Source organism: Magnolia sinica, chromosome 14 (genome assembly GCF_029962835.1).
Source record: "Magnolia sinica isolate HGM2019 chromosome 14, MsV1, whole genome shotgun sequence".
Taxonomy (NCBI): domain Eukaryota; kingdom Viridiplantae; phylum Streptophyta; class Magnoliopsida; order Magnoliales; family Magnoliaceae; genus Magnolia; species Magnolia sinica.
This window is the reverse complement of record NC_080586.1, coordinates 17,341,245-17,402,192: the sequence shown is the minus strand read 5'-3', so window position 1 is coordinate 17,402,192 and position 60,948 is coordinate 17,341,245. Positions and strand designations below refer to the sequence as shown.

At 40.1% G+C, this 60,948-nt stretch overlaps 1 protein-coding gene across 3 annotated transcripts; it reads left to right on the top strand.

Moving 5' to 3' along the window:
- Positions 1-1,180: 1,180 nt before the first annotated feature.
- LOC131225595 (mechanosensitive ion channel protein 1, mitochondrial-like) lies at positions 1,181-45,948 on the top strand. Of its 3 annotated transcripts, XR_009161406.1 has the most exons (8): positions 1,216-2,279; positions 4,581-4,858; positions 22,966-23,066; positions 26,404-26,511; positions 32,094-32,315; positions 33,384-33,493; positions 42,205-42,247; positions 45,414-45,948. XR_009161406.1 is itself a non-coding variant. In XM_058221146.1 (7 exons), the coding sequence occupies exons 1-6, from the start codon at positions 1,480-1,482 to the stop codon at positions 33,480-33,482; spliced, it is 1,608 nt and encodes a 535-aa protein (XP_058077129.1). In that variant the 5' UTR covers positions 1,216-1,479; the 3' UTR covers positions 33,483-33,493; positions 45,414-45,948. The 3 variants fall into 3 exon arrangements, 2 of the variants coding, with proteins under 2 accessions (XP_058077130.1, XP_058077129.1); XM_058221146.1 differs by lacking the exon at positions 42,205-42,247; XM_058221147.1 differs by lacking the exons at positions 33,384-33,493; positions 42,205-42,247 and having other exon boundaries at positions 1,181-2,279.
- Positions 45,949-60,948: the final 15,000 nt, after the last annotated feature.

The following is a 60,948-nucleotide window of genomic DNA, read 5'->3' as shown; positions in this document are numbered from 1 at the left end:
TCACAATGTTCTCTAGGTCGTGGCTGACCTAAACTTTTTTGGTCAACCTGATTTGTCAAGGAAATGGCTGTTGGTCGGTGCTCTATGAGCCCCACCATGATGTATGTGTTTCATCTACATCATTTATTTATTTTTTCAAATCATTTTATGCCATGATAAAAATAAAATAAAAAATGAAGCAGAACCAAATCTCAGGTGGACCACATCACAGGTCCATCTTAGGAACAATGTTGATTGAATGCCCACCATTAAAAACTTCTTAGAACCACCAAAGTTTTGGATCAAATTGATATTTGTTTTCTCCCTTCATCCAAGTCTTCATGACCTAATCGATAGGTTGGATGTCAAATAAACATTATGTGGGCCCTAAGAGGTTTTTTATGGTGTGCATTCCATCACTACTATTTTCCTTTAGTGTGGTCCACCTGGGATTTATATCTGCCTAATATTTGGGATCAAGCCCTAAAATGATATGGGAAAATAGATGGATGATGTGGATAGAACACATAGTCATAGTGGGCCCACAGGGGCACCGACCAATGGCTAGAGGTGTAAACGAGTTGAACTAAGTCGAGTTTGGCACAACTCGACTCGGTTTGGCCACTAGCTGACCCCAGCTTGAACTCGGGTCAATTTGGTTAGCAACTCGAGCCAGTTCGAGCCAAGTTCGAGTTGAGATCAAGCCAAGTTTGTCTGTGTGACATTTTCACAAACACATGAAGTGCACTTTCAATTTCTCACTATATGTAAAGCAACAACAACGATTTTACAAGTATTTCATCAAATAGTGAGTAGGCAACTTCAAAATAAAGACACAAAGGTATTTGTTTCATATATATACCTTCCTCGCCACCTAAGTCATTTCATCAAACACTTGGTGAGCAACATCAATATCAAAATAATCGTGTCACCGAACTAGTTCAATCCAAGTTTGATTTGAGTTGGGGTTCAATCCGAGTCGGCTCGAACTTGGTTCAAAATTTTTTTTACAGCTCGAACTCAGTTTCGAACCGAGTCGAATTGACCCTTTTCGAGTCGAGTCGAGCTAACCGTGCTAACTCGGTTCGTGTACAGCCCTGAGTGACCAGCGTCACAAGCCAAACCGCGTCTGTGCTGTTTCGACACGAGTGAGAGAGAGAGAGAGAGAAGGAAAAAAAAATGAGGAAGAGGGGAAAAAGAAAGAAATGAGAGAAGGGGCTTAGGGCTCGTTACCTCTGGCCGAGGTGGAAGAGAGAGAGAGAGGGGGGGAAGGAGACTCCATATTCAAACCAGGTAGCCGTTACCTGCAAGAAAGTAATCTGTGAGTGGAAAAACACCATATTCCCCTGTAACATTTCTTGCTTCATTACCTGATACCAAGTTACAGGTTGAAACCTTGTCACCTGTAAGGTTTCTCTCACAAATACCAACTGTAGGAAAGTTACAGGCATCCAAACGGCCCCTAAATAGTAAATTCTTGTGGGTGTGGTAAGAGCGGTAATGGCTGGAGTTAGAACTTACATTCTCAAGTCATTCTTCTCTGGCCCTAGTCTTTCTTCGAAGATACGATCCATTCATCCATACAGTTCTTCTATGGACTTTCCAAAACGTCCTTTCCAGAATGTTCCGATATCATCGGGTTTAAATATGTCCGATACATACCACACAAAAGGGTATATAGGCCAAACCCATATTAGAACGTTGTCTCTTTCATCTCTCGTAGATATTCAGCATTTCAAGATTGATTCTGTTGTACCTTCATCCAGACATTTACATAGCAGCAGGCTGGTAAAAAATACATCACACCATCGAATTGCTTTATTCCCTCTGTGCATAAATGGCATGTCATTTCATCGAACATATTCATCAGATAAAGCGGAAGTTTCAACCACAGCCATTGCAGGCGAATCAACTGTTGATAACACCAATGTAGTCGGAAGTGATTGGGTTGATAGTTTTAAGATTGCTTGGCATTCTGCTGTAGATGCTGCAGCTTATACAGCAAATAAGGCTAAAGAGGCATCCGACGAACTCATTCCTTATGTTAAACAGTTGGTTGACTCTCATCCATATCTGGAAGATGTTATCATCCCAGTTGGTGGGACTGTGTCTGCTACACTGTTAGCTTGGCTGGTCATGCCCAAGATTCTAAGGAGATTACACAAGTACTCAATGCAAGGATCTGCTGCATTACTATCTAGCAATCTGCCTCTTGAACAAGTTCCATATGAAAAAAGCTTTTGGGGTGCCTTGGAAGACCCTGTGAGATATCTAATCACCTTCATGGCATTCTCACAGTTGTAAGTTGTTTCTCTCAATTTTAAATATTTAGCATTCTTAGTTTCAGAACATTTCCTCTCCATGCATTGACTGATAGAACTAACATAGTGGTTCAGAACATTGATTTTCTTGGAACAGCTCTTAGGACATGGTTAGTTTGTGCGTGCTTCCATTAAGAATCACATGTAAAATGAATATCTTGTTAACCTAAATTTATTTTGTGAGAGTGTGCAACAAAAATGGAAAGGCAGGATACATGAACAAATTACATGTGATTGGGTTTTAGGCACAATTTGGGCAAAACAGTATCTGGGACAAGTTTATGATGACAATGAATCAGACTCGTTTGGGCCCTGCTTGGGATCACGGAAATGAGAATGTGAATTTTGTAAATCCATGAACTTGTGAAATTGATGGATTTGCATTTGACAAATTCCAAAATCCATTGTTTGGGAATCAAACTACAAATTCATGGATTTGGGGAGCATTTATTGCAGAGGATTTCTTCTTGTTCTTCTTCTTCTCTTATAAGTCTCGCATTTTGAGGATTTGCCCATTCTTTAGTTTCTGGGTATTTGGATTTGCTCCAAATCTGTGGATTTATGGAGGCGTGGATTTGGGTAATCCATGGTTTTGGAAAATCCTTAACAAAAAACAAAAAAAAATGAGATTTGAAATCCATGGATTTCACAAATCCCTCACCCCCAAACAGCCCCTTGGGAACCTTTACATTTTTTGCAATGCATTTTGACTCTGTTTGACTATGTTGTGGAAAAATAATTTTGGTTGTTCTGACAACAGTTGTTCCATTCTGGTTTTATCCTTTTGACAATATAAATACCCAATAGCACAAGAGAACAGGGTGTCTAAAGTATCACCACTTACCAATAGGATCAAAAGACCAATAGCCCTTTGTAATCCGGTTAATACAACAAAAATTACATGCTAGCTATTGTTGGACTCTGTGCCCATCACCCTCACCCTAAAGCTGGAATGCCAATCAATTTCAGCTTGCTTATTTATGTACAACATATGCTTCTCTGAATTATTAAGATAGATTTAAAGGGCCGGAGAGGGATCGTAGAAAGGTCTGAAACACTACCTCAAGTAATGCACCTCAGCTTCATTCAAGTCTTCAACTTGTTTGATTGTTAGTCATTGATCACAACTTTCAACCATTGCTTTGACGAAGGCTTGATTGCAAAGTTTAAAAGCTTGAAACTCAACTCTGATAGGATGAGTACCTGACTCATAGTAAACTCAGGTCCTACTTTTAGATACCTAATTGATTCAACTGAGTTTTGTGTGTGTTTTCTCCAACTGAGTGAAAAAATTGTCAAAAGATCAATAAAATGCTAAAAAAATCCTGAGAAAGTCAACCACTAGTCCACCCATCAAAGCTTCACATTAAGTGATTATTTGATCAACTAAAAACTTTGAAATCTTTGATCGCCTTGTAAACATGGCCAATAAGCTATTGGTTGTGATCCTGCAGATTGGGGAAACAGAAATTCAAAGTATGGAAACTGATTTCTTAAGCTAGTCCCAATGCATGCCTTGCGGCATTCTCAAGCCTTCTTGGGTTGCACTGCTTCTAATATCTAACTTGTTGTCAAGTTGAGTTTGAATTTGTAAACTTTGACAGAGAGCATTCAAATTATTATATATAAATAAATATAAATATAAATGTAAATGTATATAGGAAACAAAAATTCAAAGTATGGAAACTGATTTCACAAACTAGTCCCAATGCATGCCTTGCGGCATTCTCAAGCCTTCTAGGGTTGCACTGCTTCTAATCTTTAACTTGTTGTTAAGTTGAGTTTGAATTTGTAAACTTTGACAGAGAACATTCAAATGATTATATATAAATAAATAAATATAAACATACATACATACATATATATCTGTGTGTGTGTGTCCGCGCATGCGTGGACATCAAAAAAGGCACCAGCCCCCACTCAGAACAAGAACCCAAGCCTACAGAACCATCAATGCATATATATGATATGTACATCAGAGCATACAATGCCTTGTTTGGCTAGAGAGTCCACTTCAGAGTTTGCCTCTCCAGGGATGACCTTTAAACTGATTGGATGCACTCTGCACAGGTCCTGGGCTTCCTCAAATGCTCGTTATATTGAGATTATGAATGTTCTATCACAATTGCAAAGAATTGCTTGGATTGAGAATTTGTATTCCAGATTTGCTGCATTGAGTGCTATAAACATAAACCAGACCATCTCTTTCTTATGTTTGCATTTCTTTTTAGTGGCTTATAACTTATCGGTAGAGTTTTTGTTGTTCATTTTCTTCTACAGAGGTGTGATGATTGCGCCCACCACAATTGCGTCACAATACATTCCACAAGCTTGCAGAGGAGCAGTTATTCTTGCATTTGTATGGTTTCTGCATAGGTGGAAGACAAATGTATTTACCCGTGCTCTAGCCACCCAAAACATAACTGGGTCTGATCGAGAAAGGTTGCTAGCCTTAGACAAACTCTCATCTGTGGGTCTCCTTGCACTAGGATTGATGGCTTCAGCTGAGGCTAGTGGTGTGGCTGTGCAATCCATTTTGACCGTTGGAGGCATAGGAGGTAAACTTCAAATGTCTGCTGCTAATACTGGTGGAAATTTTCTGTATGATCCATGTGAAAGATTCTTGAGTAAAATCAACGATTATAAAAAAAAAAAAAAGGATTCTCAAGTTAAATACTTGTGAGAGAATTTATCACATTAGTAGGTTTCATCTTTAATTTCCTGAATCAAATGCTTGCTGTTTTACGTGAATTCTCTCCAGCCACTGGTCTTACATTGTGCCCTATCGCTTGTATATGGATTTGTTAAAACAATATAGATCCACCCCAAGATTCAGAAAATATGGATTTAAAAAAATAGAAATCACAGTTTTACTATTTAATTATTCAAATTAATTGATCAATCACTCTACTACGTAATGTTAAAACTAACATTATCCCCCTTTTTATTAACATAATTTATTATTATTATTATTATTTTTTGAAAGATGAGACTTTTATTGAAAGAAAGCAAGGGAGAACAAAGGCAAAAAGAAAACAAAAACAGAAAGGCTGCAGGGAAAAAAAGAAAAAAGTAAAAAAAACTAAGAAAAAGAACACTAGACTGCTCCATGGCAGCCAAATCCCACAACTAGAACAACAACTAAGGTGCCTAGTCTTTGAAGAAGACAAACTCTCGAGAAAACCCCCGCAACAGAAACCGATGTATTCCCGAAGCATCGATTGTTTCGTTATGCCCAAACCGCCCAAAGGACTGCCAAAAAGATAATCCTCCACTTCTTTTTACCCAAAGCTCCTCCTGAATCCACATGTCACCCGGAAAATAATTCTTCTATAGAGATCAGCATAACCCAGGAGATGCCCGTCAACCTAAGAACACTCCATCAGATATCAGAAGTGAATGGGCAGTGCATTAGGAGGTGATCCACAGCCTCTTCTGCTTGAAGACAAAGAAGACACATTCGGGATATGCATGCCTCTTTTCCTCAGATTATCAACTGTCAGAATTCTTTTTCTTCCCGCAAGCAAGCCGAACGCTGCTACCTTAGGAGGCACTCCATAGAACCAAACTGTATTGGTATGACAAGAAGAGGAGAAAGTTGAAGCTGACAGAGACTTGTAAAAAGATCGCACTGAAAACAACCTAGAACTTGTCAGCGACCAATGAATAGTCTTCTGAAGGCGAGGAAAGAGGCAAGGAAACCCCCTATAAATGGTAAAGAAGGCAAGTAAACTTCTCTAATTCAAAGCCTGAGAAGTTCCTACGAGAAGGAGGAATCCATATTACTTGGCCTCCATTATAGCAATAACAGTCCTTGACCAAAGAGTCCGGATCTAAAGAGACCGCAAACAATGCATGATAAGATTTAGCTAGAGTATGATTGCCATACCAAAGGTCCAGCTATAGCCTTTGCCCAAATTTAAAGATATTCTTTCAAACATAGTCGGGGCAGATCTGGCTATTCCTTTCCACAAGAGGCGTGGTAAAGGGAGGAATTCTTAGTCCACTACCCTAATCTAGCCTCACCATATTTTGCGATTATAATTTGACGCCATAAATAGTCTTCTTCATTCCCAAACCTCCAAACCCATTTGCCCAACAAAGCTTCATTGACCAGAAGGAGGTCCTTGATGTTAGCCCTCCCCCTTCCTTATGAGTATAAACCTCTTTCCAATTAAGGAGGGGGAATTTAACACCATTCGAGCCACCTTGCCAGAGGAAATTTCTTCTAAGTTTATCTATCTTCGCAATCACAGACTTGGGGCATCTAAAGAGCGATAGAAAATAGATTGGCAAATTGGATAAGGATGCCTTAATAAGCCAGCTTCCACATAGAAACCTTTAAATAAGCCAACCTCCTGTCCACGAGATAGCGTACCACTGAGAGCCTCCGTAACCAGTGTTTTAAGTATCGATACTATCGGCCGATATTATCGTTATCGGCCCCCAGCGAGACGAAACCCGTCCGATAACCCCCGGAAATACAAAAAAACCAAAAATCCAGATCTCGCACGATATATCGGCAATATCGCACGATGTATCGGCAATATCGCACGATATACACAAAATATCGTGATATATCATCGATATATTACACGATAATGCCTGATATGATAGACATGCGACATACCATGACATTTTATCCGCATCCCATCCAGAAATTCCAAAAATATATAGAAAAAAAATCTATTACCTGTTCAATATGCCTAAGAGCGGACTTTCTACTGAATTTGGTGGGCCGTGGTTGACATTTCCGGGTCACAGGAGAGAAATCTATCGACTTCTGAAGAAATCCAAGCGAAATCCTCTTTGAAATCTCGAGAAATCATCGTGAGATCTGAAATTTTCTGGATTTGGGCGAGATTTTAGGGTTCCGGAAGGCCGGAACCCTCTCTGTGTCGAAAAAAAGGGTGTCCGAGCCCTCTTTAAGTGATTTTGGGTTGAGTGGTGTACCACACACCACCGAACTTATGTGTTGACGTCATCAAGTTCTGTGGGTCCCATCATAAGGTATGCGTTATATCCAAACCGTTCATCCATTTGGCGAGCTCGTCATAAGGCTTGAGCCGAAAAATAAGACAAATCCAGAGATCAAGTGGACCACACTGCAAACAACAGGCAACAGTGGGAGATTGAACGTCTACCATTGAAACCCTTTTGAGGTCAGAAGTCTTGGATAAATATGATATTTATTTTTCCTCTTCATCCAGGTCTGTGTGACCTCATGAACAGATTGGTTGGAAAATAAAAGTTATGGTGGGCCCTACGAATGTTTTAACAATGAGAATCATTGTCCCACTGCTATTTGTGGTGTGGTCCACCTGAGCTTTGGATATTACTTATTTTTGGGCTCATGATTTAAAATGATCTCTCCAAATGGTTGAACGGTGTGGATATAATCATATAATAAATATATTATTGTGGGCCCATATAACTTTGAATCTTGTCCAAGAGGAAGTGGATTGGCTGGTGTACCACACATCAACTATGCAGCTGGCGGACGCAGATTGCGTACTACCCCCGCACGCCCCTAGCTCCGAACGGGCAGGTCTATGGGCGGGCCCACCGTGATGTATCTTTACATCCAAACCGCCAATCCCTTTTCTCATATTATTTTAAGGCATGAACACGAAAATGAGGCATATCCAACGCTCAAGTGGACCACACCAAATAATAAGCTTGGTTGCATTAAAATGCACTAAGCATTAAATGTTAGTTGGATTAAATGCAAGAGTCATCTGTGGTGTGGTCCATTTGATCGTTGGATCTGCCTCATTTTTGTTTTGATGCCTTAAAATAATCTGAGAAAAGGAATAGACGGTTTGGATGTAGAGATACATCACGGTGGGCCCGCCCACAGACCTGCCCATTCGGAGCTAGGGATGGGCAAGGGTAGTACGCAATCCGCGTCCGTAGCTGGAGTAGGTACGTTTCGTGTGAAGACAAGCGCTGACGCTCCTCTAGCTCCAAGTTGTACGAACCGTTCAAGGGAGATCAAAGGTACATGGCCCCACAATTATGTATTTATTATATCCACACTGTTTATCCATTTTTAGAGATCATTTTAGAGTACTAACCAAAAAATGAATCATATCCAAAGATCAACTGGACCACACCACTAATAGTAGTGGAGATAATGATTTTCACCTTTAAAAATTTTGTAGGGCCCACCATATCGTTTATTTTACATCCAATCTGTTCATAAGGTCACAAAGACCTGGATGAAGAGGAAAAACAAATTTTATATTGATCCAAAACTTCCGTGAACCCCTAAAGGGTTTCAATGGCAGATGTTCAATCCCCCCACTACTTTTTTTAGTGTGGTCCACTTGATCGTTAGATCTATCTTATTTTTTGTCTCAAGTGGACTATACTCAAGGAAACAATGGTGGTTAAACACGGTACCATTAAAAACTTTTTAGGGTGCACCTTGATTTTCGCTATATTTTATTAGGCACTTAATTTATTGATAACTTCACATAAGTTTGAATGAAGAGAAAAAACAATTATCAGCTTGATCTAAACTTTTGTGGCCCACTAATGGTCAATCATCAATGTTTCCTATGGTATGGTCCACCTGATTATTGGATTTGCTTCATTTTTTTTGGATAATGTCTTAAAATGATATGAAAAAACGGATGGATGGGGTGGATACTGAATATAGTTGTCTTAGTTCAATTGCACAACGCATATCTTAGTACAATATACAAAGGAAACCTATTATGCCCATTTCTTTTTTGAGATTTTATGATTTAAAAGTGTGTATTAGGGTCTTTTTAAATTATCCCTGAAGTTTCATTAAAAAATTCAACAAATTTCCCAATGTTTCCCCATGTTTCCCAAAAGTGCGATAAATTATACGATACAAACGATATATCCCGTGCGATAACCGATACGTATCTGTATCCCAAGGGTGCGATACATTGCGCGATACCGATATTTCGAACACTGTCCATAACCAAAACGAAGAGAAAAGGGGACAAATGGTCTCCTTAGCGAAGACCTCTTGAAGCCCTAAAGTACCGAAAGGGGAATTGTTGATGAGAATAGAGAATTGATGAGACATCAAACACGATCTCATCCAAGCTCTCCATTTGAAACCAAAGCCCATTCTTTCAAGCATATAATCTAGGAAAGCCCAATCGACGTGGTCATATGCCTTTTCTAGCTCCAATTTACACATGATTCCTGATTTTTTGGACTTAGCTTGAGAATCCAGGCATTTATTAGCCATAATAAGAGAATCAAGTATGTCTCCCTTTCATAGAAGCATATTGGAAGGGGGAAATAATCTTAGTAACAACCATCCTGAGCCTCCGACTCAAATTTTTTGCTAGGATTTTATAATGGCTACCTATAAGGCTTATAGGATAAAAATCCTTGATGTTTTGAGCACCTTCTAATTTATGGATAAGCGCAATGAAAGTGCTTCCCAGCTCTGTGGCTAGCCTGTTGTGGTAAAAAAAAATCATAAATGAAATCCATCAAGTCTGATTTAATCAATTCCCAAAAAGATTGGAAAAACGCAATCAAAAAACCATCAGGACCCGGGGCTTTGTCCCTACCCAATCCCCACATTGCTTCTTTCACCTCCACGATTAGGATCAAGCGTTCCAAGAATACGACATCTCAGAGATAAACCTGAAAGGGCGATTATCTAAACGAGGTCTGACCACATTATCAACATAAAGCAACTTAAAATAAAATTCAACAATTGAGGATGTAATATAATTCATATTCGATAGAACCACATCATTAATGCAAAGAAAGGATATGAAATTGGATTGCATCCTTGCATTGGCCATGGAGTTCTTGCCACTGAGGGAACCATTGAGTTCTTGCCATGATTGTTTTAAGGTTGTAGTGTTATCGGAGAAGAATTAAATAACAAAAATAATATTTTGTAATCCCTATGCGGCCTCGTTCTCTGAGTTTCATATGGTGGAGCCTATTTGTGAGTCTTGCTATTCTGATTGATTAAGGACCTTATATCAAATAGTTGACGCTTAAATCTTATTTTCCTTATAAGAAAAGGATTTCCATAAAAGTCAATTCACAGAAGAACTTACCATCTTAGTTAAAGGCTAACTGTAAGCTATGAATGTTACTTGGTTATGGTGCAAATAGTTCTGGGAAGAAACAATTATGCTTGCCATCAACAACTGAATGGTTGTCATAAGTGTATGGTTGATAATATGCACTTTTGGCCATCTACATGCATATAAATCAATTGAAATGAATCAAAGTGGCTTCTTAGGCGACACTGTGTCCAACAAAAATGTTACTCAACTCATTTCAATAGTAGATAATTTGCCCCATTAAGTTTGGTAGCCATGATTTTTCTGTTGTTGGGCAAGCACTTATGGATTGGATTGACGAACATATTGTTGACCCATCATTTCCTCTTTTTAATCGACAACATTTAAGGAGCTCATTGTCTTGGTTTGATGAATTTCAAAGAACCCACTAAAGGAGGGAATTGGTTTTCTTTCACTCGATACTAATAGTTCTAGCTTATAAAAGGAAAAAATGAGCAATGAACATTATTGGTGATCACAGAAAAAGAAAACAAGAGAGTAATGTTCATAAAAGAGAATAGGATTAAGAAGATAAGAGGAAATTTCATCTCATTGAATGGGAGGATGTGTGTAAGCTTTGGGATCAAGGGAGGGGCAGGATTACGAAACCTAGAGCTATTGAATTTAGCATTGCTTGGTAAATGGGTTTCAAGGTTTGGAGTGGAGGAGGCTTCCATATGGAGAGAGATAATAGCTAGGAAATATGGGTTGGGTGAGAGGGGTATATGGATAAGGTCATCATCTCTATACAGGGCATCATATTTATGGAAAGCGGTGGCTTTGATAAAAAGCAAGGTGTGGGCAGGAGTAGGCTTATATTTGGTGGATGGGAAGATCATTAGGTTTTGGAAGGATATTTAGGTGGGGGAGCAAAAATTGAGCGAACTGTTTCCCTATTTAGCGGGGGTTGTTATAGAGTCAAACTTGAGGGCTGATAGATGCTATTCAATTCATGGAGAGGCTATCACTTGGGCACCACCATGTCACAAGAATCTGGTTGATTCAGAGATAGAAGAATTTATTTAGTTGATAGATCTACTCTCCAAAGTATCCCCGGTGCCTATGGAAGCAGACCAAATGATATGGCTTAAGGGCAAGTTAGGTAAATTCTCAGTTAAATCTTTTTACAAGCATGTAAGTGAGGTTGGCATCAATGAAGTCATTTGCCCAACACCTTTTGTTTGGTGGTATGGGGCTCCTCCAAATATAGTTGTACATGCTTGGTTAGTGGGAAGAAAGAAGGTGCTAATAGCAGACAATCTTCCTAAAAGAAGGATGATCATCCCTAATTTTTATTTAATGTGTTATCAAGATGAAGAATTGGTGGATCGCCTCTTCATACATTGTTCGTTCCCACAAAGGTTTTGGGATTGCTTCTTCGATATGTTTAAGGTTGCATGCGTGTGACCAAGCTCTATTGACCAATTCATGTTGGTGTGGCATGGTGGAGGCGATGGGAACATAGGGAAAAAAGTGTGGCATTTATGTTTAGCTGTGGGCTTCTAGTTCATATGGCTAGAAAGGAATGATCGTTGTTTCAGTAATAGACGAGGGAAGGTGTTGGAGGTTTTCAGAAGGGCTAAATCTCATGTAATGGATTGAGTGATTATATCCAAAGTTATTTCCCAATTCTCGATCAATTGGATTGAGTTGTAATTTTATTATTCTTGTTTCTTAGTTTTTTGTATATTTGGCGCTGACCTTCAATGAATAAATTTATCATCTTTCGAAAAAAAAAAAAGGTGAAAAATGAGAGATAAATAAAGGAGAAGACAAAAGGGGAAAAATGATATGGAGAAAAAGAAAAGGTCAAGAGAATGAAGTAGAAAATAAAATGAAAAGTTGACGATTTTGATTTATGGGCTCCTCATAGCTTTAGTATTCATGGGAAGGAATGTTGAAGATTCAGGTCTTCCACTTGGGATTTGAAGAGGGTTGGGGCTCTCTGGTCCTTAACGATGAACGACGAGCGATTGACGATGAACGGCGAGCGAATGGATGAGCGGATGGAGGACAAATCTAGATCAGTTGACGGATTCAGATATACCAAAGGAACCAGAGCTACTAAGGAACACAGAACAGGCGATTTCGAAGAAATATCTAGGGACGAACAAGCGTTGAGTGACTGGAAACAAGTTTCAAAGAGAAAGGGGAAAGAGCAAAAAATCAACAAACTGGTGAGGAAGACCGTGTCCTACCCCACTCTCTTCCTTAGAGAGTACCCAGACAGATGGCTCCCTATCAACATCTCGAGGATTTTTGGGCGAGCAAGAGCAGTAATGGACGTTATCATGCCAAGGGACCGGCAAAATGGGCTATACAGAGGATTTGCATTGGTGAGAATGAGTTCGAAATAAGAATTGGCCAGGGGAGTCCAGATGTTACACGGTGAGAGATTTGGTGGAGTTCCCATGCTGGTTCAGAGGGCGAGGTTCGGTGCGGAACGACATTCCTCTAAAGGTAAACCCCTTAACGTAGAGAATAAGAAAGTTTTCAAGACCGCTCACTCCCAGAGTCTCCAATCTAATGGATACTCTTTCAAAGACGCACTCTTAAATTCAAAAGAGCATCAAAAGATTAATCAGAAAAATAATCCCTCAATCTCCCACAACACTGACAAAGAGAAGAAGAAAGAGACTCCCAAGGAAGAATCGAATGAAAAAGGAGTAGACTCTGTTATATGCATTAATCAAGAAACTTTCAACCGCACTAGAATCGAGCTCCTGGAATCGGTGGTGGCGATTACTAAAGATGGAGTTTCTATTCCTCAAGTCAAAAAATGGATCGAGGAATGTTGTGGCTTTCAACCTGCAAACTATAACATTAAACCCATTGGTTACAATGAACTATGGATAAAGGTATGCCCTGGTCTTAATCCAGACATGCTAATCATGGTGGGAGTTTTACACAGTGACGGTCCGATCGCTAAAGTTCTGAGATGGGACAAGTTTTCCATCTTCGGGATGGAAGATGTTTGGTTCCTCATTTGGGGAATTCCAATGGAATTCTGGTTCGATGAATTCTTCATCAAGACGGCAGCCATTCTCGGATCCTTCATAGATCTGGATCTTAAAACCAAGCTGGAAGAAGAATTATCAGTTATCAGAGTTTGGGTCAGAAGGAAAAAGGGAACCCCATTGCCGTCGCATATCCAAGTCCATGCAGATAACAGAGAAATTCATCTCTCGATGTGAAGAGAGGACATGAATGGGAAAACCCCCAGGTGGGGTGACTTCTGGCGCACCAGGGAAGCTTCTTCGTCCTTGTCGTTTTCAAATGCAGAGAAAAGGGTACATGAAGGAGCACAAAATCCATGCTCTCAGGGACCACGGTTCCCCTCTCCCTGCATGCCAGCTACCTCCCTAGGCGAGCGTGCCTCGCTTCAATCTAATCAGAGGACACCATCCTTCTTGCAGAAGCCCCGATTTCTCGTCCCAAGATTGCCGCTCCTCGAGACGTGCACTCACAATCGTGTAGGGCGGAGATAGATCCACGTCAGCTTCCTTCGCAAATCTCCAGTGAGTCAGATCCAGATCACATAACCCTTCTGTCACGCAATTGTAATCGTGCCGATCTTCGACACGTAAGTCAGACCACTTTCCTGAAATCCAGCTTCGGGTCGAGATCTGAACATGTCCCGGGTTCGAAGTCGGGTCCAATGAATACCCGTGACCTTATTTCCGAAACCCCTCTCGATCATAGATTAGTCCTGATTGAAAAGGTTTTCAACAAGCCTCCTGCTCTCTCATCCTCAGCTTGCGAACTCCATATCTCTGACCCTCTTAAGATTCTATGGCAACCTCCCTCTCCGATGCATCCCAGACATCAAGATATTCCGATTGCTCTCCAGCTCAAAGATTCTCCCATCAGATTTCAACTAGAGACAAATTCAACAGAGATTCCGGCGGAGAAGATCTAGATAATCTTTCCCTCTCCTTTGACTCGCAATCCTCACCCGCCTCTCCCCCACCCTCTCCCCTCCGAGATTGGTTTGATCTCGGTCCAATCACCCTCTTTCAAGAAGGAACCGAGGTCAACATCATTAAAGCAGAACCTTTACAGATGCACATTGATTTCTCCTCTTCCCAGGAGGAAGCCCTCGTAACAAAGGTTGCTGAAGATAATATCAGATCTAACCTGATTCACACTATCCAGCAAAAGAAATGGATTAGAGACGCCATTGGGCATGTCGGTAGATCCTTGGGTTTGTCATTCGGGGACCATCCGAAAGACTACATAGCGCTATTCCAATGTATAGAGAACAGAGGACGACCTCTGCTAGCATCCAAAACTCGGACGAAATCTCTTCCCAGATCAGTCAGTAACAGAGAACTTTAACGTCTAGCATCCAGCTCTGGTCATTTATCAATCTCCAAAGTAACCTCTGGAAGGCAGGGAACCCGAGGAAGTTCGGTTCCCCAATGAGAATCATCTTGTGGAACGTGAGAGGGGTGGGCTCAAAGAAGAAAAGAAGAATTATCAAAGAAACCATGGGGAGGAGAAATCCTGACGTCCTCTGTTTTCAGGAAACAAAGGTTCCTCTCTTCAAAGACGATTTGATGGCCTCCCTGTGGAAGGCTAAAGATGTTAAATGGGTATCTCTCAATGCTATGGGATTTGCGGGAGGTATTCTGATAGCGTGGAAATCATCCGTGTGGGATCTTCAGAATTCTTGGGTTGGACTTTATTCGGTTTATGTGATTCTCCAAGACAAATCTGGAAATTTTCAATGCCTCATATCCGCTATGTACGGTCTCAATGCCAAAAGACCAGAATTTTGGAACGAGCTGTCGGCTTCAAGGCAATCCTTCTCTGGCCCTTGTTGTATTGTTGGGGATTTCAATATCGTCAGATTCCCGGAAGAACATTCTCGGAGCAGAAAGCCCTCCTCAGTTATGACAATTTTTTTTGATTGGATTGAAAAGCCGGAGTTAGTTGATCTTCCATTACTTGGAACTAAATTCACATGGACTAATGGGAAACTGAATTCCATCCTCTCCAGACTAGATAGATTCCTAATCTCCCCTGAATGGTTGGAAGCATTCCCTTCTGCTTCTCAGTTAGCTCTCCCGAGAACAACCTCTGATCACTGTCCAGTTTTGTTATCGGATGATGACAACGACTGGGGCCCTAAACCTTTCAGATTTGACTCCTAGGTTTTGATTGAAGGTTTCAACAATCTAATTTCCGATTGGTGGTTGTCTTTTCAGGTGGAACGATTCGTTGGTCACAGGCTCCTGGCCAAACTCAGACTTCTCAAAAACAAGCTCAAACATTGGAAGAAGTCAGTTCTCCGCAAAAGAGAAGCTGAAATGGACTCCATATTATTAGAGCTTCAAAAGATTGATGCAGATGTTGAATCTTCGCCTATGTCCACAGATGTGTTGGGTCGAAGAATTCAACTCATCCAATCCATTTCTGCTAGAGCTCTGGAAAATGAAATCTCTTCGAAGCAAAAATCTAGAGCCAAGTGGATCAGGGAGGGAGACAAAAACACTAGATACTTTCATAGCATTGCTAGCAGGCACGCCAGATCCAATAAAATCAGCAGTATCACAGTTAATGGGGAGTGCATTGAAGATAAAGATCAGATAGCAGCCCGGGCGATTCAACACTTCAGTTCTCCTCTCGTCTGAAGAATGGAAAAGGCCGCGTTTAGATTTCCTCCAAGTGGACAGAATCGACGAAACAGATGCCTCTTCTCTCGAATCCCTCTTCTCAGAGGAGGAAGTGAAGATGGCCATTGATTCACTCGGAGGAGATAAATCCCTTGGTCCTGACGGTTTTCCTATCTCATTCTTCCAAACTTTTTGGGATGTTATCAAACCTAACGTCATGGCTTTCGTTTAAGAATTTCATAAAAGAGGAAGACTCTCCTGGTCTCAGTGCAACCTTCATCGCCCTCTTCCCAAAAGTGGCGGGTGTAGGTTCCTTCAGAGACTTCAGACCAATCAGCCTAATAAGGGGCCCATATAAGATCCTAGCCAAAGTCCTTACCTCTCGATTGAAGAAAGTCATCGGTAAGATAATCTCAGCAAACCAAAGTGCGTTTATCTCGCGGAGACATATCGTGGATTGTGCACTCATTGCTAATGAATGTCTCCACTCCAGCCACAGATCGGGCCTAAAAAGCATATTCTGCAATCTTGACATCGAAAAGGCTTACAACCATGTTGATTGGAACTTTCTTCAATATATGTTAGATCGGATGGGTTTTGGCCCAACGTGGAGAGGATGGATGGGGGAATGCATTGGCTTTGCCCACTTCTCCATTCTTCTCAATGGAACTCCAAAAGGCTTCTTCAAAAATTCCAGAGGCTTGCATCAGGGTGACCCCTTATCCCCTTTCCTTTTTCTCATCGTGGGGGAAGCCTTATCTAGAATGTTACATAAAGGTCAACAAGACGGTATTCTTCACGGTATTTCTATCCCAGGTATGCCCAATCTAATTTCTCATATTCAGTTTGCTGACAACAATCTAATTTTTTCGGAAGGGTCCCCAGACAAGATTGAAAACCTTCACAGAACTATTCGGTGTTTTGAAGCCGTATCAGGGCCGAGAGTCAATTTGGCCAAATCGAAGATTTATGGGGTTAATCTGGAAGAAGAAGAACTTTCCAGCTACGCATCGTCGTTTCATTGCTCCTCGGCTTCCTTCCCGACCACTTTTGTGGGCCTCCCTTTATACCTTGGTCCGCCTCCGAAGGCTCTTTAGAACAAGATCTCTATCAGGTTCGAGAAACTTCTCGCCAGGTGGAAGTGTCGGTATCTTTCTTTGGGAGGCCGCCTCATGCTTATCAAGGCAGCGAGGCGGCGCTCTCCAACTTACCTGTATATATTATGTCTTTATTTAGATGTCCAATCTCTGTTTTGGCATCTATCGACAAGTTGAGACGCAATTTCCTATAGTATGGCAAGGAAGACAAGAAGAAATTTCACCTCCTCAATTGGAACGAGGCTTGTACTCAATTCCAAGAAGGTGGTGCAGGGGTCAAGAACCTTAGGATTATGAATCAGGCCCTGCTCGGCAAGTGGATATGGAGGTTAGGGTCTGAAAAAAGTTTCCTTTGGAACGTCCTCATCAAAAGTAAATATGGTTCTTCTATAGGTGGGTGGTGGACTAGAGACTCCGCCTATTATAGAGCTTCTTATGTTTGGAAAGGCATCCTTCGCATGAAAAAGAAAGTGCTTACAGGTATTGGCTACGAGTTAGGCAAGGGTAACAATATCCAATTTTGGGAAGATCTTTGGATGGGCGATGTTCCTCTAAAAAATCGCTTCCCAAATATCTTCGTTCTTGCTCCTATCAAGGCTGCTTCAATCGCTGATTGCTACTCTGTCCGGCAAGGTGGAATGGTCTGTTAATTGCAGAAGGAACCTCCATGATTGGGAAATCGATGAGTACATAGACCTTATTCTCTGCATCTGTAAGGCTATGCCTAATCAGCAAACCGAAGACAGTCTTATCTGGAGATTGGATAAGTCCAGCAGATTTTCAGTTAGATCGTTCTACTCTCATCTTCACAGCAATTCTGTAGCTTCAAACAGCATCTCGACCCCATACATTTGGAAGTATTTGGCCCCTCCAAAGATTGTGTGCTTTGACTGGTTGGTAGGAAAGAAAAAGATTCTTACAGTGGACAATCTGGATAAAGAGAGGAATGCAGATAGTCAATATCTGCTTATGCTGCATGAAGAACGAAGAATCGGTGGATCATTTACTCATCCACTGCCCTTTCATCGTTAAAATCTGGTCAGATTTCTGCTTTCGTTTCAACATCAGTTGGTGCTTTCCTGGCTCTGTAGATTCTCTCCTCCCCGCTTGGCATAGGGTCAGTGTAGAAAAGAAAAGAAAGCGGTTATGGAGAATGGCTATTCTCGCTATCTGGTGGTCTGTTTGGGAAGAAAGAAACAGTAGATGCTTTAGGAACATCTCAAGCTCAGCGGAGTCAGTTGCTTCCAAGGCGAAGGGCCTGATTTTTGAATGGGCTGTTAATGTATCTTTTTTGAAGGATTTTGAGCTTCGCTTTTTAGGAGTTTAGCTGAGTGTGCTCTCTCAGTAGACTCTCTCCTCTTTTGTTCTTGTTTTTCCTCTTATATATCAATCGTCATCTTTCAAAAAAAAAAAAAAATTTATGATATCATGAAAAATATTTAGAAGTGCAAAACTGAATAAAAAAATATCTCACCTTCCCATTTCTTCGTAAGATGTATGCTTATGATTTTAAATAATATTAAGCAGTATTGGCACATATGGAGACTATCTATTTGATAATGGGCAAGATTTATATAAGATAAAAGAAATAGTGTAGAACTGTTTTATTAAGATATATATGAAGCCAGAGGAATAAATGAGAGCCTTCCACTAGTGCCTTCAAAGCAACAAATGATAACATACCATTGTCTATGTTAATATTTAAGATATGGAATTCAACTTGGTAATAGTCTTCCAATTCGAAGTTCGATTTAGCCAAATGAAAAGCTCGTCAATCTTGTAAAAAAAGTAGGCCAATCTTGTTTTAAAATGCTATCAGAAATAAAATTTGATGGAGAAGAGTACATGAAGAGGTATACAATACTTGAGTTGCAAGATTGTGACTTCTTGGGTTTTCAATTGGTACAACGGGGGCTCGTGGTTTATTTATAGAAACCGTTGACATTGTGGGCTAACTTGAATCACCCCTGCACCATAAATCTCGTTGATAGAAAATTCCTATTCAAAGGTGGCCAACAATAGATGGTTAAGAAAGAAATTTTTGAGGTTTTTTTTTTTTTTTTTCCTAAAAGAAAGTGAAAATTTATTAGAAAAGGAAGCCCAAAGGTGAAGGGTAAAATGTACAACCAGCCACGAGAACAAGACCCAAAAACTCCAACAACAAGGCAAGAAAAAGGCCAAAATATAATAGCACCCCAACCATCAAGATGCCCACGCCAACATATCTGACTCGCTTAGGTTCCTAATGTAATGATTGTTTCTCTCCCCATAGAGCTCACAACCTAGCCAAGATAACCAGTCTCCACCTCCATCTTCCTTCCTTCCCACGTCCTCCCCCATGCCAGGTAAGAAAAAAGGCTCTATATTACCTAGGACCACCCAAGCAACATTAAAGAAACTTAAAAATCCTTTCCATACGATTTTGGTATAGGAGCAATGGATGAATAAAAGATCAACCGTTTCTGCATCTTGGAGACAGGTTGCAAATATTGGTGATGATCATTGACCTTTTTCAAAATTGTTGATCATAGGTTCCTTCTAACCAACCAGGTGAAGGCCACTACTTTGGGAGGAGCCTCGTAATAACACACAAGGTAATGTGGCACCCTCTTGTACTGGGCGAGCCAAGAGAGATTGGCCTATAAAAGGAATGAACCGAAAACTTTCTAGACTCTTCCATGCGCCACATCATTGCATCCTTCTCACTAGTCAAGGGCAGGATGTTGTGAAGCTGGGCCAAATGCTTGGTGAAATTATCCACCTCCACGTCCATCAAATTCCTTCTACAATGAGGGGACCACATGATTTCCGTCCCAGCAATCAAGAAGCATCGAGCTATAGGGATGTTCAAAATCGGTTTTAGTCATGCCAACCTCGAGCACTTGGCATGAAGCGAAATGTCTCTCAGCCACGCACATTGCAAAATCAGAACCTTTTCCCATCCCCAACAGAGAAGGTTACCTCCTCCATGAATTTGCTCACCAAGCTAGCAATCGCCCTCCAAAGACTAGATGCCCTATATATAGATGATTCCTTGATCCCCCCCAAAATATCGTATTTGCTTGTAATAATCTACCCCCACAAGCTCCTCTCGTTTGTTCCAAATCGCACAAGTATTTGTCGAGTAAAGCGAGGTTCACATCCTTCAACCTTCCTAGTACTCGTGCCTCCTTCATAGGGTTTACACACTTCTCCTTAGTCCAACAAATGAAATTTATGACCTTCCATGGCCCCTTGCCAAAGGAAGTCCAGTCCCTCAACTTTTCCAATTTGCCAAAACTGACTTTGGGCATCTAAATAAAAACGAAAAATAAATATGAATATTTGATAGACCAGCTTCAATGAGCATGATTCTACCTCCCAATGAAACATGTTTGCTCTTCAACCTTGACAACTTCTATTCCACTCTTTCAATGATCCTATTCCACAAGTGCTTTGTCAGTTTTCTTGTGCAAAATGGGAGACTTAAATCTAATTCCAGAAGGGATCTAGCCCGACAACTAAATATCACCAAGACTCTCCACCTCCTTGGACATCTGAATCCCCAACAATTCGCTTTTAAGAATGTTGACCTTCAGGCCCGAAACATCACACAATCTTCCACAAGTTATCCGCCAAGGATTCTTGCACCTCACAAAATATAATTTTATCATCCACGAATTGAAGATGGGAGATCTGACACTCAAAAATTTCCACCTCAACTCCACTAACAAGACCTGCTTCCTAATCCTTATTTAACATTTTGCTAAGGGCTTTCGAGATCAGCATGGACAAAAAAGGAGAGGATTTCCATGACAAAGACCTCAAGTCGCAATGAAAATAACCTTTCAAAGACCTGTTAACTAGCATTAAGAATTTAGCTGATCGAACACAAGCTTGAACCCACCCTTTTCGATTGTGGCTGCATCCCACTCAATCCAACATATAATCTAGAAAGTCCCAATACACATGGTCATATACTTTCTCCAAGTCCAGCTTACGTATGATGCCCTTCTTGCCACCCTTATGCCATTAGTGACGAGTTAACACATTCATGCACAATAAGCGTGCTATTCACAATTTGCCTGCCAATGAAGAAAGCACCTTGATTCTCAAAGATGACATTGGAAAGGACCGAATCTAGCACCAACACTTCTGAAAGGATCTTATATAGGTTCCTGATGAGACTGATGGATTTGAAATCCTTAAAGCAATCTGATGTACGACATGGCACAGATACATTCGTAGCATGGTTGGACCAAAAGAAGGTGAACCGTAAATTGGCCATAACTTTTGATCCGAGTATTGTTACGGGGTGCACAACCATTTCTATTTTCTATCTCTCCTTGTGGATTCGAGGAATCTCTGTGAGGAGTCTAGAGAAGCTCCGTGGATTCAAAGTAATTATCCCATGAGGAAGAAGGTGCTCGACCTCATCACGTCCATCCCTGCATCACAATTAGTGCCTTCTTTTTTCGGAATTAAAGCAATCAAAGAGTTACCTAATTCCTTTGATAACCTACTGCCCTAAATTGGTATTTATGACTATATTGGGTCCCTACTCATGGCTCAGTGGTAGACTCAACAAGAGTTTCAACATAGAGGTCATGGGTTCGAGTACCCACTGTGGTGTGTGTGGAAGTGAGTGTGTAAAAAAAAAAAAAAACCTACTGCCCTAAAAAAATTCCACAATAAATCTCATCACTTCCCCCTTAACCGTTTCCCAAAAAAACTTCAAAAAAAAGCCAAGGGATAGCCATTCGGCCTGAGAGCTTTGTCCTTGCTTGATGTGCCAACTATTGCCTTAAATTCTTCCTCTAAAATCAGTTTCTCGAGAGAGAGCAACCTCCTTAGAAATATTTTCAAACAGAAGGTTGTCTAGTTTCGACAACACCCACTCTTATTATGAAGGAAGATTTGAGTAGAACCAAACTATCGAATCGCAATGCGATTATTGTCGTTGATCTTTGTACCATCCACCATCATGCTTTGGATAAGGTTGGTTCTTGTTAAGGAGCTAGCTATTCTGTGGAAAACCTTTGTGTCCTTATCCCCCTCTTTAAGCCACGTGGCTTTAGATCTTTGCCTCCATTTGATCTCTTCCTCCTTTAGCCACTTATTGCACTCGGTCAAGAGATTAACCCTCACCACTTTCTTCTGATAACTCCCCACCCTCTTCCTTTCTATCCAACGCCTGAACATCACTGCAGATTTTATCCACATCTACCTCCTGTTTCTTGAACACCTGGCTTTTCCACCCATTAATCGTCTCTTTTGAGCTTCTGGAATAGAATAAACCCGGCAAAACCTTCCACCTCAACAAAGGACCACCAACCCTTCACCAAGTCAATGAACCCTTCCACCTCAAGCCACATAAGTTCAAATTTGAGCAGTCAAGGACCGCAACATTCTTCAGCGACCTCCAATAGGATCAGGCAAGGATCGGAAATGGAGATTGTTCACATAAAAAAAGTCCAAACTTCTATAGCTAGGATCTATCAATTGGCGAATTTTTGGTGCATGGCCATCCAAGATGAGGCCCATCTTATTTTGGGTTACTGAACCACAGGTGCTACTTGTACCAACAAATAACCCTAATGTACCATCTTAGCTCTCTGCCTGAACTTTATACAGTATCTCATACATGAAAGCATCTCATACTTTCAACTTTTACACTCCCCAAGTGTTCAACTACAGCATACATGCACTGAAAAATGTTTGTCCTAATATATCATTGACTGCAGACTGTCAAAATATTTCTTTTTCATTCATAATTTTTAAACTTTTGGTTCAGAGTTGCTTTAGAGAATATCTAGAATTGTACATTTTTTTTTTTGTTCATCTATCTTCCATTGGATCTGAGTTTTTCTTTTCTTCCTTATCTTTGATGCAGGAGTGGCAACTGCTTTTGCATCCAGAGACATCCTAGGGAATGTGCTCAGTGGGGTGTCTATGCAGTTCTCCAAGCCCTTTTCAATGGGTGATACTATAAAAGTAAATTGACTATGTTCCAGTGTTTGCTTTCAGCATATTCAATTCGATTTTGTTCTCAATGAGTCTTCTTTTATTTCGATATAGGTAGCAAAAAGTTGCATCAGTTATATATGCTTCATGCTATACTTTTTAAATTTCACTCAATTGAACATTGGGAGTAATGTTTTCAACCATGGTATATATAACCAATGAAGCAAGTGTTGGTCGCTTCATGAATTAACACCCTTTCAAATACCAAATTTTACACTTTGATGCAATCTGAACCCAAGATTTTGCTGAGAAATCAGAATGAGAAATCATTCTCAAGAGATGGGGCAATAATGTTGTTAAAGTTTTTCTATTCCTTCGATTGTTGGCTTTACTGTTTGGTTGGATTGTGTTCAATGAAGACATCAAAATCGTGTGTGGATTAGCTAACCTAGTAGCTTGCATATCTGATACCGAGACAATGGAGTTTCCTAATGACCTGATCAGGGCTGTCTCCATATTGTTTAAATTATTATTAATTACGTTTCTTCTTTATCAATGAAAAACTAAATATAAATTTTACAAATTAGCTTACATGATTCATTATATTTATTATAGATGGTTGTAATATTGCCAACCAAACATGTTCTGTAGCTTCTGGTTAGTTTTTGTAATTTTTACATAGCCAGATGCATGGTTCTGAAAATCGGAATCGTATCAGCCGATATAGGCGTATTGTATCCATATCGGCTTGATACGATACGTGATCTGGGGCCGTATCGGCTGATACAGGGCCGATTGATATAGCCGATATATTCGATATAGGCCGATATGCCCATAAAACTCCAAATTTGATTTTTTATTTTTTATTTTTTCAAAAATTCACTTGTCTCCTCTTCTTCTTTTCATTTAAACCATGGAAGAATATTAAAAACTCATTTTAGGCTAGATCTAGACCTATTTTGGGATCAAAACAAATGATTTGAATGGGTTTCAACAAATCAAAGCGAATTGGACCATTATGGGAAAAATCGGAAAAAGGGTAAACCTTCACTTTCTTTTTTATATTTTCATCTTCTGTTGTTGTATTTCCAATGTAATGGGCCATTGTTCACAAAATCATGTTTAATTTGTGTTCAAATAGGGCCCATTTAGTTGACCTTCAACGAGTTAAATCGATAGACAACATTCTCATCAAAGAATGGTCCGATACACCATTGAATACATGGTCAAAACACACAAAAAAGAAGAAGAAGATAGATTAGTGAATATCTCATTTTTTCCCCTATTTTTCTGATATTTTTTCATATTTTTTTGCTTCAAAAAAAAATAAAAATTCTGACCGATACGGCCCCAATTCCAATATGCAATGCCGTATCGTATCATTTTTCCGTGGGGCCGATACGCCGGCCGATACCGTCATTCAGAACCATGGGCAGATGATCATGTAAAATACATGTGTATCTGTATACAGTGAGTACGTCCACATAGGCAAATGTAGAGACACATGCCTAGACAGTTGAACACATGATATATGTACATGCTTCTGTTCACACACACGCACATGCATGCGCATATGCGTGCATACATGTATGTATGTACATAAGTATTTATGTATGTATTGTGTGCCTGAATGTACAAGTATACATGAGAAATGATTCAGTGCTCTTCGAGCACTATAGGTTGCATCAAGACATTCAGTATAATTGATCTGTCCAGACTTTATTCGTTCCAACACACATTTCATGGGCCTAATAAAACAATTCTAACCATCCAATCGATAGTGTATAAAATGGATGTTCAAGATTACTGACACAAAAATAGGGCCATTAAACACTTTGTGCCACTGACTTGTTGAGGCTCATCATGGATCGCTTATGGTTCCAAAAGATAACTTTTTTCAGGCAATCCTTAACCATCCCATCCATGATCCATAGCTTGGAAAACAATATCTATAAAAGAGAGTGAACTTATGGATGAATCAGATTGAATTTTGCATGGTGGTATATGACAGATATACTCGACTTAATGGAAAGTCCAGATTGATTGATTTGACTGCCCAACTGTCCCAATGCAACTAGGAGCACTATAGCATAGAGCATTGTGTGTGTGTGCGCGCGCGTGTATGTGTATGGTGTCTCCATCTTTATGGGGACATTAGCAACCTCCCCGAAGCTTTTAATTGAAATGTGGGACAGCCAGTTGTAAATCAGATTGTCCATTCATTCATACCACCAGGGGCAAGTCACGATGCAAAAATCACGCCAATCGGATGATCCTAACCATCAAAGCAATATCATGAATATGGACAATCAAAGTCGAGCAGATAAAGAAAAAGGTCCAATCATCATCATGAAACGTCTATTCAATAGGCCCCACCGCGGAACTCTTATTATTCTGAAGAAGCACTTTGGTCTAATGATACTATCCATCCAATATATGGCTTGTAAAAAGCAAATGGTTGTAAAAAAATGGCCGAGGTTCAAAGGTTCAGGATGATCTAATCAGTCTGTTTTTTTGCACTGTGGGCTGTCTCTAGTGGCATTCACACAATATGGATTGATGATTGGCCATCACACCTCGGCTGTCTTCATCATGTTATCTCAATCGGCAATCCCCCTGCATTTTCCCCCCCCGATCCCCCAATCCAGATTATGGGTTATGGTTCTTTACGGCTCACTTGTGAATTGTGATTTTGATCATTATTTTTATGATTCATAATTATGGTTCTTTACTCTAGGTTAGATTAATTTGTAATACAATCTATATTCAGAACATAGACATTGATTTATGAAACAACATGCACACAAACGTATAATAAGCACAAACTCACATAATTGTGCATGCAGAACCCATAATAATAATATTCATCATTTCTTCTATAAATTACAGTTATCAGTTTGTGTACTATACTGTATATACCTAGTGTACTTTCCAGAGTGACCACATGATCTTGCCCTTAGTGTAGCACACATTGGAGGAAGTAGCATACTGCATTCTTGTTCTCATACCACGTGCTGGAGCTACCCACAATCTAGGTAACTTTTTTCTTTTTTTTGAAAGATCGCAATCTAGGTAACCTTGGTTTTCATCATGTTCGATTGAGCTGATTTTGTTTCTTGGGTTGAATTATAACTTTTTTCATTGTCTTGATAGTCATTGCCATTTTTTTCCATGTGGTTTTTTTTTTTTTTTTGGTTATCATTTGAAGTTTTTGGCCGTGTGGTTTTACAGAGTACTAGCTAAATTAGTACAACTTACATGTTTTGTGTCTTGAACAGTTTGGAATTCCATCCTGTGTATTTATTTTGTGCTTCTGCTTTTAGGGTTTCTATTGATGAACAATAACTTATGACTATTTACTTTATAGGCTGGATCTATAGAAGGTCAAGTGGTGGACATGGGACTAACAACTACATCCTTACTGAATTCTGAGAAGTTTCCTGTCATAGTACCGAATTCATTATTTTCCAGTCAGGTATGTACTTTATTTCTTCCAAATTTGTATTCTTTGGCTCTTTCTGTAACCATTAGATAGATGATAATCTAACAAGAACAGTATGTCAGGCACTGGCACTCTTAACAATTACATACTGCTGCACTTAACACACTGCATGGAGAAAGATTGATGGCAAATACATCTGTTCAAAGATGGCACATGTGGGCATTCATGTCTTGTGGCTGCAAGTAGTATTCCTCTGTTCTGTAACTTCTGTATAACAGTGACATGTATTGGTAACTAACAACCAACTCCAACTAGCTAGTTGCTTTTCTAGTTGCCTACAAACAGGACTAGGCAGGAATACAACTCAACAATTCCATGTATTTCTGTAAATTGCAGGTTTCTTTCAGACAAAACTTAAACTCTTGTAAACTTCCACACTTCAGAACAGTGGTGTCATGACACCCCATCAACGCTTGCTGTGGCTGCACGGGACTTGCTGGTCTGCTTAGCCTCCCTATTCTTGGAAATGACACTTTACAGCCGAAAGAGATGAAGGGCCTTTGTGGGGTCAGGATTTTCACTGTTATCTTCTGTGACCTGATTAAATTGAGTACGCTAAAATGGAATGTAGCTAACCCAAATAGCAGGGACACAACTATATAACACCCAAATGGAAATCATAGGAAAATTGGCTTGCGAAGCCACAATAAATTCTAAATTGTCAAAAAACCATATGTTCATCAATGTCTTCTTCTTCCTTAGCTAGAGCAATAATCTCATTGACAGTGAAGCTTCTTTACGAAGATTTTTTTTTTGAAGGATCGCAAAATTTATATTAAAGAGAAAAAGGAAATACAGGAGCGGGGCCGCTGAGAAAGCGAAACCACCTATGCTCCTAACAAAAGGAGATTACAGCCCTTACGATGATTTACATTTGTGGCCCAATCTATGATAAACTGTTTTACTCTACGAACTAACTCCACCGATTTGGAGTCATATCTGAAGGATCTTCCATTTCTTTCTTCCCAAACTGACCACCAAACAGCCAGGAGGGCTATTCTCCAGATTGGAGTTTTTCACTTGCCTAGGCTAACACCATGCCACGCCTTTAACAAACGACCTGTTGAGTCAGGAAACGACCATTTGATACTGAAAAGACTCAAGATTAGAGGCCAGATTTGGTTTATATAGGAGCAATGAATAAACAAGTGATCGTCCGTCTCTTCATCCGCCATGCAACATGGACATACATTTGGGAGAATCATCCCCCTTTTCCTCAAATTGTCAATCGTGAGGACCTTTTTCTTTCCTACCAGCCACCCAAAAAATGCTCTCTTAGGAGGGACCGAGTAGCTCCAAATCTAGTTTGTTGTAATCTCTTCTTGGAGGGAGGAATTGCTGTCCAGACTTTTAAAAAATGATTTAACCGAGAACACCCCTGATTGATCAGCCCTTTGTACTAGCTTGCCTTCACCCAATTGATCCGCCTTGCTATTGGAGATTCGATCAAGGAGGGCCACATACTCTGCAATCTCCCAATCCTGTAAATTCCTTTTGCATTCCAGGTTCCAAACCAAATTCTCACCTATTAATGAAAGACACTTGGCTACAATTATGTCTTGGTTCGGAGCAATGCGGAAAATGTTCGGAAAGTCCTCTTTTAGAGGTGCTTCTCCCAACCAAGTATCTTCTCAGAATCGGACATTTTCTCCGTTACCAATTGCGAAACCGATACCTTTGAGAACCTCCTTTTTCATTGATAGAACACCCCTCCAAAGAGCCGAGGCCCTATAAAAAGAAGAATCTTTTGTCCTCCATCCTCCCTTAGAACGTCCATACTTGCTTTTGACTTGTTTGTTCCAGAGACTCCCACTTTCAGTCCCTAATCTCCACATCCACTTTCCTAAAAGGGCCCGGTTCATTGTCTTGAGAGCTTTTGTCCCAATACCTCTTTCTTGAATGTGCTTGCACACATCCTTCCATTCTACCAAGTGAAATTTCTTTTTCTCATCTTTCCCATGCCAAAGAAAATTCTTAGTTTCTCAAGGATTACCAGAACCGAAGGAGGGCATCTGAATAGGGACATGAAGTATAACGGAAGATTTGATAATGTCGACTTAATAAGGGTGATGTGCCCCCCAAACGATTAGTATCTGCATTTCCATCTAGCAAGGTATTTCTCGAATCTGTCAATGACCTTGTCCCAAAGTGATTTTGGAGGCTTACCAATGCACAATGGGAGACCAACGAAAGAGGTCGGGAAGCTGCCTATGGAACAGTTAAAAAAATTAGCGTGATACCTAATGTCTTCCTGTTCCATGTTCACCCCGTACATCTTAGCTTTAGCCATATTAACTCTCAGACCGGATATTGCCTCAAAACATTGGATCGTCGTGCGCAAATTGCTCACCTTCTCCTGGTTTGCTTCACTAAAAATCAGCGTATCATCCGCAAACTGAATATGTGATATCAGAGTGTCCATGCCCTTTACTCTGATACCGCGTAGAATGCCTTCTTCTTGGCCTTTTCTTAGCATTCTGGATAGGGCTTTCCCGACTATAAGGAAAAGGAAAGGCGACAGCAGGTCCCCTTGACGAAGTCCCCTTGAGCTTTTGAAAAGGCCTTTTGGGGATCCGTTTAAAAGCACGGAGAAGTGGGCGGACCCAATGCACTCCCCTATCCACCGTTTCTATTTCTTGCTGAAACCCATTCGAGATAACATATACTGAAGAAAGGCTCAATCCACGTGGTCGTATGCCTTCTTGAGATCGAGCTTGCATAAGATTCCCTTCGATTTGGATCTGTGGCTGGAATCTAGGCATTCAAACGCTATTAAGGCACTATCAATGATTTGTCTACCCGGAATGAATGCACTCTGATTACCAGATATAATGTTCCCTATCACCTTCTTCAACCGAGACGCCATAACTTTAGCCAGGATCTTATATGGCCCACCAATCAGACTTATCGGTCTAAAATCTTTAAAGGAAGATGCACCCGAAAATTTTAGGATTAATGCAATGAAAGATGCCCCAAGCCCTTTAGAAAGACGCCCTCTTTCATGTAACTCGCTGAAAAACTCCATAATATCACACTGTAAATCTTCCCAGAATATCTGGAAAAATAAGATTGGGAATCCGTCAGGCCTTGGCGCCTTATCTCCTCCCAAAGCGTCCACCGCTGCCTTGACTTCTTCCGAGGAGAAGGGGGACTCTAGATATTTAGCGTCGGCTTCCGGCAGCCTGTCTATCTGCAAGAGGTCTAGACCAGGTCTATTCCAGTCCTCTCCTTGGAGTAAGTTGCTGAAAAATCTGATTGCCTCCGCCTAGATTTGATCTTTATCTTCAATCTGAGTATCATTCACCTCTATACTGCTGATCCTGTTGTATCTGAGACGCGCGCTGGCAATGCTGTGAAAGAACTTTCTCTTCCAAGGGGCCCTGCACAATGAAGATGCACAGGAAATGGCACTTTCTCTTCCAAGGGGTCCTGCACAACAAAGCTGCACTGGAAATGGCACTTTCTCTTCCAGGGGGCCCTGCATGATGAAGATGCACAGGAAATGGTAGTTTTTGAGTCACCTTCAATTATAGGACATCTGTTAAAGAACCAAGAATTGCACTGCAGGCTCCTGCCTGCTTCCTATGTTTGTGCTTGCTAACATTTTGAAAGAGACTTATTTGCTTCCACACCCCTATTGTGGCTTTGCTTCATTCTCCATGCTTCTTCATGCCTGGAGCAGTTTACACCAACTGCCATCTTTGATGATAGTGCGGGTTGTGTCATATGGTAATCCAGTTGTGAGATCAAGTGATTGTGCAGCCTATAGTCATCTATATTTCACTCTTTTTGTGACCGTTAGTCATGCAACTACAAATGCATTATCTTCATAGAAATCTGTCTTTTTAATTGCATGTTCATCCATGTTGTCCTCCTCATCATTAGCTGGGAGCTATGTGACAAGATTTGGCCATTTTCTAATCAGGGTCCTGCAGCATCGCCGTTGCTGGATTTTCTTCTGACAGTTGCTCTTATATACATTTCACTTGTGTCTTGGCAAGGCTATCATATCCATTTCATTATTCAAATTTCTATAAACATGGACCTTTGCATTGCACCTATATGATCTTTGTTAATCCCACTTGTGCAAAGTTTTCCATAACAGTAATGGTGGCTGTAACGGCCACTGCTGTTACCCTTATGATACGGGCTGTAACAGCTGTTACGTATTTTTTTAATTTTTATTGAAAAACCTATTTCAGCCATGTAATGAACTGTTATGGGGCCATTACGGCCGTTACAGGACCGTTACAGAACCATTATATGTCAATTTTTCTGTAATGGCCATTATGACCCTGTAACATGTAACGGTTACCACTGTTACCATTTACGGCTGTTACGTAACTGTTTTAGAATACCTGGCACTTGTGATGATAGACACCCCCATTCAAATGCACCCACATGTTGGCATGTGGATAGATACCATGCAACAGGTGTGGCCCACCATGTAGGAGGTCATAAGGCAGGTCCACTCGTAAGATGGCCACAGCTGCATACATATTATGTACAGTTTGGACCACCTGATGATTGGACTTCAGGCAAGGTCATGCACACAGTAGGCCAATCCTTTTGCATGGATTGGATGATCCCCATGTGTTCTAGGTGGACACATGTGGGCGCATTTGTGGTTGAATGCATATATATGCATGTGGGATTGACAAAGCCATATAGGGAGACAAGATCCTAACACTAGACGTTCTAAAGAAGAGGAAAATGGCATCCCAAACATGTGTGAGTAATCCAGGGTTCAATTCCTGATATTGTTAAAAAGAGGAAAATGGGATCTCAAATATGTGTGTTATGTGTAGGAAGGATGAAGAGTGGGTCAATCATTTGTTTTTTCATTGTTCGACCATCAGGCAGGTCTGGGCTTTCTTTTTCTCCCTATTTGGGTGGATTGGACGTTTAACACCTCAATAGAATGCATGGTGGTAGAATGGCTTGGAGAGGAGATGCAAAGATTGGAAAGGAATCTTGTGGAAGATATGCCTATTTGGGATCCTGTGGGGCATGTGGAATGAAAGGAATTGCAGAATTTTTTTGCAACAAGAGCTCATCGGTGGAAGGACCCCAGAAGAGGATTCACAATATGACTATCAATTGGGCGCTTCGTAATAATAAATATAGGGGCTCCTCAAAGCAGGCTCTGTTAGATACTTGGGGAAGTCTATAGTTGTGCTCACCCTTGGGCTTTGATGTAAATATATTGGCTTTGGTGGTCCCTAATCGTATAGTGATGAGAGGGTCGCTGCTGTTTATCGGGCCCTTCTTGTATGTGGTGTTTTTTGTGCCTTTTTTTTTTTTTTTTTTTTTTTTTTAATGCATAAAACTTTCAATTCCTAAAAAAAAATAAAAAAATATATGTTTTTCTATTGAACATTCGATCACGCATGTTAATACTCTTATTTAAGGTCTTCCTTAGGACAACGTATCTCTATTACTTAGCTTGAGTTACTGAATGTAGACCTATTCTGAGTTTGTGCACTATCCCCATTTAGATAGTTAAAAAGGAGTAATAAATAATGAAACTCAGTTTTGGCCTTGAAATTTTGTAGGTGATTGTGAACAAATCCCGTGCTCAGTGGCGTGCTATGGTGACCAAAATTCCTGTTCGTATTGATGATCTGGAGAAGATTCCCCAGGTGTCAGAGGATATAAAGTACATGCTGAGATCTAATGCAAGAGTTTTCCTTGGACAGGAGGCCCCTTATTGTTTCCTTTCTCGAATAGAGAACTCATATGCAGAACTGACCATTGGATGCAATCTCAAGCATATGGTATATTTTCTTTCTTGAATATTCACAGTGAGCATGTAATAGAGCACTGTTTCTCTGGTTAATTTGTATTAGGCATGTTGATCCATCGAATTGAGTTTTCAAATTCTTTCATGGTTCGAGGGGCATTCCAAGGTTTTTTTAATTTTTTAATTTTTTATTTTAATGATCAATACATTAAATGTGATTACACTGGAAACTTAGCCCTACATCACTCTACACCAAGTACAACATCTCAAAAGTTTGCCAATGATCACATAAACCCGTTGGACATTGAGGTAACTCCCACCCCAGCACACCTACCAACTTGTCATGTGTGTAGGACATTTGATCCATGCTTAAGGTAGGCCCCATCTGATTCACAGCTTAGATGTCTCAAGCACAGCCATATTTAGACTGTAGTGGTGCATGTGAGCTTCAAAAAAAAAAAAAAAAAAAACCTACTTCATTTGCTAATTTGAACACTGTAGCATATTTGACATGATATTTATTTTCATGTTTTTTCTTTTGCATAAAGCTTTGTTGTTTGTTGCTTCCCACTACTAATATCATTACTATCATGGTCACTCACTTCTGAATACTTCCAGCCTGGCATTAATCTAGTGGAGTCCAAGGACTTCTCTTCTTTATTACGTTTCATCTATTGAGTGATATCCATCATCTATGAAGTCGCATAACATGTACAAAATAAATGGATTCCTAGTTTACCCTTGAAATGACTATCTACATGGTGGGTGCACAAGACATGATGAACAGCTCGGATTTTCCACATGCATTCCACGTTGGCTCATATTCAGGCATTTATGGGGCTGGAAATAGATACATCATACATGTAGGGTTAGTTATTCTATTATGGTTCATAAAGCTATTAGAAGCATGGTAAGTTGTGTGTTCACTATTATATCCCCTCCTGAAGTATGGAATGATGCTGCTTCTATGAGCCTTGTGTTTGAATTGATTGATACTACTGCAGAAGGATTGTCTGGATGCTATGCTTTCAATGCCAGATTTTTGACAAGTTCATTCCTTTTTCTATTATCTACATTAATCTTCTTTTGGCTTTAACTGTAGAGCAAAGATGAGTTATTCTCTACAGAACAAGATATTTTGCTGCAATCAGCCTGGATAATCAAGCAACATGGTGCTGAGCTTGGTAGCACCTACCGATAATTTACCAATCAGTGAGTATCCAAGTGGAAAATTCTTTCATATGGAAGTTCAGTCATTGTTTATCAGATCTTGTATTAAAATATATTTGATTAATTCAAGATACTTATACGTAGGCGATAAAATTTTATTGAAGCCGAAAAAAGAAAGAATTTAAGGGTATACGTCTTAGTAGTTTATTTTAACTTGATGACCTATGGCCTAACTAAAGTTATAGCCCTTGATAGAGTGGAATGGTGGAACAAGATTCATGCAGCCAACCCCAATTAGTTGGGATAAGGCTTAGATGATAATGATGGTGACAATGACATCCTAGTATTCTATTTTCTGGTGACACCACAAAGCATTTCGATATGAATGGTAACTCTAATGAAGTCCCGGTGCAGAACAAATGAAATGTTAACAACCACATACTGACCATGTAAGTCATCATGAGGAATGTTAATTACATTTTGGACGTTTCCTCCATCAGAACTTCATTTGCTTTCTTAACCATGTGGAGGATCCGTTGATAGATAGTTGTTTTTCGGAATACATTTCCAAATCCAATCCCATGTAAACTATTTTATTAAGACTGCTCATTTTATATATATCAACTTTCATCTCCTAGTTGATGCAGACACTGAAGGACTCCTTAAAATAATGGGGTGAGCTCCGGTGGTACCGGTACCACAGTAGAGAAGGATTTGATGAGGATAATGTGAAGAAGAGATGAGAATATTGAGAGAGAAGGAGGAGGAGAGTTTGGGAGAGATGATGTGTTAGGCTTGCTTGCCCTAACACATAATATTTTATTATGATAAAGCATATAGTACACTGCAGGAGAATAGGGAAGTGTGCACATGCATTAACATTAAAAAAAAAAAACCATAATACACTAGCATTCTCTATACTCCCCCTCAAGTTGGAGCATAGATGTTGATCATGCCCAACTTGTCACGAACACGATGAAGAGCATCTCGACTCAAGGACTTTGTAAGAACATCAGCAAGTTGATCCCCAGATCGAACAAAAGGAGTGACAATTTCCTTAGAAGCGACTTTCTCCCGAATAAAGTGACAGTCGACCTCAATATGCTTGGTTCGCTCGTGGAAAACCGAGTTACGAGCAATATGGATGGCCGCTTGGTTGTCACAGTGAAGAGGAACAGGATCCGAAGGAGGATAGCCAAGTTCTTCAAGAAGGTTGCGAAGCCACATGAGTTCACATGTCGCATGAACTATATCACGATATTCTGCTTCAGCCGAGGACCGGGCAACAACTGGCTGCTTTTTGCTCTTCCAGGTTATAAGATTGCCACCTAGGAAGGTACAGAAGCTGGATGTAGAGCAGCGATCAAAAGTACTACTTGCACAATCAACATCGGAATAGCCAGAAAGATGAAGATGACCATGCAACTGAAAGCGGAGGCCAAGACCCGGGGCTGATTTCAGATACCGAAGTATGCGGTAGACAGTCGTAAGATGAGAAGTACGGGGAGCTTGCATGAATTGGCTAACAATGGCTACCACAAATGAGAGATCTGGGCAAGTAATAGTCACGTAAATAAGTCGGCCAACAAGTCGTCTATACATCCCGGGATTAGTAAGGATAACACCATCATCTGGTCGAAGCTTCTGCGAAGTATCCATGGGAGTAATAGCAAGTTTGCACCCTAACATGCCGGTCTCCATGAGAAGATTGAACGCATATTTTTGTTGTGACAAGACTAATTTAGATGAAGAGCGGCCAACTTCAATTCTGAGGAAGTAGCGAAGAGGACTAAGGTCCTTGATCTCAAACTCAGTCTTTAAAAATTCTTTGACCTCCCTCATTCTAACCGAATTACTACCGGACAAAACAATATCATCCACATAGACAATGAGAACCATGATGCCCATCGTTCGACGACATATAAAGAGAATTATCGGCATGACTACGAACAAAGTTGAACTCCAAGAGAGCCTGACTGAATTTTTCAAACATGCATGTGGGGATTGTTTGAGTCCATAAAGAGCCTTATTCAATCGACATACAAGCGCAAGGTTGTGAGAAGCAACAAAGCGAGGAGGTTGATGTATGTAAACTTCCTCTACAAGGTCTCCATGGAGAAATGCATTTTTAACATCAAGTTGAAACAAGGACCATGATCAATTAACGGCCAAGGAGAGCACAACACGAATTGAATTAAGCTTAGCCACTGGAGAAAATGTCTCAAAGTAATCCACACCATGAGTCTGAGTGTAACCTTTAGCAACAAGACGGGCTTTACAGCGATCAATTGAGCCATCTGGAAGAAACTTGATTGTATAAACCCATCGACAGCCAACAGGCTTATGGCCTACAGGAAGTGGTACAAGATCTCAGGTATGATTCTTCTCAAGAGCAGACATTTCTTCCATCATCGCCTTTGTCCAATCAGGACTCTGAAGAGCATGTGAGAGAGATCTAGGAATAGTCTGTGATGAAAGGGAAGCTGCAAACGACTGAAAAGACAGTGAAAGATAATCATATGAAATGAAATTACTAATGAGGTGTTGAGTATAAGATCATGACCTTTGCGTAAGGCAATGGGAAGATTTAAACTTGAGGTAGGAGTCACCTGAGCCAACATCCAAAGTGAGCAGAAGGGTAGATGGCCGAGCGTGTGAAGATTTATCTCGACGATGATCACCCGCAGAGGCTTAGGCTCACGCAAATCACCAACAGGATGTTGAATGGAGGGGAGAGGAGTTTTCCCCTGCTCACTAGTGGAAAGAGGATAAGAGTCATACTTTCTGACTCGTAAGAGGATCACAGAGGAATCGACCTAGAGCTGAGAAAAAAGAAATGTCCTAAAAAAAGGTTACATCGGCAGAGATATATTTCTTGCGAGTCAATGGGTCAAAACATTTATAATCTTTCTGACTCCGAGTATACCCTATAAAGACACATTTAATCGCCTTGAGACTAAGTTTATCATTACTCCCATCCAAAATTTGAACAAAGCATGTACAACCAAAAACTTTAGATGGTAGAGGAAATGGATTATCATGAGGATACAATATAGTAAATGAAGATTTATAAGACAAAATACGTGAGGGTATACGATTAATAAGAAAAGTAGCAGTTAAAAGAGCATCACCCCAAAAATGTTTGGGTAGATGCATACCAAGTAGAAGGGTGCGAGCAACTTCAAGAAGATGACGATTCTTTCGTTCTGCAATACCATTTTGTTGAGGAGTGCGAGCACATGACGTCCTAGATAAAATACCACGTTCCTGCAAGAAGGACAGAAAGGCAGTAGACATGTATTCTCCCCCATTATCAGAATGGAGGGATTTGATGGAACAATGAAATTGAGTGCACACTTCATGATAAAACACTTTAAACGCATCAAACACTTCACTTTTAGATTTCAAAAGATAAATCCAAGTCATGCGGGAATAATCATCAATAAAGGTAACAAAATATCTAAATCCAAAAGTCGAGGTAACCGGAGCTGGTCCCCAAACATCCGAGTGAACCAGAAGAAAAGGTTGAGATTTCCTCCTAGAAGAGCTAGGAGGAAACGTAGCACGATGATGTTTAGACAATTCACAAATATCACAGCATAATGGTTTAGTGACAGATAAGGAGGGAAACAAAAGTCTCAATCTAGCTATAGATGGGTGGCCTAAGCGGCAATGCCACCAATTCATGGACTCTCGATCTAGAGAAAGGATACTAGAAGCGGCAACAGGTGTATCATCGAGAAGATAAACGCCTCCTCGCTCATCCCCCCACCAATCACTCTCTTCGTCTGTAGGTCCTGAAACAAACAATAAGAAAGAAGGTAATGGAACAATTGAATGATTTAGTAAGAGAGCTAACAGATAATAAGTTTAATGGAAAACGAGACACATACAAGACTGAGGACAAAGAAAAGGAAGAAGAAAGAGGGATGGAACCAATCCCAGAGATGGGAGATTGGGTATCATCTGCGATTGTGACATACTGAGTGGGAGAAGAAGAAGAATAAGAAGAAAAGAATTGCAACTTACTAGTCATATGGGAGGAAGCTCCGGAGTCTATGACCCGGGAGGTAGGAGAGGATGACGCAAGAAAGGTACCTGACCGGGCCGAAGCTGCGTGAGAAGGCTCGGGAATATCCCAAATGTGAAGCCGCATAAGGGCATCATATGCCGCCCAAGAAATAATAAGAGACTCCCCTAGATTGCTCAGCTGTCGGGGTGGAAGATTGTGTCTCGGAAGCAACGTGGAAGCAATAGAAGCGGCGGCATACGTGGGGCGACTATGTAGCCGGCCATAATCAATAGTGTGATTAGTTCCACCACAATGTAAACAAATGCGGGAACTATCACGTCCTCGTCCACGTCCACCACGATCACGAAGACTACGGCCGCCGCGATTGCGATCTCCCTCGCGGCCTCTACCACGACCACCAAAATCAGAAATCGCCCTGAGCTCAAGGATGGTGCCCGAAGACCAAGGGAGGACGATCGCCAACAAGATGTGCCGAACGCTCGGGTGACACAAATGAATGAGAAGGAGAGTAGAGATCATAGCACGTTGACACATGGCATAGATCGTCAATGGGGGAAGAGGATTCTGCATAACAACGTGATCACGAACGTGAAGATAATCAGAACTCAACCCAGCGAGGAACTGCATGATACGAGTATCATCCCGTTGCTTATGAGCATGTTCATGATCCTCTTTACATTTGGAAGGAAGAGGCTGACACATATCCAACTCATCCCACATACCCCGAAGCATCTAATAGTAGTCTTTTAAGGATCTGGAGTTTTGTTGAAACCGACCAATTTCTTGAATAAGCTGGAATACCCGTGAAAAATTCTGAGATTCCGAGAACATATCATGAAGCGTATCCCAAATGCCTTTAGCCGAGGATAAAAACATCAGTGAGTGGCTAATCGAGGAATCCATGCTATTCAACAACCATGCAATAACTTGATAATTCTCCTTTGTCCAAGCCTTGTAGGTAACATCTGTAGAGCTTGAGGAATCATCCAAAATATACGACAACTTGTCACGGGCTCCTAAAAATACTTTTACAGATTGTGCCCATTGAAGATAGTTGTCACCATTCAACTTAATGGAGGTAATCTGCAAGGGGTTAGATTCAAGAGACCCTATGCCAAGAGATGAAGGCCCTTTGTGAGCCATAATAGAGTCCAAGAGAAATAAACCTATGCCAAGAAAGATTGATTCAAACAACTCTATCTCACTCAATCCTTCAACATAATAAGAGATAAACCTCAAACAAATATCAATCATCCAAAATACCATGAAACGCAGTCAAATAGGGCCTGACCGAGTGAAAAACGGCCCAGCCGCACGCCCATTTGAGGTAAAAACCTCTCAAACATTGATCTTAAGTAAAAAATCTACCATGGATAGCTTGGGAGGAAGATTTCGGTCCATCTTGAGCAAAGAAACCGAAGAAAAGCTTACCGATTTGAGGTAGATCGAAGAAAAACGGAATATAGGGACCAATTTTCGAATTTCTCTATTTCACCTAAAATACCATGAAATGAGGTCCAATAAATTCTGAAAAAATCATGACAAATCTTCTAAAATCAAGATCTATCAAACCCCTAAACTTTTAGCTCAAACAGAGCCCATGCGTCCGTACAACACTGACGTCAGCAAGGTGACGTGTCGCCTCTCAACCTGTTGGATGCGGAATGCCTTGAACTGGCTCTGATACCAAGTAGAGAAGGATTTGATGAGGATAATGTGAAGAAGAGATGAGAATATTGAGAGAGAAGAAGGAGGAGGAGGAGAGTTTGGGAGAGATGATGTGTTAGGCTTGCTTGCCCTAACACATAATATTTTATTATGATAAAGCATATAGTACACTGCAGGGGAATAGGGAAGTGTGCACATGCACTTACACTAAAAGGACACACAATAAATACAATACACTAGCATTCTCTATAGGTACCACCATAAGCTCCGGGGTACCGGGCATAAACGAGGCCCATGTGATGTATTCATGACATCAACCCATCCATCAGATGTGTCACCTCACATTATCACCAGGGCCCAAAATTCAACCAAACAGAAACTCGGGTGGGCCACAGCACAGGGGGCTAGTTGAGAAGGGATGCCCACACTTGATTTGCATTGGGGGCCCACCATGTTTTGTATATGGAATCCAGGCTGTCCAAACCCTTCATCGACCACAGATGAAGGGTAGGACAAAAATCAGGTTGTTCTGCAACTCAGGTGCACCATGGTTTCAATCAAGGGTGATCGTTCCCTCCTACGTGGTTTGCTGTGCTGTGGCGCATCGGAGTTTTGGATCGATCTGAATTTCTGGCATGGGGGTCACTTGAGGAGATCTTCCAATGGACGGGTTGGATGTGATACGTACACCATGTCGCCCCACGTCTGCCCAGTACCACCAGAGCACACCTCAAAAATCATAATCTTGTTTATCTGGTTAATTACCTAATCACCCACTTTGACCTCTAGTATTATTTTACATTTATTCATGAAACAGCGACTGTGAGGTCCATATAAATGAAGCTCCCGCCTTTTAGAAAACACTGAATCTAGCTATACTTTCTTAAATAACATATTTAGTTTGGATCCCGATGCTTGAGGATGTGTATAGTTTCTTGATGCATGCGCTGCATACAATGGGGTCATGGTTTGGTGATCTAGAGCATTGATTTGATGGCCCGACCTTGGATAGGGAATGCCCCATAAGTCTGGCAAATGGGAACTTCCTTAGCCATCCAATATTTGGCCTTTTTTTTCCCTGCCTGTTGCTGTGACTTTTTCCGTAACCTTCTATTTTCTGGTTACTGATCGAAGGTTTGTGTCTTACAATCTGAGAGATTTTTTGTGACATCCCCCATCCATGGGGACAATGGCATCAACAGGTTGGATCACTGAACTGTGTGCCCACTATGCATGACCCTTATGCATTAACACTTTATAACTCCTACCCTTACACATGATATTCCTGTCGGAAGTAATGGAAGTGCAAGTGGAACAAAATCGATGGGGTGCATTTGAACTCTTAATTATGGTGACAATTCAAAACTCAAATCTTGCCAGAGATCCTATAACGAATGATCTGAATTGAAACCTATAACGGATGATCTTAATTGAAACGTTTTCAAGTTTCAATGCGTTTGTATCCCATAACGGATGACTTTAATTGAAACGTTTTCAAAACCTTTGTAACTGTTCCCTCTTTACAGGGATTGTTGTATACTTTATAAATTTATAAGAAATTCACCATGTCAGCCATGGTGGAATATTCAACAAACCAAGTATCTAATCTCATATGGTATCAGAGAGACAGGAGAGATAAAATTCTCTCTCTCTCTTTTTTTTTTATCGATTGATGGTGGGCCCCTCGTTTGCCCCTCGACAGCAAGAAGCTCGCAGCAAGTCGAAAAACATCAACTGAATCGGCAATCCAATCGATGTTACACCAATATGATAATTTAGCCAGATAAAAAATAAAAAACTACCTTGTCTCACTATATCAAATCCTCATAGCTACCAAATCCACCACTTCATCTCCGTCCTCTACCTCCTCTCCTACCCTTCAAACCGCTCATATTCATCATCTTATTTCTGTCAAACTTGACCTCCATAACTATTTTCTTTGGTGCACTCAGTTCATTCCTTTTTTGAAAGGTTACGATCTCAAGGGATACGTTGATGGTGCACTTTCTTGCCTCCCTCGTATCCTTTCAAATACTGTCAGTTCAGATGATGTCAGTCCAGCCTACCTGGCATGGCAAAAGCAAGACCAAATTCTTCTTGGCTGGCTTCTCTTCTCTTTATTTGAAAATGCTCTCGCACAAGTAGTCAGCCTCAACACCTCTTGAGACGTATGGTTGGCTCTAGAGAACCCATTCGCCTCTCGTTCTTGGGCCCGGATCATGCAACTTCACCAAGAGCTTCGAACTATGTGCAAAGGGAGTTTGTCTATGACAGAATACTTCTATCGTACTAAACAACTTGCTGACAATCTCGCTACCTCTAGTCATTGCATGCTGGATTCAGATCTTCAACAATTGATACTTACTGGTCTCGATTCTGCATATGATGCTATCATCACCACTCTCACAGCCCCGTTGGAGGACACTCCCATGGAGGATTTTCAGTCTCACTTGCTAGCCTTTGAGATGAGACTCGAGGCACAAAATATTGTCTTCTCAAAAGCCCCGACAGCCAATATTGATGCAAAAATTGTGGTAATTACCCTACTCAAGGCAAGCCCTCTAATCAACGAGGACGTAGACTGGGATGGTATGTCAATTTTCCTCAACATCAAATTGTGACACCTTTGATTGGTCCTTGCCAGATTTGTGGTCGGAAGAACCATGTTGTTGGGTCGTATTGGTTCCGGTTTGATCGGAACTATCAGGCCAGCTCTCCACATTCACCTCTGGCTTCCTTTGTTGCCTCAACCCCGTCTTATGACCAGAACCTGTACCCTGACAGTGGTGCCACTAATGATATCACTTTTGACCTCAGTAACCTCCACATTCAGTCAGAGTACAACGGTCCAGACCAACTTCACATTGGTAATGGTTCCCGCCTTTCCATTTCCAACATTGGTATGTCTACCTTATCAAATGCTCATCGCACATTTACTCTTCGCGATATTTTCCATGTTCCTGAGATTTCAACTAATCTTCTGTCAGTCTCAAAATTGACTTGTGATAATGTCATCTTCTTTGAGTTTCACCGCAACTTTTTTCTTGTCAAGGACCGTCGCACGGGGAAGGTGGTTCTGCACAGGCTAACTAAACGTGAACTCTAGTGTTTAAACCAATGTCGCAATGTTCCTCACACATTTTCGTCTCCATCAGCCCTCATTGGCGAATGAACCTACGTGGATATTTGGCATCAACGGCTTGGACATCTTATGCAATGGACTGTCAATAACATCATTTTCTCTAATTTACTTCCAGTTACAAATAAAAGTACTAGTTTTTGTCGTTCTTGTCATTTGAGCAAGAGTCACCAGTGGCTGTTTTCTTATAGTACTACTGCCTATAGCTCTGCTTTGGAATTGATTGTATCAAACATTTGGGGACCGGGTCCAATCACATCTCGTGATGGATATCAGTATTACTTGCTTTTCATGGATACATTTAGTTGATATGTTTGGCTTTTCCCACTTGCAAAATGTTCTGATGCTCTTAAAGTCCTCATCTCCTTTAAAGTAAAGATCGAAAATCTACTTGATCGCAAAATCAAAGTTTTTCAGTCTGACAATGGGAGAGAATTTCTAAAGTTTAAATCTTTTTTAGAACAACATGGAATAATTCGTCGATTTTCATGTCCACACACCCCTCAACAAAACGGCCTAGCTGAATGTCGCCATAAACATATTGTTGAAACTGGACTTTCCCTCATGGTTGGGGCCTCAACACCTCCTGTATATTGGGTTGATGCCTTTCAAAGTGCATCTCGCTTAATCGACTGCCCTTGCCAATTTTGTACAACAAAAGTCCTCTTGAAATCATTTTTAAAAAAAATCCTCCCGATTACATCACCATGCATGTATTTGGGTGTGAATGCTACCCCCATCTCCGTCCTTATATTGCACATAAGCTTGTCTCATGGTTCATTCCGTGTGTTTTTCTTGGTTATAGTCCGTCTCATAAAGGGTACAAATGCCTACATCTTCCTACCAATCGTCTCTACATTTCCCGACATGTGGTCTTTATTGAAGAATCTTTTCCTTTTGCAACAGCCCAAAATCAGCCTTCAATGCATATGGCCTTCTCACCTTCCCCACCCATTCTCTCCTCCTCTACCATTATCACCCTCTCCATTGTTCTCACCTCCACTGACTACTACTCAAACTTCTCACCCGTCACCTCAACAAACCTTTGGCAACTTTGAATACGATGACCTACCCACAAAGCCGGCTCAGTGTCATTCCATTATTGAGTCTCCTGCTCAGCCCAGTGCTTCTCCTCTTCCAAAGACCGAGCCTCAAACTCAGCCCATTTAGCCTTTCCCAATTTAGCGTGCCCCAATTGAGCCCATCACTAGTTCCTCCTCTACAAAGACTTCGCACATGCTCACATGAGCAAAGGATGGCATCTTCAAACCAAAGGTTTTGGCTGCTACTATCCATCCTATCCTCATTGACGAGGTTGCCCACCTGCTTTTCTCAAACCAACAATGATCCTCTTTGGCACGAAGTTGTGTCATGAAATAAATGCCCTTCTTAGAAACATCACATGGACTTTGGTTCATCCTCAACCACACATGAATATTGTGGGTTGTAAATGGGTGTTCAAGATACAACACAAAGCCGATGGTACCATGGATCGCTTCAAACTCGCCTTATTGCCAAATGGTTCAACCAACAAGTAGGAATCGACTACGGTGAAAGCTTTAGCCCCGTTGCCAGGCATTGCACAATTCACATGGTTCGAAGCATTGCCATTTCTAACAAGTGGCCACTCCACCAACTTGATGTTCAAAACGCATTTCTGCATGGCATTCTGAAAGAGGTTTATATGAAACAACCACCTGCTTTCCACGACTCTCGATTTCCGAATCATGTTTGTCGCTTGCACAAGTCATTATATGGGCTTAAACACGCCCGTCATGCATGGTATTATTGACTTAGCAAATTTCTTCATGATATTGGCTTTCTAGGCTCCAAGGCTGACACCTTGCTTTTTATCAAGCGTACTTCAGAATTCACGATGTATTATCACTGGATCTCATCCGGGTTGTATTTAGGAAATTATTGGACAACTTCAATCTCAATTTGCTATCAAGGATCTTGGCCCCTTAAATTTTTTCCTTGGTATGAAGGCCCACCCAAGTTGTACAGTCCTATTTCTATCTTAGAGAAAATATACTCTAGATCTTCTTAGAAGAACCAAAATGGACGGTGCGAAACCTTAGCCAACTCCAATTTGCAGCCAGTCCAAGCTGTCCAAGTTCAGTGGGTCCTGCTTCTCTGATCCAACTCTATATCAGAGCGTTGTCGGTGCTTTACAATACCTCACTCTTACTCACCCCGATGTTGCATATGCAGTCAATAAGGTCTGCAAGTTTATATATAATCCAATCGATGAACATTGGATTGTCAAACGAATACTCCGATATCTCAAGCACACTACTTAATGTGTTCTTCATCTCAAAGCATCCTCATCACTCACTTTGAGTACCTTTTCAAATGCGGATTGGGATGGCTGCCCAGATGATTGATGGTCAACTATTGGATACTGTGTTTTCCTGGGCCTGAATATCATCTCTTCGAGCGCTAGGAAACAAAAGACAGTCTCTCACTCCAGCATTGAGGCCGAATATCATGGTTTGGCCATTGCCACAGCTGAACTAACATGGATCCAGTCTCTTCTCCATGAGCTTGGCGTGAGTACCTCACCCACACCAATCCCTTGGTGTGACAATCTCAGTGCTACGTACCCCATTGCCAATCCAATCTTCCACTTGCGCACTAAGCATATTGAGATCGACTATCATTTTATGCGGGAAAAAGTTGCTCAAAAAGGTCTTGATGTTCGCTTCATTTTATCTACAGATCAGATTGCAGACATCTTCACAAAAGGCCTTTCTTCCCAACGGTTTGGATTTCTTCACGGCAAGTTAACCGTCATAAATAGACTGCCTAACTTGAGGGGGCATATAGAGACAATTCAATATTCAAATCTTGCAAGAGCTCCTATAACGGATGATCTTAATTGAAACATTCTCAAGTTTCAATGCTTCTGTATCTCATAATGGATGACTTTAACTGAAACATTTTCAAAACCTTTGTAACTGTTCCCTTTGTATGGGGATTGGATACCCTATAAATTTATAAGAAATTCACCATGTCAGCCATGGTGGAATATTCAGCAAACCAAGTATTCTAATCTCATATTAATTACTTGATTTCTAACTGCATTACCTTCTGAGGTACTAACTTACAATTTGGTGCAGTTTTGAAGCAAAAGTGTTCATTTGGATGAATCCGGACTATGGGACACAAGCTGCAAGTTGGCGACGGTTGCAGTTGAGGTAATTCCCAGCCAACCCAACATACCAGTTTCAGATGGACTTTTCTGTTCATGTTCACGGACAAGAAGCACAAGTGAACTGTTTTGTACTGATGCAAAGGTACCCAGGTTTAGTGCCATGTTACTGGTACAGTTTTGCTGATTTTGTATCTGAATTAACAACAGATTGATGGTTTGAAAGGTGAGACTTGCCCAGCTCCATTTCACAGCAAGATATGTAACTCGAATTCAAATAGCCCGGAGAGTGAATATTCTGCCTTTTGAAAGGATCATGTAAGAATAGCTAGTAGTTAGTTCCTTGGTTCAATATCTTGTCTGTTCTCTTAGGAAATTTGTTGTCATTGTGATAACCAAGTAATGCTCAGCGATTATTTTGTTTGAAAGAATTGTTCTGGTTTGCTCCCCTGCCAGAGTCATGTACTTGTGCTGTTCAAAAATCATGTACTAGTTTTGGATGATGATGATGTTGGTCTATCATTCAAGAGTTTTTCCAGGTAGTGAAAAATTCATTTTTGAGTTGATGGATATTCTGTGCGTTTCCAGAATACAATCAGCTCCAGTGCTCTCCATAGTGTAGGTATATAGCCTTGCTTCTAGAGTTGTTGACATTGATATTCGAAAAGTAATTTTTGTCATGATGCTCAATAATTCTTAAGTATTTATCTACGAAAGCTGGTTTCGTGGCCCACCCTAACCGCAGGAACCAACGAACTATGTCTGTGACAGAAGAGATGAGACCCAAATCAAGTGTTTGTTGATTTGGGGGTGGTTGAAAACTCTCCATCTATATACACACCAATCTCCTGCAATTTGCCCACTCCAGGTACAGGTGAGTGACATGTTAAAAAGAAGAAAAAGAAAGTGGTGACAGTAATGAAGGACCACGGGTATCCGTGCACATGCGTGTCATCCCATCCGTTGTATGCATGGCGAACATTTACCTCAATACATTCGATTTATATAATGCGAAGGACCTTAGATGAGTATTTCAGTGTTATACTGATTGGATATCCTTTAATTATTCGACATTTATTCATTTTATTTCCATTTATTATCTTCCATGAACAGGGCCATCATTTTAGGGGCTATTATAATTTTCTAACCGTGATCCGTCCTTAACAGGCTGTATGATGTGGACAGTTTGGATTGAATACATGCATGTTGGGACATGCATGCACAAGGTTGATCAGGTCCTTCAAGCCCTCTCCGTTTCCATTCTAAAAGAAAAGGTGAGAGGGATGTGTTTTCCGTATCTGTATATACTCACGATGCCACTTTATATGAGGTGGAAATTTAGATTGTAGGTCCTACTAGATTGAGATAATCTCTTTAATTCATATCGGTTTGGCAATCCTATCCTCTTGCTAATGGTAAGCCATGCTCTCCTAGCGCATCAAAGATGGATTCCAGATAGAAGAGGGAGATAGATGAGTGTAAGGGGACTCACCCCATGGACCGTAGATCATGGAGTAATTTCATATCTGGGTACCAAGAGTCGTGAATTACACTGTCCATTTGTGGTTCTTGTCTGTGAGTAGCTGCAGTTTGAAAATATGTCCAAGGGAGGATCTTAGCCGTCAACTTCTGATTTTTCCTCATTTCAAGGCCACTCTTTCTGTGGTTACGATGGTCATCTTGATGTGATTTTCAAGAGAGGACCATCTAAGGATGAAGACCACTAGTCGGTTGCTTTGTGCTAGGCATGGGCTCACCAATTATGCAGATCCAATGTAATAGTACTGCACCTGTTTGGATAGAAAGAATCCAAAACAGGGACATGGAAATCCTTATTGAATCCTCCAATAATAATAATAATAATAATAAACTATAGAATCCAACAATGATTCTTTTGTTTTGTTTTTTTTGTTTAGAATGCAGTTTTTTAAGGAAATGTTGAGAGGTCAACAGTCAAAGGAGAAGCGTTCTCTCTGGTACCTTCTCTCAATCCAAATCTTATCCAAAAGGATCATCAATCATGCAGTCTCAAATCCGCTTGGAATGTTACTAGGCAAGCCCATGAGAAATGCAGTTGGGCTTGTGACATCTTCAAAGGCTTAACACCAACAGATTAGGCAGTTGATTGGATCAGATAACCCTTCAGGCAAACATTTACCCAACCCAGCATATCCAATTCAGATCAACATCTTGGAGGCATGGCTAGTGGCTCAAGGCATTAGCCTGCTAAATCGACATACAAGAAGATAATATCATGTGTTTGAATACCATTTCCTCTGGTACATAAGTGGAATGAGCGGCAGAAATTACATGAGAGGAAAAAACCTCTTGGTGGAGTCTCTCGGAAGTTAGAAGATGAGCATGATGCCTTCATGTGATTAGGAGTGAAGAGCATCTTTTTCTGTTCTTTATGGCAGCGTCTATAGATAGTAAAGAACACCCGACTGAAACGGCCCATCTTCAGAGCATTCAAAGAATTATCTTCTCTTTGCCTCAAAGGCGTTGTACACCCCAAGGACAGTGGCACGGTATGCATGACCGGCGGCACGAATTTCATAAAAGCTATGTACACCCCAAGCCCCAGGAAGGTTCCAGCGGTGGACATGATTATCCCCACTGTTTTCCTGTCGTGGGGTCCACTTGAGCTTTGTATTCAATTTTGGGCTCAACCCCTAAAAAAAAAAAAAAAAAAAAACAAATGGACGGCATGGATAAGCTACATACATTCATGGTAGGCCCAACAGATTGTACTTAGTACCATAAAGCATACTGGCTGGTTACCCAGTACGCAATCCCATTTCACACTAATGACCCACTTGATGTGTGGACCGGCCTGACCAGGTCAAGTTCATGGTGGTCCCAACCTTCATATTACTTTTTTTTTTTTTAAATAAAAAATAAAAAATTGAGAATGCTTTAAGGAGTAGCACACGTGCGAACTCAGAGCCTTTCATCAGGTGAGTCCTACTCGGAACATGGACTAGGCCAGAGATCACAATAGTCTTTCGATATGAATGTAGAAGGTGGGGCCATTTATTTTTACCTACGGTTTAATCATACATGTGTGACCCACCTGATGCACGAACAGACCTGATTTTCAGGTCAGGGCATAGCTGATGCTGCAATACCATTGCTTGGATTTCAATTTACTTGGGGCCTTACGAAAATTCTCAACCTATTTTCAAAATTTTTTATTTGGCTAAAAACCATTTTGAAAATAATTTTCTAATATTTATTGGCATGTGCAAGTTGCACATGTGCCATACACAAAATATATCGGGGCACTTGAATTTGAATTGTGGCATATATAATAATTTATTTATGTCTTTAATCAAGTTTTATGTTTGCTTTTCTGTTTGGGATGGGATTCTTCCTAATTTCCTTGTCCATTGGAGATTCTTCACCATTTTTTATTTTTTTATTTTCCATTAGGGATGGGATTCTTCCCAGTTTCCTTTTCCGTTTGGGATTCTTCTGAAAGTTATATATATATATGGGTGTAAACCGGAGTAGAAAATATGCTTAAGAGTTTTCAAATTCATCCAAGGCTCTCAAAGGGTATAGCAAGGGTGGAATTCGAGATTGTTTTAATCTAATAAGCTCTTTCTTTTTGTAATTTTGTTTTCATAGTGTTCATCTATCACTTTATAACATAGTTTTTTCCTGCAAGTATTTTTCTACAATAAAATCTTTGTGTACTTCTCGCTTTTGCTTGGTCCCATTGGGTTGCTATCCTAGATCCGCTTCTGTGATCCCCAAACATATAAGGTGCTTGAAGCTATATGGTGACACATATAACACAAAACACAGCAACATGTTTGAGATATGGGCACTTAAAGCGAGAGAGTTACATTTGTGTACATTGGCAAATATGAAAAGACAGACAAAGGCACATGTATCATACTGGCACACATGGTTCTTTGTACATGTGGGGTGCAAGAGATAACACTTGCTAGTTAATCTTAAAGACCTGTTTGGCTTTTTAATTTACTATGAAATGCAAAGTAAATAAGCTATAATTATCATTTTGTGGTGTTTTTTTAAAACAAAAACTATGGCCTGTAAATCCAGAGTCAAACACACTTTTAAAGTAGGTTAAATGAATTGTAATCATTACATTTTGACATTATAAAATTACTATTTATTTACAATGATTTGTGGGTAAAAACAATGTAGCAAAATCGATAAAAGTAATGTCACCACACAATTATAAGAGTAAATAATCATTGCCCATTTATGCTCATTTACCACCCATTTACCACGGTAATTGGAAAACCAAACAGGCAAGAGTGAATAATCATTATCCATTTATGTCCATTTACTACTATAATTGAAAAACCAGCAACCCTAAGTTAAAAAGAGCCCGTAAATGCTGCATGTGTGTATTAAACGTAAGGCCTATGGTAAAAGGCAAAGATTTTCTTATTTGAAATGATGATGTTACCCTATTCAGTGTGGGGGCTGCATTTGACATGCATATGTGGCGTGATAATGGCATTGTCGAAATCATGTAACTTATAATGACATTGTCCAAATTATTATTATTATTTTTTTTTCCAGTTAGCTTGTTAGTACACACCCGTCTGTCAGTTCACACTTCACTGTTAGCCACCCTCACATGGGAATCGATACCAAGACCTCAATGTTGAAACGGGGTATCTTCACTCAGTCCACCACTTGAGCTATGGGTTTGGGTGTAAATTACATTTGTGATTACATTGGTAAATGTTGCACACGTGAGGCTATTGAATGAGGATGATAATATATTTAGATTTAACTCTTGAAAAGTTCATTTTTCTTTTGTTGTGGAAAAATGCATTTTTTAAAGATAAAGATTGGAAAATAATTTTATTAATTATTTTTTTTGTTAAGTAATTTGAAAGTGTGAGGGTATCAATAGTCAGAGGTAATTTGAAAGTGTACTTGTTGCATCTATTAGCTCATCAAATTGTTGAAGTTGTGGGAATGACATAGATAGGTTATTTTTTAAATTTCACATTGCAATAATGTTTCCAATAGATCAATTTAAACTGTCCATCAAGTATCGAGCATATTTCAATGGCTGTTGTGCAACCTAAAAAAGAGACTGATTGGATGGGATGGTGAGAATTGCCTAAAAGAAGTGATTCTTGAGTATTAAGCTAATTCATGGTGGGAACCATCAAATAGATGCCACTGATTACATGGTTAAGATCATCATATCAGTGTGATATTTAAACGGTAGCCCATGAAATATTATGTGTTGGACCTAATGGAAGGTCTAGATCAACAGATTGGACTGTTTAAATGTCCCAATGCAGCTCGGAGAGAACTGTAGCATCAAGTCTCATCCATATCGTGCACGAAATACCGTTTCTATTCTAAAAGATTGATACCATATCATCATATCATCACTAAAACAACAATCTTGAGAATGCTCTAAGGAGCAATACAGTTGTGGACTCAGAGCCATTCATCAAATGAAGCCCACTTAGAACATGCACCAGCTTAGCATTGCTTAGCCCCTGGAAGGATTTCCATTTGCTTGGGGAGCTGGAGGTTCTCGGGTAACAACTCTTGCTACTCTTCTAACCTCTCTTCATCGAAAATATAATCAGAATTAGAGATTAAGGGTGCATTTGGTTGCGCCCAATATCATGAAATTAATAAAACACATTTAAGAAACTCATTAACCATATGATCAGTACAAATCCATATATGATCACATAGCTTCTAAACTAGTACTAAAGAAATGAATTTATAAAACACACACTGAGATGATAATATTATCCAGACCATGAAGAGGAGAGGAAGGATTTGTTGCCAGATGTCTTAAATCAATCTCGAAAACCGGTGGGTGTGTTTGAAAATTTTTGAAATTTGGCTTTTGATCGTTGGACAATTTTGGGTCCAATTTGATCCGATTAAAGATGGCTTTGATCCTGTCAATGGGTCATTGATGACACTTGGTCTGACCGAAGCTCACATCAGCTAACTTGCGCAATTTTGCAAAGTTGTGGTTTTCATTTTCTAATTTGGTTTTAACTCTTTATAAGGACTTGTAATTGGGAATTAGGGTATTAGGGCATTGAGAACGTGTTTAGAGGTTTTGTGAGCAAAGGAATAACAAAACTAGGGTTTTGTATGTTTTTTTGGACTTTTCTCGAATCGGTAAGTCCATCCATCTCTTGTAACATTATTTATCATTGTGAATTCGTTGTCATTTTGTGCCTTTTTTTTTTCACTGTTCATTGCTGTTTTCTGCGCTGGGTGTACAGGCATGCCAAAATTGAAATTGCAGCTTCAATTTAAGAGCACTAAGATAAGCAGATACATAGTGTATGACCGAAATATGAAAAGATCGGTGCTTATTCAACCACTTGTTCAATGTATAAAAATCGGATCAGGCGATATTCAGAGGATGGGGTTCGTCCTCTGATGATGGGTTACTCATTTGCCTTCCATAAGAAATGACTTTTCAATACAAATCAGAATTAAATGGAAAAGAAATCCTTACAATCGATCACAAAGAACAGTTGAAGAATACGTTCTCGACAAATGAATTGAGTCCAGAGTGCTAACGTAAACTCCAATTACAACTAGATATTATTAACTACTCGGTTACCGTTATGGATTATACCACATAATGTAAAAATAGCAAGCCTAGAGAGTAAAGATTACACTATGAAATATAACTTGCTCAACAAGGTAAGTAAAAGATTACACTAGTAAATGTAAATTGATTGGATAATTGAAGGATAATTGAAAGATAAGTTTGGTTTGTTTGAGTTGGTATGAGACGTTTTTATTCTTGATTTGCTTTGTTATTTATAACTTTGATCAAACCATTTTAGATCATTCTCACGTTTCGACGATTGTTATAAGTGTTCTCCATTACTGTCTTCTGGATACTTCCCACTTTCTTGCTTCATTTGCTCCTCCTCTTGCCACTTGTTATGTAACCATTTAAGCACGATCATTTCTCCATCGGCCGCTTTAGTATCACATGGCATCACCTAATACGTTATAGTTACACTTATCGAGAAATCTCCTTCGTACATATATATAAATCTCTGAATATATCATGCGTATTCATACAGATCACATGTATCTCTCTCCAATTGGTCATGACAGGGCATGATGATAATGGAGATGAACACCGTAGGTATTTTTTTCACATAAAACCACGTGTTTTCCGTGTATTTAGTTTATTTGATGTCTTATTATTGAGTATAACTCGAGGTTGCCTTCCCGCATCACCCCAGAAGAAATTTCTTAAAGAAAACCTCTTGAAGATTATGACTCCATTTTTCTCTACCTAATGTAAATGTGCAGTCTATCACTTACGTGGGATTCTACAACAACTGCATTTTTATATATCTTAATTTCATCCAAATTAGCTGTACACGGCATTTCGTAGACATGGTTGGTTATTTCCATTTGTCTCCACTTTGACATTGCCACCTACCAGAACATCTTGACAAAAAAAGGCAATCCTGGCCGTTAGGTATATGGTCAATGTTTCTTCTAGAGGAATGAAATCCAATGGATGGGATTTTTATTTTCCCACACACTCGAAATTAATTAGCATTTACATGGTGGGCTGTAGACTACCAGACAAAGGCATGTTCTTTTTTTCTTTTTTTCAACGGCGTTGATTGTCAGCGGTCAATGATGGAAGCGGATTGTCCTACTGTGTAACTCAGTATGCTAAGCCTGTTGACTAAACTCTGTGGGGCCCACCGTGATTTATGTATTTTATCCACTCCATCCGTCTATTTTACCAGATAATTTTAGGGCTTGAACCCAAAAATAAAGCATATCCAAAGCTCAAGTGGAACACACCACAGGAAACAGTGTGAAGTGAACGTATACCGTTGAAAAATTCTTGGAGGCCACAAAAGTTTTGGAGCAAGCTGATATTTGTACTTTCCCTTCATCCATGTCTATGTGATCTTATGAACAGGTTGGACGACAAATAGACATCACTGTGGGCCCTAGGAAGGTTTCAATGGTGGAAATCATTATTCCGACTCTTTCCTGTGGTGTGGTCCACTTGAGCTTTGGATGTACTTCCATTTTGGACTGAAACCCTAAAATGAGATGGAGAAACGGATGGACGGCGTGTATAAACCAAATATATTCACGATGGGCCCAATTATCTAATAAATGCATCCCTTCTATAATTACATGGCCAGGCCCAAGATGAGAAAAAATTCTCAAGAGACCTAGCCTAACCGGTTCAAAACATACCTATGGAGTTTGGGCTGGCCAGGTTGGTCATCTGGCCCAGCCACTAGTTGGGTTGTGTAGGATTCAATCCAAGCCCTACCTGTTTAGCCGGACCACATTTTCTAACCTGAGCCCAACCCACTATTTCAAGGGTTTGAAATAGCCTAATTTATTATTATTATTATTTTGAATCCTCCATCCACAAGTAATACTTTGAATGGAAACTTCCATCAAGTGTTTTAAACCATCCATGCTTTAGACAATAAGGGTGGCCCACTTGATTATTGGGTCGACCCAACAGGCCATCTGGGCCATTTATCATTGGTCGGGGCCCAGAAAGGCCTGGCCCTTGGCCAAATACAGGGACCATGCTTCACCTGATCAGATACGGTGACCCAGCCCATCTCAACCCTTAATCTAACATAGAATTTACTTGGATGCAACCACATGTAGCAGTTTTGAAATCTGGATACTTAGATAATTAATCCCCATTTCTCAGGATTTGAAATCCGGATTTATTGGGATTTTGAACACTTTGAGTTGTCAGTTATTTAGAATTTGTAGTGAATAATGCCAATAGTGCCAATTGGGCACACTTGTTTTTATATTGTTAGGGAAGTATTTTAATGTCATTGTATTTATGAGCAGTGACCAATCTGTACTTGCATCTTAAGAATTTGGATTTTGAGGGATTTCGAACTCGATCCCCAAAACGTAAAGTACCCGAGTTGGATGCTGAGGATGCTCATTTCTCAAGATTTGAAATCTAGATTCAGTGGGATATCGAACCCTAGGTACGGTTGCCGGTTGTGTAGAAATTGTAATGAATTGTGCCAATTTGTCAAACTTGTAATATTATTTAGGAAAGCATTTCAACGTGACAAGCACTGACCACTCTTCAGGGCTTGTTGGAAATGTTGAAATTGGCGTCTCAAATTATGTAGGAATACGAGATTTCAATCAATCAACAGTCTGATTCAATCGATTAATAATACTATGGCTATATGAGTTTTCTACCTAGATAATTTTTGATAATTTGGATCAATCGATCATATGAGTTTGATTGATCAGGATAATATAGAAAAAATCAAATTTACTCTCTAGACACTTTTGAGTGTGTTTGATTAATCGACCATGGAGGGTTGATCGATTGAAGCTTAGAGCGAGGGTTTTACGCAACTTCTACGTAAGTGTGTTGTTTTGTTTCTAATTCTATAATCTGGCTATAAGCCGAGTTAGTGTAGGATTAGGGTATTGCTAAGACATCTACATGTTATAGAGAGAGTAAAGGGATTTTGAAAGGAGAAAACTAGGGTTTTTTGTTTTGTAAGTTTTCCATATCTTGTAATTTCATTTTCATAGTGTATTGCTTGTCGCTATGTAACGTGATTTTTTAACGCAAGAGTTTTTTCACGTAAAATTCATGAGTATTCTGTGATTGCTTTGTTTGCATTTATTTTTTGTTTGTGTGATTTGATTATGAGGTCGCTTTCGTGGCCCCAACAAGTGGTATCAGAGTTATACATTAGAATTCAAGTTTGAATCTGAGAAATGACGATGAAGGGATCGAACGTGAAGTATGAGATAGAGAAGTTCATCGAGAAGAATAACTTTGAACTATGAAAAGTAAAGATGAGATGCCTTCTAGTTCAGCAAGGATTACAACAGGTACTCTTTGGTATAGCAAAATGTCTTACGTTATGAACGATGAAGAGTGGGAATAACTTAATTAGAGGGCGATTACCTCGATTCAATAATGATTGTCCAACAATGTCCTCTATAATGTTATTGATCAGATGACCACTGCAGGGCTTTGGATGAAGTTAGAAAGTTTATAAATGATGAAATCTCTTAGTAATCGTCTATATCTAAGGAAACAATTTTATAATCTGAAGATGACAAAATGGTCGAATCTTAATGAACACATTAACACGTTTAATTAATTATTTTACAAGTTGATGAGTGTGGAGGTAAAGATGAATGAGGAAGATAAATCCCTAATCCTATTAACATCTCTCTTAAAATCTTACGAGTATCTGGTAAATACTCTGTACACTTGTAGGGATACCTTAGATGTTGAGACCATTATCCCAATCTTTCAATCGACGCAGTTGAGAAAGAAAAGTGGTGGCGAAGGATCTTCTACAGATGCACTATTTGCCTGCAGCAGACAGTCTAAGCAAGAGAAGGGAAAGCCTCGATCTAGGTCCAAGTCGAAGGCAAATGGAAGATGAAATGCTAAAATTGTGGAATGTTGACACATATGAAGAAGGATGATCAGAACTTTAAAGCTTAGAAGAGAAATAAATTAGATGATTCACCGAGAGAGGCCAAAGCAGCAAAATCTAATGATGAAGTAGTTGGTTGTGACGTACTGACTGCATCCAAATCCGAAAATCATAGTTACGATTAGATTTTGAACTTGGTGGTATCATATCACATGTGTCCTCATTGAATTTGGTTCACCACACACAACAAGTATGATGGTGGCCTGATGTTTATGGGTAATGATTTTGCCTATAAGGTTGTTAGTATTAGATCGGTGCGAATCAAGATGTTTGATGGAATACAATGTATCCTGACAGATGTAAGACACATTTCTGATCTTAAGAAGAATCTAATACTCTAAGGGCCCTCAAGGCACTTAGATGCAAATTCACCGGGCTTGATCGTATCCTAAAGGTTTTAAAAGGGGCACTCATTGTTATAAAAGCACAGTAGAGTGGTAACCTTTACAAGCTGATCAGGAATACCATATCTGGTAGAGTTGCATCGTCCGTAGCAGAGTCCACATCGGCACGTTTGTGGCATGCACGCCTAAGCCACATGAGCGATGGCGGTTTAAAGATACTTTCTAATCGTTGTTTGATTCTTGCATTTAAAAGTGTTGATTTTAATGTATGTGAGCATTGCATATATGGTAAATAATCACAGTTGTCTTTTAAGTTTGGAAAATATGTAAGTAAACGTGTGTTTGATTATATACATTCGAATGTATGGGGGTCACTACCAGTTATTTCTGGAGTGGGTCATCATTTTTCGTTACATTCATAAATGATCACTCTAAAAAAGTTTGGGTTTACTTCATGAAGTATAAATCAAATATTTTAGCCACCTTTAAGATGTAGAAGGCGATAATGGAAAAGCAGAAAGGACGGAAGATGAAAATACTAATAACGGACAATGGTAGAGAAATCACTTTTAGTGCATTCAATGAGTTTTACAAAGATGAGGGGGTAGTAAGGCATACACTAGAACAGAATGGTGTAAAGCAACGTATGAACCGAGCTCTTTTGGAGAGGGCCCGAAATATGTTGAGTAATATTGCATTGGGTAAGGAACTATGGACTGAGGCCGTCAATACAGCTTGTTACTTAGTGAATCAGTCCCCGTTTACGGCCATAAATTGTAAAATTTCAAAAGAAGTTTAGAGCGTTCATGATGTAGACTACTCAGGGCTGCGAGTATTTAGTTGTGATACTTACTTTCATGTACTATCTATCGAGAGAGATAAGATAAACCAAAGGACGAAGAAATCTACGTTTGTGGGCTATGGTGATGGTATGAAAGGATACAAGCTATATGATCGGGTCACAATGAAAATCACAATTAGCTGTGACATCAGTTTAATAAGGATTCCTTGATTCGCAAGGATGAACACAGGGAAATAGTAAAGTTAGCAATAATTAATATTGAAATTGATAAGGGTGAGACACAATTAGAAGTTGAGCCGTAAGAAAAGGTACATGAGTAGGTGGAGTCGCCACCTCTGAGGATAAATCTACTGAGAGATCTCATATTACCGGCGAGATATACAGATGACTCGAATGTTGCATTCACTCTTATTACGGATGAGAGGGATTCGTTTACTTTCCAGGAAGCATTGAAAGACATAAATGCTGAGAAGTAGATTGCAATAATGTATAATGAGATGGATTCTTTATACAAGAATGAGACATGGGAGTTGGTAAAGTTTCCCATTTGGCGTAAAGCGATCGGATGCAAGTGGATATATAAGAAGAAACATGATAGATACAATACCAAACTGGTAGCAAAAGGTTATGCACAGAAGGAGGGTATCGACTTCAACATGATTTTCGTACCTATGATCAAGTAGGTATCTATCATATTTGTGTTGGCACTGGTTGCCCAATACAATTTAGAACCGAAAAAAATGGATGTGAATATTGCTTTCCTACATGAGGGACTGGAAGAGAAAATTTACATGAAACAACCAGAATGGTTCGATGCGCAGGGGTCAGAGAATAAGTTTTGTAGATTGAGGAAGTCGTTGTATGACCTGAAATGATTACCTAGGTAGTGATACAAAAAGTTTGATTCTTTCATGGTGAGTGAGCAATTTACTAGGAGTGATTTTGATCATTGTATCTACTTCAGATCATCAAGTGGTGGAGAATTCATTATATTGGTATTTTGTGTTGATAATACGCATATTTTCAGTCATAGCATGTCTGAGATCAACATACTAAAGGCTTAATTATTCAGGACATTTGATATGAAAGATCTAAGAGTTACAAAAAAGATTATTGACATTGATATATACAGAGATAGGAAGATAGGCAGGCTACGGTTGTCTTAGAAAGAGTATCTTGAGAAGGTCTTACTCAAATTTGGGATAGATAAGGCTAAACCGGTTAGCATACCCTATGTTGCTCACTTTTAGCTTTCTTCAGAGTAATGTCCTAATACATATAAAGAAAAATAATGTCTTATGTGCCCTACTCAAGTGCAGTTAGCAATTTGATGTATGTCATGGTCTCTACGAGATCATATTTTCATATGTAATGGGTGTTGTAAGCAGATAAATGTTAAACCCCGGCAAACAACATTGGGATGCAGTGAAATGACTACTTCAGTATCTACGATGTACGAAGGATTACGTATTGTAACGTCTTGGAAAAACCCGTACAAAGACCCGAGTACCACCTCGGGCAGAAATCACCCAGGACCAAAACCTTTTGGAAATTAGGTTAATGCTAGCAAGTGCTAAACTAGAGTGCTTATGAAATTAGCACTAATCACTTTAAATATGATCTGTAAGACCCAAAATGTGCAGAATCATTGACGCTACATTACCCTGAATCTAGAATCCATCCTTAAACCCGGTTGCTCCTGAGAGCACACCGAAACTCCGTATCGAACCTGGACTACACGTCGAAAGTCCGATTATCCCGAAACTATACAGTTATGACTGCATTACTGGACTTGACAACCTCCTCGGAAATCAAGTCTTAATTGTGTCTAAAACTGCACAACTTGAGCCCGGAGCGAAGAGTGTGAGAAACGTGAAAATATTTAGAAATAAAATCCGAATTTAAGTAATCTAAGTCGTATTGCTTGCGGGCCAAATATAAGGATTCAGACCATCAGAATCTGACCCAAATACACTCTCGGATCAGGAGAAATGTCCCACACATGTAGGTGTACTTGTGACCCTGATCGAGTGACCGTGACCGCTGAACTGAAACTGGTCTGTCACGGCTGATCTGTAAATCCAATCGGAACGAAAACTTAACCTGACCTAGATCCATGGTCAGAGAGCTTAAGTCCGACCACACGTAGAAAAAGGGCCACCAGATATGCTCCGTTGGACCGGAATAGTCCGTATTTAGATATAACCTAAGTATACCTTGGCCCTGGGGCCATTCCCATCAAACCTGGGCCTACATAAGGACCTTAAACACTCTCTCTCATATGTCATACGAATTTTACAAACCCTAAGGGAAAGAAGAGAGAAAAGAGAAGAAGAAATTGAGGAAGAGAGAGAGTGTGTGAGAGATAGATGTTGAGATCTTTCCCTGACGCTCCACGTGCTTAACCACTACTCCTGTGTCGCTATACGGGCGATACCAATCCCATTCTTAAGTAAAAAAACATAACCCTAATCTGTTTTAGGGTTTCAGATAGTATAAGTTATGAAATAGCTAACTTAATTTATGTTATAGGTTGCCAATCTGTCGTAGACAAAGACTTAGCTTTAAAACTGAATTCGTTACGAGTCTACCGGCGAAAGGTGCGGACTATAAACGTATAAGTTATGGTTTTTAAGGCTTTCAATGTCGGTTAATGGTTTATTATTGATGTGGGTGCAATTTCACATGCCAAATGCGATGTTTGTATTGCGTTTCTGATATATATGAATTATATTGAGTTTAGTGTATTCCATGTATATATAGAAAGTATTGTATATGTATGAAATTTGAACGTGTGTTTGCCATGATTAATTGTCGTGTGGTTATGCTATTTGTATGTGTAACAACTCCTTGGCGAAAGGATTTGCCCTCAGACGTGCTATCACCAACATACATCATGTATGTTGGAATATGTAGTCTAAGTGTTTGTAAAAATGTCTGAATGAACAAATGTGTAATAAATTATACTTTATATGGGTATTGAGAAGAGATTCTCAACTACCTTAACGATGTGTATGATTTTCTCCATGTAACTTATATTCTTTGTCTGTTTTACTTAGACACTGCATATGTGTGAATTCATGTTTAAGTTGAAATCCATTAAATGCTCACATGCTTGTATGATTGGAATTGTTGATCCATTACTGTTTTGATTAGCTTGTATGATTATCTGTTATAATTGAATGTGTTTGGGACTACGGAATAGTCCAGGCAATCGGTAACAGGCACTGAATAGGTGGCTGAAGTTGTCTCGCCACATAGGACGTGATTAATGAATCCAAGCTGTACTTGGGATGTCGGCAGTGGTTAGGCCACACAAAGTACTTACGCACTTCATGTCGATCAACTCAACGTGCGCTCATATAATCGAGTTTGTCAAGTAACTCGATTGACCCAATGTATGTTCATCATGTATGGACATTACTGCTTGAATCTAAGGTACCAAACTCACCAGTGAAAACCCTTTTAAACCTTGGTACCTCGATCCGCTAAGACTCATGAGCCGGGTATGGTGGTATGGGACACCATGGTCGAGCTTTCGGCCTACGTTGGGGTGACAAGCCTCCCTATAGTAACCAGTGAGCAACCCAGACTCGTGAGCCGAATACGGTAGTATGAGACACTGTATTCGAGCTGTCGGCCTACATTGATAAGGTGACGAGTCATTTGTAGTGACCTCGAGCGTACACTAAGACTGCGTAGAGGCGACGAGCCCTTACGTAGCAATAAGAGTACACTAGGCCTGTACTGATAAGGTGATGAGCCCTTTGCAGCGACCTAGAAACCGCAATATCGTATGAGAATTGCTAGGACTGACGACCCTATAATGGATCATTGTTTGTGAATTAATATAAGGGA

Bases quoted from the DNA above. Each gene is read 5' to 3' on its own strand.
- LOC131225595 (XM_058221146.1), top strand. From the start codon at position 1,480: ATGGCTGGAGTTAGAACTTACATTCTCAAGTCATTCTTCTCTGGCCCT. The intron at 2,280-4,580 runs GTAAGTTGTTTC...TTTCTTCTACAG, and splicing joins TTCATGGCATTCTCACAGTT to AGGTGTGATGATTGCGCCCA. The intron at 26,512-32,093 runs GTATGTACTTTA...GAAATTTTGTAG, and splicing joins ATTCATTATTTTCCAGTCAG to GTGATTGTGAACAAATCCCG.